Source organism: Talpa europaea, assembly GCF_964194135.1.
Source record: "Talpa europaea genome assembly, chromosome: 3".
NCBI lineage: Eukaryota > Metazoa > Chordata > Mammalia > Eulipotyphla > Talpidae > Talpa > Talpa europaea.
Window position 1 is genome coordinate 102,872,906 of NC_140069.1, and position 72,089 is coordinate 102,944,994.

Here is a 72,089-nt window from a genome sequence, read left to right on the forward strand (position 1 = left end):
CTCCCCTCAGCAGTGTACTTCGGTCCTTCTGCCTGCTCTGCTCCCTGCTCTGGCTCTGGTGAATTCTCTCACCCTCCCACGCTTCTGACTGTACCCAGTGCATGTATAAACAAAAACAAACAAACAAATAAATAAATAAATAACATGCCTCTATAAAAAAAAAAATTAAAAAAAAAAATAAGGGAAATCCTTACATGTTACCTGAATCAGCCTTGAGGCCTTATGCTAAGTGAGATAAGCCAGCCAGTCCCAAAAAGATAAATACTGTGTGATTCACTTATATGAGGTACCCAGAGTAGTCAAACTCTGTATGAAAATAAAGTAGAGGGGTGCTATCAGGAGCCAGGAGAAGGAAAGAGTTGGGAATTATTGTTTAATGGGCAGAGTTTTGGTTTTACATGAAGAAAAGTGTTCTGGTGATGATGGCACAGCATTTTGAATGTGTTCGACACCACTAACATACACTTAAGTGGTTTAGATGGCAAATTATAAATGTATTTTACCACAGTTATAAAAACTGGGGGGAAATGTCTCAAAGTAGGGAAAACACAGAAAGATGACATGCAGAAATTAAAATAACTGTGTTTGCATTGTATTACTAAAAGCATCATTATCAAAATTGTTCTTTAACATGTACAACAAAAATGCATTGGCAGAAAAAGATCAAGGGAAAAATGTTTTTTTGTTTTGTTTTGTTTTTAGAATAATTATTTTTTAATTAATTTATTTATTTTTAAAAATAAATTTTATTTTTATATTCCCCATACAATTGCAACCCCCTTATTTTGACCCCAATCCCTCCCCTCCCCGCCCCCCACCCCTCATAAAGTGTCTCTGGTTCATAGTTTTTCGTTGATTTTGATTTTCACTTTCTTATAGTTATTCATTTTCCTGGTCCCTTATTTAAGTTTTCTAGATTCCTGCTATGAGTGAGACCATCCAGTATTTTTCTTTTTCTTTCTGGCTTATTTTGCTGAGCATGATCCCTTCCAGCGCCATCCATGTTGCTGCAAATTGCATGTGTTTATCTTTTTTGAACGCTGAGTAATATGCCATAGTGTATATGTACCACATCTTCTTGTTCCAGTCATCTATTTTTGGGCATTTGGGTTGTTTCCAAAGCTTAGCTATTGTAAATTGTGCTGCTATAAACATAGGGGTGCAGGTGTTCTTTGGAATTGATGTTTCTGTGTCCTTTGGGTAAATACCTAGGAGTGGAATTGCTGGATCATATGGAAGCTCTATGTTTAGTAGGTCCAGAAATCTCCACACAGCTCTCCACAGTGGTTGGACCAGTTTGCACTCCCACCAGTAGTGCAGGAGAGTTCCTTTTTCTCCACACCCTCGCCAACATTTGTTGTTGCCAGTTTTTTTAATATGTTCCATTCTCACTGGTGTAAGATGGTATCTCATGGTAGTTTTGATTTGCATTTAAGGGAAAAATCTTTGAGGTATTTGTCACTTGCTAAAAAACAAAGTAGTCACGGGGTGGGGGGGAATCAGACTTGTTTAACATCCTTGCACTTGCTTTTAATTTACTATTAATTTTTTTTTATTACAGATCATTGGGGACCCATAATCTTTTCAGTGCTTAGTGCCTCTAAAAGTTTTAAACTGGTGTTGGATTCAGTTAATTCGATTTTAAGGCTGAGAGAATGACACTGGGATGGCACCTGGGCCCCGCAGCTCTGCTGCAAGTCCATCTGTGTGGTAACATGAGCCTCGGCCTCCTCAGGAGCTAATTCCACTTACATTAAAATTTTTCTCTTATGGATTGTGGTAATGGTCATGGTTTTACTTTACAACTTCAGGGTTTGTTTGTTTTTTTTTTTTCTGTAAGTGAGCAATTCATTACTAGAAACAGACATGTACCACACCTGGAGTGACCCAGTGGAGCCACAGGCCAAGTCAGATGCTCTTGTCCAGCCAGAAACTGAAAGGGATGTCTGACGAGGGCTCGGCAAGCTACCTCCAGGTGCTGGTGCAGGCTCCTGCCCTGTTCTGTTAGTGTGCAGTGAAAACATGCACCTCTGCTCAGAGAGTGACGCTTAAGTAGTGGGGATCCTTGGTAGTAATAATGAAAACTACTGTCTAAACTCGTCACTGACAAAGGTTGGATATTGCAGGAAGCTTGATGTTGAATATTTGAGAACTTCCAGCCCCGTATTTGACCTTGTTGGGGTGTTCCCCCAAAGTGAGAGCTTGCAGTGTGAGTGAAAATGAGAAATAATGGCTGTGTAGACTAGAGCACATTGAGCTGGGACCCTGTGTTTGGGATTGTACCAGCTGCCTTCCCTGCAGCAGAATGCTGGACCACGCTATGCTTGGATTGCCTCTTTTTTTTTTTTTTTTAAGATTTATTTATTTATTTATACAAGCACTGGGCACAGTCAGAAGCTCAGGAGGGTGAGAGAACTCACCAAGTCAGAGCTGGATGCAGAACAGGCAGAAGGACCGAAGTACACTGCTGAGGGGAGCAGCGGGCGGCAGGAGAGGTCTGCACGCCATGCGGGACCCTCCTCTGGTGGCCGGGGAGCAGCCGGGGATCGAACCAGTGCTGCAGAGGCTGCAGGCAGCTTCGCAACCCAGCGCTCAACCACGGCGCCACTGGGGAGGCCCTTGGATTGCCTCTTTTTAAGGGGAAAATTGAGATTCCAATATCGTAGGACTGGCCCAGTGCTACACAGTGACTTGACATGACTTTTTTTTTTTTCCTAGGAAGTTCCAAATCAGCGTGAATATGCCATAAATGCAGGTCTGAAGTCCTGTGGAAAGAAATAGTTTCTAGAATTCTTTTTTTTTTTTTCTTCATTAGGAAATGACTGCACTTTTCTGCTCAGAACCTCACCCATGTGTGGTGGAGAAACTTTCCAGCAAGTTAGTAGCCTGAACTTTTATGAGATAAATAGAAGCTCTGTCATTCAGCATCTGTAAGAACAAAGTATTTCCACGTGGAGTTTAAGCCAGGACCAACAGACATTCTAATTCATTTAGAGTCAGCAACTTTATTTTAATTTTGATAGTCTCTAAGGGCAGTAATGCTTGGTAGTTTCTAAGTAAACTTTTATTTCTGAAGTTTAGTGATTTAGCATGAGTTTTGTCACTTGAGAAGTGTGGTTCTTTAACTTGGTAAGCCTGAAGTCAGTTCCAGGCACCTTTGGACTTCAGCTCCATCTCGTTCCTTTGTGTCTTTTAGGCATAATATTTGCTGCCCTGATTTTGTGGTTGGGAGAGTTGTTGCCTCCAGGGGTGGTTGAATAGCCACCACCAAAGTGGCAGAACCACCAAAGCAGTACCTAGGGCAACGGTCCCATATTGCTGCATGACTGGGCTTGCCCCATAATGTACAGGGCCAACTTCCAGAACTGCACCCTTCCTAATGGGCTGCTGTGCAAAGGCAAGCTGAAACTCTAAGAGCTCGAAGGTACTGTTGGAGAACCTTCTCACACTTGGCCCCTAGCAGTTCAGTTCTTGCCACAGTGGAGGACAGGCTCTCCTGGGTTTTCCAGTCGGCAGTGAACAGGCAAAGAAGACAATGCATATCAAATCCAACCTTCCAGGCCTACCTGGAATTTGACCCTTGCCAATGTATCCTGATGTCATTCACTACTGGCTCACAAATCATTTCCTCTGAGGTGCTACCTATTTGGATTTGGAGATCAGATGGAGTGGGCTCCATACTGCGTTGGCTTCATTTGATCAGTAAAAAGGCCTTCAAAGGATCAAACTGTTGTAGTAGCCTCTGCCCTCACTCCATTAGGTTCTCCTCTTACCACCTAATACAGGGCGTGCATCTGAGGGAGTCGGGCCTGGGGCTTGGGGTTCACAGCATGCTTACCAGGCCTAGTGCCTTTTAAAAAATCCCAGATTCAACCATTTAGAATGTTTCAGCATTTTATTAACAAACCAACTGGCAAAAGAACAAGTTATCTGCTTTTATCACCACCCCAAACCCCCATTTAGTGTCCCCCATGTCTATAAGCATCTGACAAGCTATCCAGCTTCTCAGCAGCAACCTGAGTCTTGGCTCTAGCTCAGTCACCTTCTCAACTAGTTGGGCAAGAAGAGGACAAGAAGACAGAGTCTGTTTGGATGCCAGGACCACAAAGGCAAGCTACGCCTTACTCCTTTCAGAGGACAGGCCTTGATTTGTCTCCCAGGGCAGAACACCTTTGCCCGTAGTATTTTTCTTTCAGAGGAGGTCGGCCTAATTATGTGAACGCCTTTCACCATTTGGAAAGCATTGTCCTTTCTCTTAGACCGGCTCAAAGGGCTTCAAGTGAACTTTATCTGCAGGTGTGAAACACAAGAACTAAAAGCCTGTGACTAGCCCTTTTCTTGGCACCAACTCGCTACAAAACCTTGAATAAGTCAAATCTTCACATTGTAAACAACTCGGTATCTACAGTGAAGTGGAAATAATATCAACACATGAGCAGGTACTGAGGAGGAAGAGAATGTTTCAGGTAAGATACTTGTTCGTCGGGCTCCTTTTCTTGAAGAAGCCAGGGCACTAACTTGGCACCATGTCCTCAACTCTTCACTGGAGACCACAGTGTCCAATCCACACCCAGTGGTCCTTAGAGCAGGTGTTGGCATGAGCTCAAGTCTTATCTTTCTAGTTGCTGATAAAATCATGTATTTGATAAAAATCATGAACACATATGAACATATCTTCATAATATATTTACAGTAGTTAAAATGGCTCACAGGACACACTTTCCGGGCATTTTTCCTGAAAAATTGTAATAGCTCCTTGGAGTTTGCCAATCAGAGTGTCCACATGGAGGCTGCTTTGCATCACAAAGGCAGTGCGCTGGGGCAGCCCCGACTCAGCAGACCCGTACAGACGCTCAACACTAGACAGGTGCCTGGAGTTCTGTCTCCTCCACAACGGCCTCCTAGGCTGAGACCCACACACAGGAAAGTGTCTGCTCAGAAAAAGACAATCCTCTTCTCATCTTCAAAGACTTTGATCTCTTCTGGCTTTACCAAGTTCCCATTTAGGCTATTGGAGAAAAACAACACAGGTAAAATATAAGCAACTGCTGCCTGCTTCTTCCCAGTATGTGTTCCCAATGCCCTTGTGCTTCATGTGACCAGGAAATTAAGGTGCGTGCTCTATTCAAGTACCTGTTTGATGTGGATGTTAATCCTTTCCAGCAACCATTAATTACCCTATGAACTGAATCTCACTAAGGTAACCAGTAGCCTCTGTAAACCTGAATTTCATGACAATTTCAGGACTTTTCTTTCTTGACCTTCACAGCATTTAACTGTCCTGACCTTTCCTTTTTCTGAAATATAGTTATTTTTGTTTTAGGTGTACAACACATTGATTTGACATTTGTGTACACTATTCCATGGTCATCACTAAGATTATTTACTATCTTAGCAACTTTCAAATTTGCAATATAATATTATTGATTATAGTCCCCTTATTACTTAATTTGAAACTGGAGTTTTGTATGGCTTGATACTCTTCGCCCATTTCACCTACCTACCCCCATTTTCCTCCCCTCTGGTAACCCATCAATCTGTTGACTCTTATTTGCTTTTTCAGGGTCTGTGTATAAGTGAAATTATCTAGTATTTGTCCTTATGTGATTTATTTCACTTAGCATAATACCCTCAAGATTCATCCATGTTGTCGCAAGTGTCAAAAAAATCCCAAACATTTTTCATGACTGTATAATATTCCATTGTGTGTGTGTATTTTTCAGCTTAGTTATCTGTGACTTCTGTTGGTACTTCTCTTTGTTTGAATTCTCACATTATTCACCTTTTCTTCTCCTGAGTTTGATGAGCATCTTTATGAACAATGACTCTGAGTACTTTATCTGACAGACTGCTTCTCTCTATTGTGTTAAGGTCTTTTTCTGAGGTTTTACCTTATTTCATTTGGAATTTCATTTCTCTATTTTGTAGTTTTGCTTAACTCCGTATTTATTTCTGTGTACTAGGCAAAAGAAGTCATTTTGGTATGGCTTCTCCCAGTCTTGAAAGAATGTCCTTATCTATGTATTGAACATTATCATTCCACTGTGCCCTATTTTTTGGTTGTCTCTTGAACTTTTGTGATTGTCTCAACATCCTAATTTATTCTTCATAGGCCTTTGTTGTTGAAGTTGTACCAAAACCTGTCAGTGTTCCAAGTTGGCGGTTAGGGAAAGGTGGGAGGATTTCTTTTACCTCTGAGTTTCAGATTAAAGGCCAGACCCTCAGGTATCAGCTTTTAAGTTGTTGTTGTTTTTTAAGATTTATTTATTTTTATAAGAACTGGGGTATAGGCCAGAAGTGCAGGAGGGTGAGAGGATTCACCAGAGACTGCGGGGAGCAGAACAGGCAGACAGACAGAAAACACTGTTGAGGGGAGCAGCAGGCGAGACAGGAGAGGTCTGCTGCACCATGTGGGAATCTCCCTGGCCAGCCTGGAATCGAACTCATGCTGTAGAGGCTGCAGACAGCTTCACAGCCCTGCACTCAACCTGCTGTATGACCACCAGGGAGGCCCAGGTGTCAGCTTTTAAAGTATGCCAGCATGTATGGCCCTGTGGGTTCTCAGTCATAAACCCTGCTGGCCTCCAGACCCAGCAACAACATGGAGGTGTCCCCTTGAAGACAGCTGCATGAATTGGGAGTTCTAGATGAGTGGATACTCTCCATTCTGGGTAGTACAGGTGACTTGTAGTGAGGTCAAGGGCAAATGCAAAGAGTATTCCCCGACCTACATTCCCTGGGCAAGTATACAGGCTCTAGCTAGTTAAGAGTATAAGCTCAAAATGTGCCTGTCAGTGCCACTATTATCAGAGAGGTTTCCAAAAGACCCCTGCTCTCCTGAAAGACACTCTAAGATTAATTGATAAGACCCCCTTCATGTATGACATCAGCACTTTTCAAACTGCAGCTTTTTCTCTGGGCCCCAGGGTGAGTGAGCATGTGCATCTGCCCTTTAATGCAAACTCTCCCTTTCCCACTGTGTCTCGGTCCTGGTTCCAAATCCTGTTGGTTTGCAAAGCTAGATGTTTTGGGGGTGGGGGAGTCTGTGCTCCAATGCATGTACCAAGGGCTGTGATGCCTGATATGGGGCAAAACTGCTCACTCCTGGGCCTCCCCTGGTGGCGCAGCGTTTGAGCACTGGGCTACGAGGCTGCCCACAGCCTCTGCAGCGCCAGTTTGTTCCCCGGCCACCAGCGAGGGTCCCACAAAAAAAAAAACAAACAAAAACCAAAAAAAACTGCTCACTCTTCAAGCACAGGAGTTCCATGTTTGTGAGGTTCCTCCATATGTGGGTCACTGCATAAGGTATGTGGTTTCTTGGTGAAACTGTGTCTGCTTCCATCATTTTTGGTGTGGTCCTTTTGTCCCTTATATCTGTGGATATATTCCACATTTAGCTCTATATTTGTTGTGTCCACATGAGGTAAGCATGGGCCTTCTTGACTCTCTTCTTCAAACACTGCCTTACCTTGGCTTGATTTCATTCTCTATGGTTTTCTCCTACTCACTGTTCCTCAGTCTCCTTTCCCACAATCTCCTCCATTTGGTCTCTAAATAATGAATTTCCTCTATGCTTTAGAGTGGATGCTTTTACCCACCAGACCTCATCTATGCCAAGGCCTCGTCCCTATGTCAGTGACCAACAGTTCAGCTCTCTTCTCCCCGCTCCTTCACATATTCATCTGGACTTTCCAGGCACCTCAAAGTAGCTATACTTCCCTGGAATTTCTTAGCTCAGTACCATTTTTCACCCAATTACACAAGTTAGTAGCCTAGAGGTCAACCCTGACACCTTCCCCTCATCTTCATATTCCATTAATCACAAAGTATTCTACTCCTGAACACCTCTAGGCTTCCTCCCTGTAACCTCTCCCTATCTTTACCACTATCATCCTGGTCAGATCACTATCATCTCTTCTCTGGATCACTGGAACAGCCCTTTACAGGGTCTCTGAGCCGCTCAGATACATTTTCCCGGAGAAGCCAGAGTGGTCTTTTCATAAGATAAATCTGATCACATTCCTCTTTGCTCCAAACCCTTCCGTGACTCTCCATTGCTTTCAGGATAAAGAACAAAATATATAATATGCCCCACGAGCTTTCATGGGCTAGCTTCTGCCTATCTCCTTAGCTTCCTTTTGCCCGCCTCTTCCACTTTCTGAACCTAGGACACATCAGCTTCTTGCAGTTTGAGGACACCATGTCCCAGAACCTTTACATACCTTGTTCTCCCTCCCTGGAATACTTCCTCCCACCTCAGGACTGACTCCTATTCATCATGCCTTAGTTTAAATGCTGCTTCCTTAGGGAGACCTTCCCTGCAACTGCATCTTGTATTAGGTTTCCTTCTTAGCTTTTCCCTTTATAACACATATCATAATTGTAATTAAATAACTATTTGGATGGTTTTTTTTTCTTTACTGTCCTATGGTTCTCTCACTAGATGGCCAATCCATGCAGGCAGGGCCATTTTGTCCACCAGTGGATTCTTGGTGGATACACTGCGGTGACCAGGACGTGGGTCCTACTCTCAGTGAGCTCACAGCTTGCAGAAGACAGCCTCACGAAATGTTGTTACAATGGACTGTAATAAATGCTGTTATTTACGACGTCAGGTCACTGAACTGTCCCTGCAGCAGAACTCACTGAGGGTATTCAGACTTCAAGTTTTTTGGGACAAGGATGAGGTTGAAAAAAATGCCACTGCAAATATTACTTTTACCAGGGAGATGGATCCACATGTCCATGGTGGCTCGAGGAGAGCTGCTCCCTCATCTGGCTCCTCTGCCAACCCCCCATGCCCCACTCCCAGCTGCCGGTGTGGTAGCGCCTGGGGCCTTCGCAGAGCCCAGTCCTGGCGCTATAAAGTCACACACGGGGCAAGTCGGGGGCTGAAGTGAGCGCACACAGGAACAGGCCAGCTCCATGTCCTCGCACTTGCCCTCTTTCTGAATCCGCTCCTGGCACAAGTGACTCCTTCAGGCTCTAGACAGCACACCTTGAAGTTAAAATCACCTGACCCTATACAAAGTTCTTTCTGCAGGAAGTGTTCCCTGGGAGGCAGCAATTGCACATTTTCAAGTTTGACAGGACTAATGCAGCTGCATATCCTCACAACTCTCCTACCAACCCCGAGAGAAATGGGGGCCAGCTGTCACCTGCACACTGCTCTACGGCCTGCCTCCTTCCTCCCCCTCCTGCCTGTCGCCCTCAGATAGCAATCAGCAGGAAGTTCTAGGGAAGGAGTCTGAGGGGTGTACATGGCAGGAGATGAAAGTAAACTGAAATTCCATGAGCTGGCAAGTGGCTTCCAGCTGAGGAGTGGCTGGGCTGTGCAGGGCCACATGCTGTAGCTTAGCAGACTTATTAGTGGTGGACTCATCTTAGGGCTATTTCTCAAACTTTTTTTGACCATAACCCTTACATTTTACATTGGGGGTCAGCTGTGCATGCACACTATGCCCGGCTTCCCACCATGCCCTACGTGCTCCAGTACCCGTTCTTCACTCACTTTTTAAATAATGCTGGTTGCAACTCAGCAACAGATTTTATAATCTACTAATAAGTTCCAAAGGAAAGTTTAAAGAATGTATTTCTAGGAGCTGAGGTCAGGAAGCTGTGCCTCAATTTCTTTTTTATTTTTTGACTACGAAATTTCTCTCCCCACTATAAAGAAAGTATTTAATGAGAACCCCCGTGCTGAGCACTGGAGCTGGCAGGAGGCTGCTCTGTGAACCTCAGGGATCACAGCGGGAGTGGGAGTCCTCTGGTCTATCCTCAAGGAAAATCTGCCTCCGCCCCTGCCAGGGTCTCATTGAGTGGCAGCCTCGCACTGCAGGGCTGTCTCAGGCCCGAAGTCAAGAGCAAATCCCAGCCCCTGCATTGAGGGACACAGGGCCCCTGTTCTCAGCTGAGGTTTAGCAGCCAGGGCCCTTATTGTCCTGTCACCTGCATTCGCCAGCACCAAACCTGGTGCTGAAACTGTAGTTATTAACAGACAATCCCCCCCCCGCCCCCACATTCTCCTGGCCCAGAATAATGTGGTTTCCACCTACTAGCAAATGCAGGTCTGCAAAGCAGAAAGAGGAAGTTGAGTAATAGCACAAGTCAGCTCACATCCAGCCTAGAAGTAGCTCCTGAGGCCTAGGAAGCCCAGAAAATGTGAAGAATAAGCCCCAAACTCCAGGCCAACATGTCCACCCCTCAAACTCACGAGTCCCACAGTGATTCATGTTCAGTGGAATCCCTTCCTCAGGCTGTTTGCCTCCCATGAAGTGCGAGGACGACGGACAGAACAGGGGGGCTGGGAGGAGAGCACAGACCGCGGAGTCAGGCAGTCTGGCCCAATTCTCATTTTCTTCTTGAGTGGGGCCTGCCTTGGTCTAGGCTTCAGTTTCTATATCTGTATAATGGAGGTGTTGCCACCTACTTTATAGGATTGTTGGAAAGAGGAGAAATAAATGGAAGTTGTTCTACATTGTCCTGGCACACAGTTGATGGTGCTGAGTAAATAGTAAATAGTAACTGTCATTATTATTATTACTGCAACAAATGGTGGGTGGGGCTTACCAAATCTCCATTATGCCAGTGTTTTTCTGTAGTGCATCTGCCAGGTGGGCGATCCCCTTGGCTGTGATTTGGTTCTGGATCAGCCTGAAGGAAGAAGTGGTCATGTATCAAACACATACTACTGGGTTAACTCTCCCCGCTCCATTAGGGAATTCTAAGGGCATGGTAGGGTAAGAGGGTAGGGTAAGAGACAAGGTTGGGGAAAGAACTGAGTCCACGTGACTTTTAATCTGGCTAAAATTTTCTAGATCAGATCCAACTGACTAAATGCTAACCTTTAAAGTGTTTAACTTCCCTATATATTTTATAGTGGGCACAATACATCTGTGTATTCATAACAGATAGTTTAATATACAAACATACATGTGTCTGCACTTGACAGCTTTTCATTGCGGGGGAGCCCAATCAAAAATGTTGAGGACCACCAGTGAACGACAATCCAGGAAAAATAGTGTGAACCAGGCTCACTGATGCGTCCCTCCAGCTGGCTAGGCAATGGCAAGGCCTTTTTTAAAGTTAAATAGCTATCGCTGGCTGTTCTTGTCGTGGGGGCAAACAAAGTCTTCTAAGCTGGTACCGTTCTCTCTGGGAACAAGCGGGGAGAGACAGTTCTCCTGCTGCCACTCATGTGTCGCAGTGGGAAAACACTGATAATGGGGGCTCTAAGAGTACTCCATTATGCTGGATAAGACAAAGCTTTCAGCGCTCGCTGGGAAGCCTAGGAAATTTCTGAAATGCTCCCCTGGGCAGTGATGTTTCTAACCCAACCAGGAAATAAATGGAGGTCAAGGCTTGCTCTTCATTCCTGGTTATTTATAGCATAAAGCTACTGCTGAAATTGACCTTTAGAAATCCCGGGCACTGACCCAAGAAGGCAGCTCTGTCAGGAAATTGAGAGCCTATGCTGTCGTGACTGATGAGACTGTAGAAATTGTGAAAGGGGTTGCCCCTTAAAGAGGTAGTATGCACAGTGGTTAAAAGTTCTCTTAAAGAAATCAACTATCTGTGCTCCCATTAACTCACCGATAAAATAGGAATAAGTATGGAGCCCCCAGACTGAGTGTGTGAAGTTTCTGTTGGAGGATGTGTACAAAGTGGTACTCATGATATCCCATGGAGCCCCGTGGAAGGGAGCTGTCATCACCATTTCTGCCAAGCACACTGGAGCCCAGTGCACCTGGCCACATCCCTCCAACCTGGCCTCAGTCGCAGAGATGATGACCTTTGGTATGCATGACCACCATTAGTGGCCCTTTCTGCAAAGGGAGCAAAAATAGAACCTGGACGTGGGCACAGAGTTCTCTGTATTCAGTTAAACTCTGCTGTTTTCTAATCATTTCCTTCAGAGTTGCTGCCACTGACACCACCTCTTTTTGCTGGGGGCGGGTGAGAGGAGAGCTACAAAGCCTGGTGGTGCTGATGTGCCCATGTACCCACTGGAGCTTCACCGGGGCATGTGGGCTGCCATGCATAAAGCAACCGACATGCCAGCCCTCTTCTACCTCTGTTCTCCCAGAGGGGCCGGCCTGCCACTGAGGAAGGACATAAAAGAAAGCTGTGGGCCAGAAAGAAAGGGGAAAAAATCCCAAGTGTGTAAAGGTAAAGCAATCACTTAAATGGAGATTGACAAGATGATCTAAATTTCACGTGGAAATACAAGGGGTCCAGAATACCAAAATAATTGAGCAAAAACAACATTGGAGGGCTCAAATTTCCTGATTTCAAAACTTATTAGAGTTATAATAAAGGCAGTGTGTTTCTGGCATAATGGTAGACATATAGGATGTGTGTGTGTGTATGTGTGTGTGTACACAGGCACATAAAGATATATATGTCATTATCTATATAGCTATAGGTACCCTTCTATCTATACAGATGCATGTCTATATCTCACCGTGTCTGTCTAGCATTTCTATTCCTAAGTAGAAACCCAAAACATATTCAAAAGTCAGTGGTATTATTCATAACAAAAAATAGAAATAACCAATTGCCCACCAACTGATGAATATACAAAATGTGGACTAGTTATCACTGCCAAGAGAAGCAGTGAAGAATTGATACATGCTAGAATACACATGAGCCCTGAAAAATCATGCTAAGGAAAGAATACAGGTAAGAGGTCATTTATTGTCCGATGCCATTTATAGGAGATACCCAGAATAGGTGAATCCATAGAGGTAGAAAGCAGAATAGTAGTTGTGAGAAGCTGGAGGAGGGGAATGGGGTGGGATTGCTTAACACACAGGATTTTTCAGGGAGTAGGGGAGGTAAATAAGAATGTTCTAGAATTAAATAATGGTGATGTTTGTTCAACTTTGTGACTACCCTAAAACAACTAGAGCAGCTTTAAAAGGGTGAACTTTGTGGTATATGAATTTTCTCTTTAAAAATATTTTTAAAGAGTAGCATTGTGGGGGCCTCCCCAGTGGCACAACGGGTTGAGCGCTGAGCTGTGGAGCTGTCCGCAGCTTCTGCAGCATGGGTTCGATTCCCAGCCAGCTAGGGCGATTCCCACATGACGTGGCAGACTTTTCCTGTCTCTCCTGCTGCTCCCCTCAGCAGTGCTTTCAGTCCGTCTGCCTGTTCTGCTTCCTGCTCTGTCTGGAGAATCCTGTAACCCTTCCATGCCTCTGGCCTGTATCCCAGTTCTTGTATAAAAATAAATAAATCGTTAAAAAAAAAAGGCGCAGCAGGTTGAGCGCTGCGCGTGAAGCTGTCCGCAGCCTCTGCAGTGCGGGTTCGTTTCCCGGTCAGCCAGTTTGATTCCCACATGGCGCAGCAGCCCTCTGTAGTGTCTTCGGTCCTTCTGCCTGTTCTGCCCCCCACTCTGTCTCTCACCCTCCTGTGCCTCTGGCCTGTACCCCAGCTCTTGTACAAAAATAAATAAATAAAATTAGCATTCTGAAATGACTTACCATAAATGTTTCAATGTCTGGTTAACTTTTAACATTTCTGCCAAGCTCTCTGCTGCTTCGTCATTGAGCTCATTTTTGGTGAGCCTAGGAAAGACAGAAAGTGTTTACTTAGGAGAACTGTCCCTGAATTCACAGGGGTGGGAGCTGAGCCCTGGTCCCTCCATCCACCTCATGCTGCAATCTCTTGCTGAGAGCTCTGCAAAAGCCAGGCTCCAACGTCAGCCTCAGCCCCACAGACAGTAAGTGATGATTCGTTTCTAATGAAATCCTTCACCCAAGCTCCAGTCCTCACTTCTGCTGCTGTAGAGATGCTGTGCTCACTACCTGGCCTTTCTTAGCCCTCAGTCTCACAGAAGACAGGGGCCTGCTGTCTGCTACTCAGGCTTCAGCCCCCAAGGTGCCTTGACCACCGCTGACAGCGTGTTACCAGTTATTTGTGTGAAGACCTAGAAAAGTCTGCTGGCTGGATGTTAAAACTGGATGCTGGATGCAGTCAGCATTTTGCTCTGAGGCCAGTTTTGAAAGACCCAGGTTCAATGACTGAAAGTTCAGGAAGTCTCTCAACAGTTCTTAAAGCCAGAAGGGGTCTGGATAAAGCACAGAGGGCTAGAAGCTCCCAGATACAAATAGGATTGGCCCATTTGTGCCAGTAGATGAAAGAATAAATAGGGGAGAAGAATGGAATAGAATATTTTATTTTTTTTAACTTATTTATGCATATAAGAACGGAGGTGCAGGCCAGAGGTATTGGGGGTGAGAGAATTCACCAGAGACAGAGCGGAGAACAGAACAGGCAGATTGACTGAAATACACTGCTGAAGGGAGCAGCGGGTGAGCCAGGAGAGGTCTGCTTGCGCCATGTGGGTTATCTCCCTGGCCAGGGATCAAACTTGGGCTGCAGTGGCTGCAGACAGCTTCAAGTGCTGTATCTTAACCTCTTGCGCCACCAGGGAGACCCCAGAATAGAATATTTTAAAAACCATTCCTTGAAGGGCAATTTGGAAGTATCTAGCTAAATATTAAATATGTTAGCCTTTGAGTTAATGCTTAATGTCTAGAAATTGACCCAACAGTGCAAAAATGTATATACAAGGATTATTACATGCAGTGTTGATGTAAAATGTGAACAAACTTAAATATCTACCACTGAAGGCAACTGATAAAATAAATTGAGCACACCCATTCCACTGGATATTGTCTGACCCTTAGGGAGTATTAGGTGGTATAAGAGCAAGGCAGAGCACTGTGTGGCCAGATGTGCCAGACCATCTCACTTGCTAATAGGGTGACCCTAGGCAGGTGGTTTAACTCTCCTAGTAAATATGAACAGTAATAGCACAGACCTTGTAGGCTGGCTGTAAGAGTGAATTAACACTTGTGAAAGGCTGAGAACCCTGTGTGGTATACCGTCAGCACTCAAGCAGTGCCAGGTCTGCCATGACTGTCCTGGAGAGGAGTGGTTCTCAACTCCACCTCAGGGAACATTAGCCAGAGCCTGGAGGCATTTTTGTCATTGCTGGCGGCACTACTGGCATCTAGTGGTTAGAGGGCAGGGGGCTGCTCACAGTAAAAAATTTCACAGCAGAAGTTTGGGCCAAAATGTCAACAGTGTTGAATTGCAAAAGCCCGACATAATGGGACACACGCATAAGATATCTACACTATGTGGTTAAGATTTTTCAATGCTTTTCTATCTTTCAATGCTAGTAGGCTGGAGTACCAGTCAAAGGCTAGAAGGAAAAGATTGCATTTGGAAAACATGAGGGAAGAGATATTTTCAACTTCCTACTGTTCAGACTTCAGTGTCTTACATTTTTTTTTCCCCAAAAACCATATATTACTATTTGAAATCTTTTGAAAGATTTTCTTGAGGAGAAAAGGGGCCTGCAGGTCTAGTGACCATTGTTATGATGACATTCTCATTTGCACTAAGTTAGCCAGTATCTCATGAGTGCTGGCAGCAAGCGGATAGAGATGTGTCATACAGCTCCCTCACCTGAAAACATAATACAGGAGTAATAAAATAGAAATAGATAGAAATAGAGTAAATGACAAAAATAGAAGAAGCAACAAAAATCACTATCAGGAGGCAACATATGCGTAATCAGCGCCCCTGCAGTGCAGAGAGGGATTGGGGGACTGTGGTCTCCTGGACAGGTGACAGGTGAACTGGGGCATGAAAGCTGAAGCCTGGTGTGGCTATCAGGGGATGGAGGCTGTGTGGGGAGAAAGGCAGCTGAGAGAACATTTTGAGCCAAATGCTTTAGAAGTTGGCTGCTGCAAGGCTGAGTAGTTCGAGGATATCCTGGACAGAAGGGCCAGGCTTCTAGTTTTCCTGGGGTCTGAGCAAAGAAGGCGAAGGTTTCAATCACTGTTCCTGCAGCCCACTCCCCGCTTCTGTACCTCTGTGTGCTTAAGGGCTTTCTTACCTAGGAAGAAAATAAATTATACTAACTTTAAGGAAAACCCCAGTCTTTTCAATGGAGACGCAGCTTTTCAGTTAAAATTCTGGGCTGTGCATAGCCTCTGGGATAATTTCTGAGACTCAACCCTTTAAAATGACTATGGTTATTACCAGAATATTCTTAGAGTTGTGTTCTGCTGCAGGGCTTGTGCAAGGCTCTTTCCTCCTTCTGCAGAGATGCCGTTGAATGCAAGACTAGGGAGGAAAACACATGGGGTAAATTATTAGAGACATGTCTATATTTGGCTCGGGATTCTGCAACCAAAACAGCCACTAAGACCCCGCCTGGATGTGGCCCCTGCCCAGGCTGACTGGAGGAAGCAGAAGCACTGGGCCGCGCTGGCAGAGGCCCGGGTTGGGTGCTCTGGAGCATGAAGACAGGCGCACAATTGCTCAAGGAGCGCAGGAAACAGAACTTCGGTGGGCCCTGGAGACCTGGCAAGCTCTGCTTTAGAGGGCTGACTTGCAAGGTGCCCGTCAAGGAGACCTGGTGACATTTCCTCTGTTCTCGTGAAGAAGGGCTCTGCTGTTGCCCCCACCATCTTGTGTTCTCTCTCAGTGGCATGAAGAAACAGATAATACTGAGACAAGGAGTTGCTGAGGTTTGGCCAGAGGCTAAGGGGGAGCAGAAGAGGAGCGTGTCTGTTTACAGAGATGAAGCGCCCTCTCATTGTGGCAGTGGCCTGAGAATGAGGGAAGGGTGGGAAACTGCTGCCCAGCGAAAACTTCCTCCAGGCTCCCTGGGGGCCTGGGGAGAGGGCTGGGGGCCTGCAATGTGCTACCCTGATCCATGTGCTGGTTACATTGCACACGCACACGCCAAATGGCAGAACTGAAGACTTCACAGTAATGTTCTTCACTGTCGGCTCTTATGTGTCAATAAAAGCATTTTAAAAAGAAGAAAAATCACACCCATAAGTACCTCCTCCATTAGGAAAGAAAATCTCCCTCTTCCCCAGCCAGCAGAGGCAGAAGGAGCAGGCTGGCCTTAGGGACAGCGGGTCTCAGACGCAGCAGTTACCTCAGGTCAGTCAAGCTGGGGTGGTTCCTCAGAGCCTCTGCAAAGGCCTTGGCTCCTTCATCACCGATTTTGTTGCCCCACATCCTGAGGACAGAGGCAAGACAAAGTTAACTCCCACCCACCCCTTATTTTCTGCCAGTGGCTGCTGCTTGATTGAATATTCAATAGGTAGATGCCTTTGCTCTGTGCCTGGAGGCAATTCCAACAAGCCTCTTGGCTGCTGTAAATTTCAATTCAAAGGGAAATGTAAGAATAATGACTGGTGGCAGGCTTCTGAACATATGTTGATCAGCAAGTCACACAATGAGGGATCAAGCCTCACCCACGCTTTGGGGGAGCTGACTGGGAGCCTGCACTCAAGGCTGTCTCCGCAGACAGTACAGACAGCCCCGAACTACCGGGTTAGACTTAGTCTTTTCTGACTTACGATGGTTCAAAAGCAACGCTCATTCAATAGAAACTGTTCTTAGAATGTTGATCTTTCCCCAGGCCAGTGATAGGCAGTACCGTACTCTCTTGTGAGGCTGGGTTTCCCAGTCAGCCAGGTGATCAGTTCCCTACCGTGTGCTGTGTTGTCAGCAGTTTCCACTTAGGGTACTTTCAACTTACAGTGGGTTTTTCAGGACTATCCCAATGGAAGTCAAGGGAGGTCTGTACCTGAGTGTCCCTCACTATTGTGCAGATGGGCAGCAGCCTAGAAAGGGAGTTCCCAGCACAGCCCCACTCTGCACAGGGCTTAGACACACTCTAGAAGACACAGCCTCCAGAACATACACTCAGAACATCAGCAATGTTACTTCTATCTAAGAAGGGCATTACCAAGCTGCCCTGTGCAGATTGTTGTGGCCTTCGTGGGCAGTTGCAATGACAGAGCTGTGCTCCCCCAACCATCCTCCCAGCAGGTAACCTGAGGGGCTCTGGCTAAAATGAGGTCTACGCTGTCAGATGTTTGGGCTCCGGAGCCAGGCTGCTAGACATATGCCACTTACTACCTGCAATCCTGGGCAAATTACAATTCACATGCAGTTTAGTCTGCTCAACCATAAAATGGGGATAATAACATCCCTTGGTAGAGTTGTGAGGATTGGATGAGCTGACCATACAGAGCATTTCCATCAGTGCTTGGCCTGGAATAAGTGTCAGTTGTAGTGCTCAGGGGCACTGTCTACACAAAACAAAGCAAATCCACCTGCCTACTCTCCACAGAACTGGGGCCACTTCAGCAACATGCTCTCACCAAGCAAGCAACCTGCCTGTGTCCCTCCCAGCACGGCTGTAAAACCCCTGGAATAAGAGTCTCCAGTGTTGTGCTTAAAAAGTGTGTGAACTTTACAGTTAAATGGTGTCAAATTTTAACAAATTAGAAAACTACTCTTGCCAGGAGATTAAGTGAAAAGGGTAGACAAAAATGGTGTACATATAGTCTTGACCCCTATTATGTTAACATCTCTGTATGTACAGAGAGAGCAAAAGAACTGGATTTTGCCTGACTAAAATAGAAGTCCATGCCACTAATGTTGCAGTTAATCCTGGCCTTGCCACACATTCCCATCAGAAGCCAGGTGGTCTGCTAGAAAGCTCTGCGGCCTCTCCCCGCACTGCTAATCCCCCAGATCCTTTTGGGATCTTTCTGTTCGAAAAGATCAGTAATGGGCCATGTTACACACTCACGTGCATTCACCTCCACTCACCCGATATCAAAGATTGATTTACTGTTCTTCACAGCCAGGGCGAGACACTTCCCACCTTCGCTTGTTATTTTGTTTGCTCCTAGTCTGCAGAGAGAGTTGTCACAAGTCAGCCTTGGGTTGTGAGGGGATTCCAACATCTGTCGCCCTTGTCCCAGTGTGGAGACCCTCTGGCCTCTCTTGGGAGGACAGGCTTCCTCCCAGGACTCTGAAGTCATGTCCTGGGCTGCCTCCTGGGAGAAGCTTATAATCTCTGTGGATATTTAGTGGACTCTTGTGGGGTAGGGGTAGGGGAGGTACCTTCAGTGCTCTCTGGACCATCACTCACTCCCATCGCAGCTCCACTTGAACTGCACATGGTCAAAGTGTGTGTTCCAAGCACCTGAGGCTCCAAGCCTGGGGCTCTGTCAACAGTGACAGGACATTTCTATGACAGGGTAGAGGATCAAACCCTTGCTTGCAATTAGATGGGGTGGTATGGTCTGATGTTCGTGCCACCTTCCAAATTTATATGTTGAAATCCTAGCCCCAGTGTGATGGTCTTAGGAGGAGGGGGGCTGTGGAAGGTGCTAAGGGGGCTGTGGAAGGTGCAGGTGGAGCCCTCAGGGATGGGATTAGCTAAGTAGAAAGAGGTCTCAGGGAGGTCCCTTCCCCCTTTTCCACCATGTGAGGAGAGTGAGAAGGGCCCTGTATGACTCAAAACGCTGAAGCTGCCGGCACCTTTATCTTGGGCTTCCTACCTTCAGAATTGTGAGAAATAAATTTGGGTATTTATAAGTCATCTAGACTATGACATTTTGTCACAGTAGCCTAGTGGACTAAGAGCAACTGCCTCAGGAGGGAAAAAGACCTTGGAAAGAGTGACCTGGTCTTCCTTCAGGTCATTAGTCAATCAAAACCCCAAACTTTTCCCCACTAGTGGCAGGTGGCCCTTGCAAAATCTCCCTCACCCACAACTCACACACTGATCTCCTAACTTGACTCATATGGCCCAGGGACAAACAGAAGCCTTTTCAGGGTAAAAGTTTTTTATGGTGAATTTATTTTTTGAACAAGGAAGGTGTAATAAGAACAGCAAAGAGAAGTGAACTATTAAGGAAATGCCGCCCCCCCGCCCCCCCCACACACACTTACTTGAGGTGCGTGAGACTTTTGCATTCATCTAGGATTCTGGCCACATATCTAGCACCAACATCAGTGATCTGGTTGTTGTATAAGCTTTGAGAGAAAGTGCAACTGTGAGAGTTACGTCACTCCCAATGTTCTCTTAATGACAGCCCCCTCCCCAATCTCCTCCCCTCCACATGTAACACACACACACCTTTTTTAAATTGAGTGTGTGATGTCTGCCAATGAACAAAGCTTGGGTTGAAAAGAGAAAGGCAGAGCATACGGGAGTCAGAGTTTGGAACTCTAGGGCCTCACAGGTTGGGTTCAAAGACTGCTCCCCCACTTTTCCCAGCTTCATGATCTGGGACAAGATCATATGCCTTCTGTGCCTTAGTCTCTCCATCTGTAATACAAGGGCTGTAATATTTAACAACCCCTCACAGAGTTGCTATGATGATTGTGAAATCACCAAAGCCCCCACATACACAAGAGCTTGCTCTATGGCAGGAGATGGGATTTTTAGATTAAGATTACAGTCAGCATGCTGAGTGGGAAAACTTTCCCTCCGGAAACTTCCTCAAAGTCTATTTTTAGTTTCTATGTTTAATCATTTTACCACTTGATACCAATTTAACAGCAAGGCGTAAAGAATGTGAACGTGGCAATTAGACTGGGGTCCACGTGTCCCACAGAGGCAAAGAACTCCTGAGTTGAGCTGGGAGCATGTGCCTCTATGTCCTCATTTACAGCTGGGGGAACTGAGGTCCAGCAGAGCTGACTGAAGGCAGACTGACTGGCTTTGAACCCAGCCTGTGAGGCCCTAGAGTTCCAAACTCTGACCCCCGTATGCTCTGCCTTTCTCCTTTCAACCCAAGCTTTCAACCAAGGGCAAACGTGGCCATTGGGCTGGCTGAAGAGGCCCTCAATCCCTTATCTTGAACTCCTAAATCCAGAAGACTGAAAACTCAGTGTTTTCTAAAATTATTTTAGCAACTGAAGTGCAGCTATTCATCTTTATCCCATGTGGTTTGAATATTCATGTATTTTTGCTACAAAATATTCAAGTATTTGAAAAGGTGTATTGGCCTCGACCCAGCGGTCCTGTCGCTACTATAGAGCTTGTGTTCTGAGTGCTGATCTGTATCTTGCCCCAAATGCTCTGGCTATGAGGCCACAGGCCCATGGTAGGGAAGTCTAAGACATACAGAATGTACCCCCGGTGTTTTCCCGATCATCTCCTCCAATATCCACTTGTAAAACCATCTTCCCATACTAGGACTCCAGTTACACAAGTGTAGAGGCTGAGGCTGGGATTTCCTGACTTGCTCAAATAATTGGCCCTGGCCCGGCCATGAGCAGAACCCAGGGCTTCTGGTACCTGTCCCTGCTGCCCTGGCCTCAGCCCCACTGTGTGTTGGCCTGCATCAATAGCGATTTCCTGCTTCCCAGTATTATTACTTCAGAGTTGGCCCAGTGTTTTTGAAAAATACCTACCCTAGGAATGTTAGAATTTTGTATTTGGTCAGTTCTTCATAAAGCACCTTTACCCCACTATCGGTGATCTGGTTTACGCTAAGTCTGAAACAAAACAGAAAAGAAAATGACAAATCAGAGCAGCTATTCATTATAATACATTCCACAAGGATCCACAATCCTAAAAGGCCTAGAGTTTTCCCAGGAATCAGCCACTAGCCCACAAAAAGCCTCGTCACGGTGGGGCCCACACCCCCAACCAGAGCCAGCCCATCAGCAGGACTCCAACACAGCCTTGATCAACACGAGGGGTCAGCTTCGTTCCTTTGGAAAGGAACAGAACAAATGTTTTCATCTCTGCTGATCACTTGGTCTCTGCTGCAACCTCTCAGAAATGTGCTGTGAAGCAGCCAATACATGAACAAATGGTATAGCTGTGTCCCAGTAAAACTTAGCTTACAAATATAGCCCCTGGGCCAAAATGAGCCCATAATTTGACCTCTGTGATAAGTAAAAGGGCCAAGTAGAAAAAGGTAATTTTAAGCCACAGCAAAGTGGCTCCCTTCTTCCTGGTGGCTAGAAGTTGACTGGATGGCTGGAGCTTGGGCAGTCATCTTGGACCAAGTGGTGGAGTCAAGTAAAAAAGGCCAAGATTAAGGTAGAAGAGAGCCCAATTCCTGCTGGTCTCAGGAGGACAAGAGCCTGGTCCTTCATACTTGCATGAAAGAAAGAAATAAACTTGAAACTTATCTGAGCTACTAATATTTTGAGATTTTCTAACTTTTAGCCAAAACTAATCCTAACTGATGCTCTCAAGGGCCTCAAAATATTGGATAGCCCATTTCTTCATGCTTTTCCCTTGTTGGTATGGAAGGAAGTGTCACTTTGGGCAGCTATCTGGGGCCAGATCACTGTACTAATGGAGTGTCCATCTTATACAATGGCCACAGGGAGATCCTGGGTGTGAGACAGGCTGAGGTTGTGGACAGTCACTGCCTGAGAGCCCAGAGAAGATTCCAGGTCTTCCAATTCCCAGGCCTTGGGCTCCCCACATCCTCTCCAGCCCACACGATGGGCACTATCGTTATAACAGGTATCCAGAATCAACTCCAAATCCACTCTGGTAAGAAATTCATGAACCAAGTAATAGAGAATTGAAACCACGTAGAGATTTATAGGGTATATTTTATATTAGCTGCTAACAGAAGAAAGAAAGGTCTTTGTCTTTTCTAAACCATCAAACAGGAAACTAATCAAGGGTCTGTGTTATTTACTTAGATCACTGGCAACTAGAGATGCTGGCTTTGATCATGGAAAGGGATTAATGCCAACTAGCACAAAGTCTGCTTTTTTTTTTTTTTTACAATCATGAAAGTTTCCATGTGCCAGAAATGTTTCATGGGCTATCTCTGAGCCTCATATCAACTTCAAAAGGTAGATTCTTAATGATTCCATTTTTGCCATGGCCCAGTTGTGTGACCTTGAGCAACGTATTAACTTTCCTGTGCCTCTACTTCCTCATTTGCCAAAATGGAGATAACAGCCGTACCTACCTTTTAGAGTTAAAAGGATTGAATGGGGTAATATTTGCAATGCATTTCAGTCATTCTCAATAAATGCTAGTTGTTATTACTGTAATTGCTAGGATATGAAAATCTCCTTTATAGGTGAGGATAATGAGATTCAGAGAGGTTGTTCAAGGACACCTGGCCTAGCATACCTCAGGTCCACCTGACTGTAAAGCTTTGCTCCATGCCCTCTACCACCCTGTGGCAGAGACGGTTCAGATGTTCCAAGACTAGAGGTTACGGGTCCTAGGGTAATTCAGGAGCACCCACTCCACAATACTAGTCCTGGTGTCCCGCAAGTCTGGCACACCCCACTGGCAGCTCCCTGTGCTTGGCAGCCTCACCTGATGACAGTGAGGCGGCTGAAGCAGGGCTGCAGTTCCCGCACCCCATAGTCATTGAGGTTGTTGTTGTCCAGGTCGAGGGCGAGCTGCTTGCGGAAGTGGTGGAGAATGAAGGAGAGGGCGCTGCAGTCAGCCGAGTAGGCGTTGCAGTAGGTCAGTTTGAGGTAGTTGGCGCAGATGCCCCTGGCCGCCAGCTGCCCCACTTTCTCACTCTGTGTCTCATAGATGCAGCGCGCCATCCAGATGAAGGTGGGCATGGCCTGTACTTGGTTGAAGCCCCCAGACCGGACTCGGGGCAGGCTCCTCAGGTAGGACCGCAGGCTGACCAACAGGTATGCCCACAAGGCCTTGCGTTTCCTCCTCAGGATTGCAGCAGGCACCAGGTGCTGCAGGAGTTTCCTTTTGGCTTTGGACAAGAGCCCACACAGGAAGAGGTTGGTGAACTGAAAGTGATCCTTTTTCTTGAAGAGATCTTCCCTTGCCAGACCACTGCTCCCCAGGCACTGGAGCGGGGGATAGCAGGATACCACTGCTGACTCCCCATGGGGCACCCACTCCTGGAAGAACTTGAGCAGATCCTGGGTGCCCACCTTGTTGTCCACCACAAGGAAAAAGGCGGCCAAGAAGGCCTGGAGGGTGATGTGGAAAAACTCATAGGATGGCTGGTCCTGTTTGAGGCCCAGCTCTGGCACAGCCCGCAGGAAACCCAGCTGCAGGTCTTTCTCCTGGATCTCAGAGGCCTGCACCTCCTCCTGGCTGAAGACAAAGAGGTTCTTCTCCATGCCCCAGTGGGCTGCACGCCCCAGTGAGTGCAGGGTGGCCCGGCCAGCGCAGAAGGTCTCCGTCTGGCTCCGGGTGTTCCGCTGCACCAGGCTGGTGGGCTGTGTCCTGTTCAGGTGGACCTCAGTGACCAGCAGGAAGATGTCGGTGAGTGTCATGGTGCAGTTGGGCAGCTGCAGGGAGCTGTCGAACGTACTGTGGAAGTGTTGAAAGCATCGCAAGATGATCCAGCAAAAGAGGGGCACGGCACACAGGCTGAAGAGGTTGGGGTTGGCTTCCAACTGGTCCAACAGGCGGTTCTGCAGGGCCCGATCAGGGAACATCTTCCTGGTGTAGGCCCTCAGGTGGCTGGGGGAGAAGCCCCGCAGGTGCACCTTCTTCCGAAGGAGCTGGCGTGGGATCTCAATGCCGGTGCGGGCTGTGAGCACCTTGCTGGCCCCCTTAAGCAGCTTCCCGCTAAGTAAGTTAGCCAGCAGGACCAGCGGGTGCACGGGATCCCAGGGGGAGCAGGTGTCAGGCACGCTGCTCAGGTCAAAGTCCGAGTGGAGCTCGTCCAGGCCATCAAACGTGAAGAGGGCTGTGTGGGGAAAGCGCAGCAGGAAGGCAAACACCTCCTCAGGGTCCTGCTCCGGGTAGCAATTGTGCTTGAAGAGCAAGTCCTGCAGACACAGCACATCGCTCTCCTTGAAGCAGCTGAACATGCGGCAACGGAAGTGGAAGAAGAACTTGAGCCCTGTGTCCAACTGGCTTGTCGCCCACAGGCTCTGCAGCCGCTGGAGCAGCATGGACTTGCCCACACCCGCGTCACCAAAGACGAAGATGGTCTCACCCTGCTCATTGAGAATGCCCGCGCTGTGGTCCAAGAGGCAGGCCAGGCTGTCCAGGCTGCCCAGGCTCTCATTGCTGAAGCTGACCAGCTCCACAATGGTGTCCATGTACATCTCCTCCAGCAGCAGCTCCTCCTTCTGTGCATAGCAGAGGATGAACTTGGAGTCCCGGCCCAGTTGGTGTCGCAGCTTCTGGGTGTACCTGCTCACTGGAGGGAGAGTGAGTATTGGGAGTCTCAGGAGGGAGGTGGAAGTAGGAATGGGGAAAGAAGGGGTGGGAGCAGAAACGGGAGGTCTCAGGATCTGAAGTCAACACATACCCATAACCTAAACCATGAGCCAAGTTCAACTCCTCACGGCAAAAGGACTGGTATTCCAGAATCTGAGATCCTTGGGCCCCACTTCTGCTGACTTTAAATTTAGCCAGTCAGAGGGTGACAGACTCAAACTGGGCTCAGTGTGTGAGACAGACCTCCCTATTCCTCTGCACAAAATATCACTGAACTCTAGCTATAAACAGAAGTCCCTCAAACTTGAGGGCCAGCATCCACCCAGTGCTAGGGTCCTGTTCAAATAGCAAGAGTCAGCCCCTATCGAAGCTTTAATTGTTGAGGAAGAAAATGCCCTAACCTTTCTTTTGCTTATTACACTGCTCTTGCAGCAATGGTTAAGTCTCACAGAAGAGAAAGCTGAAACTTTTGGTGATGACACATTTGACATTAATCTGCAACACCAATGAGCCGTGCCTCGTCTAAATCGACACAATTCAGTAAACTAGGATGAAAACTGGTCTCCAGTACAAAGAACAAACCAGTCCTGCTTCCCAAGATGAGGCCTAGGGATCACTGAGGTTCAGCATGAGCCTGGGCCTGCGCACAGAGCATACTATAACTTTAGCAAACCTGAGCACAAAACGAAGCTAGCACCAGAGCGATGTGGTCCTTCTGCAAATGACCAAGCGCTCCACTTGTTTCTTCAAAATAATTTCTAGGCTTAAATTATAATTAAAGAAAAATATCAGACACCTATGCACATATCCAGGTTCATTTATACCTCCCCCCCCCACCCATAACATAACCCAACTGGATTGTCTATTTAATCCTTGTGAAATGAATTATTTTTTTACAGTTTTATTAAGGCATAATTTAAGTATAAAAAAAAGAAAAGGCACCTATTTTTACCAGAGGTGTTATGTACTAATCAATAGTTTTTAGTAAATTTATGAAGTTATGCTAATATCACCAAAACCCAATTCTAGAACATCATCATCAGTCCATTTGCAGCCAGCCCCTGTCCCCGCCCTGGTCCTAGGCAACTACTGATTTGCTTTCTGTCCCTATAAATTTTCCTTATCTAGACATTTCATGTAAATGGAAACATATGACATGGTCTTTCACATCTGGCTTCTTGTAAATTATACTTTAAAAGCTACTCTAGTAGCTGACTAAAGGAAGCAATGGATAATTCTTTTAGAGAACTATTCAGTATGGAAGTATTTCTTGGGGAAAGGAAACAAAACAAGGTGGGAAGGAGCAGAAAAAGTAAGAAGTGAGCAGAAGCCAGCATGTATCTGCTGGGGCACAGGGCAACAGCCTTGACCCACACACTGCTGGTTGGCCTGGTTACCCCTAAACACACACCAATTGTCTGGGATATTGTCCTTTGTTTCTGTTTACAAGGCCAAACTATATACTTTAAAAAAAAAAAAAAAAACAACCAGAGTCTGGAGACAACTTAGGAGACCTATGAGACAGCATCAAGAGGAACAACATTCACATCATAGGGATTCCAGAGGGAGGGGAGGAAAGGGGGCAGAAATCCTATTTGAAGAAAGAAGTAAATAAACTTTAGAATATAATTATAAAAAAAAATAGCTGAGAAAGGACATTAAGTGGGGAAGGAAACAGACATCCAGCTCCAAAAGATTCAAAGAGCTTTCCTTACAAAATAAAACCAAACAGATGAATACCAAGACATATTTTAGTCAAAATGGCAAAAATTAAAGACAATGAGAATCTGAAAAACAATTATAGAAAAGCAAAAGGTCACAGATGCTCTAAAAGAAAAAAAAATCTCTAAGAATTCAATTAATACCTGTATGTCAATAATCTCCCTAAATTTCCATGACCTGAACTCATCAATTAAAAGACAGAGTGGCTGGTTGGATCAGAAGCCACAATCCAACCTTCTGTTGTCTCCAACAAACACCTTTAAGGTCCAAAGATAAATATAGGCTCAAAGTAAAAGGCTGGAAAATAATTCTATAAGCAAACAGTAGCATTAAAAAAAAAAAGGCACGGGGCCTCCCTGGTGGCACAAGGGATTAAGCACCGCACTATGAAGCAATCTGCAGCCTCTGCAGCACGAGTTCAATTCCCGGCTGGCCAGGGAGCAACCCACATGGCGCAACAGACCTCTCCTGTCTTGCCCGGTGCTCTCCTCAGCAGTGTATTTCAGTAGATCTGCCTGTTCTGCTCCCCACTCTGTCTCTGGTAAATCCTCTCACCTTCCCATTCTTCTGACCTGTACCCCTGCTATTGCATGCATAAATAAATAAATCTTAAAAAAAAAAAAAGGCATGAACTGCCATATCTATATCAGATAAAATAGACTTCCATCTAAAAAATGTAACACAAGACAGGGATGGACGTAATATAATGATAAGGCATCAGTGAATCAGGAAACCATAACTCTCATTAACATATATGTACCAAACAAAGGAACACCAAAATATGTAAGGCAACTGCTAAGAGACCTAAAAAGAGACATCGACAGCATCACAGTAATAGGGGACTTTAACATGCCACTTACGTAAATCTGTCTAGATCAACTACACAGAAAATCAACAAGGAAACAACATCCCTAAATGAAAAATTAGACCAGATGGATTTAATATACATGTATTTGGCACTCCACTCCAAAGAAGCTGAGTACACATTCTTCTCAGCAGTACATGGAATTCTTGAGAAGAGACCACATGTAGAGCCACAAAACCAGTGTCAACAAATTCATGAAAACTGAAATCACTTTAAGTATCTTCTCTGACCACAGTGGCATGAAACTAGAAATTAACCACAGGAAGAAAATGGGGAAAATCTCGAATATGTGGAGACTGAGCCACATGCTATTGAGTAACTATTGGGTCAATGAGAAAATTGATCCAAGGAGAAAGTAAAAAAATACCCGGAAACAAAGCTATCAGAAACAATAGGATGCAGCAAAGGCAGTAATAAGAGGGAAATTTATAGGCATGTGGGCCCACATCAATAAACAAGAAAAAGTTAAATAAGCAAGAGCAAATGAAATCAAAGTCTCCAGAGGGAAGGAAATAATAAGTAATAATAAAATGGCCCATGTCAAAAAGACCAGCAGCAGCAAATGCTGCCAAGAATGTGGAAAAAAAGGAATCCTCATAAACTATTGGTGGGAATGTAGACTGGTCCAGTGCCTACGAAAAATAATGTGAGGGCTTTGCAAAATTAACAAAGTAGATATACCATACAATCCAACAATTAAACTCCTAGGTGTCTACCTGGAAAAAGCAACACTATGGAAGGGATATGTGCAATCCTACCCAATTTACAATAGACAAGTCGTGGAAGCAATCTAAGTGTCCAAGGACAGAGGAGTGGATAGATGTGGTATATTTCTACAATATAATACTATGCAGCTATTAAAAAGATGAAATATTGCCCGTTTCCAACAATTTAAATGGAACTTGAGGGGATTATGCTAAGTGAAATACGTCTTAAGGAGAAAGACAAATATTGGATTGTGAAATTCATTCATGTGTGAAATACACAGAAACAAAATAAAGGAACAGGAAAAACTACACCAAAACAAACACTAGAAATCTTGGTAGAGGAAGGGAAACAAAGTGGGGAGGGGTGTAATGGACTACGGTGGACGATTATGGATGTTGCAGTGGTGGGTATGATGTGGCAACATACATCTGAAGAGTTGTGAAACTATACTCCAAATTATATACAGAATTGTACACCATTTTTGCCTCAATAAAAAAATACAGCTAAAAATAATCAGTTTGGGGCAATGGTGCTGCAGTAATGCCAACAACAGTCTCAAAGTAGAGACAGCATAAGTTTGGAGAGCCTCTCCCTGAACCCCAGACCAATATCAGCACCCTGAACTGCTGTCATCTACAATACCATTTGCTACTATACATGTGTAAGTATTTATTGTCAATCTCCTGCATTAGCCGAGGAGCTCCCCAAGGTCGTCTCTGTACTGCACCCCTTCACTCAATGCTATGCCCTGGGACATCATCAATGCCTGTTAAACAAATCAATTAATAGGGTACCATGGACTTTGTAAATAAAGACTGGCACCCAATACTGTGTGTTCTATCACAAAACATTGTGATAGAACAATAAGTTGCCTAGAGTCAAATCTGGAAATATTTTTAAAAGGGAAAAAAATGCAATCTTGAATTTGTGCATCCATTAAGATGTCTACATATATCTGAGAAGGAAGCAAGAAATAAGCAGGAGGTCAGAGTGAAGGCCATTCCTATGTTCCCACAGTCCCTATATAAACCACACCAGCCACATGGGGTCAGGTGAACCACAGTCACCTGAGCTGCACTTGGATGACAGAGCTCAGCTCTCTGTTGCTAAAAGGACACAGTGTCCCAGGCTGGCTGCCTGAGGCGGACGGCAAGGCTGGCCAAGGGGACCATGCTGCCATACTACCGTGTTGCCACCCTCCAGGTCCTTGCTTGCAGTCCCCCAGAGCTGACTTGTACCTGGGTCAGTGTTGACAATAGTTTTACTCTGAATGAGCCGGGAAGGAGAGAAGCCCATCTCCAACAGCCAAGGCTTGAGGTCCACGTAAGCATCTTCGAGTTGCTGTAGGACGTAGATGAAGAACTCAGAAACTTCCTCGCCCTTGCTCTGTACCAGGTCCAGAATTTTGCGAACCTGGTAAAGGTACAAACATGAGAGCACTGAGCTGGGCCTGGGGGTGGCTCCCACCAGCAAGGGCCCCCTGGCTAGGCACTAAGTGCCCATTACAGCCTTGAACTTGGCCTTCACCTAGCATTTATGAGATGCTACACATTGAAGACTCAAAATCTGTGAAATGCATCCCCTGAGCAAGAACTAAAACCACATAGCTCTAAGAAACCCAGAGGCTCCCACAAGTCAAAATAAAAAGGTCAGCCTCACTATTAGCTTTGTGCCCACCTGGAATTCTCTGTGTCTCCTTTTCTTGCTTAACCTAAGGCCATTCTGTCCTCTCAGGGAATGAGTGCCAAGGAGAGGAAGTCTCTCCTTAAACATATGAGGTGGGGACCCCCCATACTGTGAGGGGTAACAGACCCGCATGGAAGTCTTAGCTTGCATAACTTTGCACTATTAATAATGCAGGGAAAAATCATAAGCGTATATCACTGTGCTCCCCCAGAAAGCTTTCTGGGCTCCTCCAAACCCAACATGATCATATTACAAAGAGGTTCTGTCATTTTCTAATCAGGAACAAACTCTGGGTCTCGCCAATTTTATTTTTCAGAAGATGACAGAAAGGCAAAGTGAAACTAAGGGCTGTTAAGACTTCCCACAGTGGAATGTGGAAAATTCTTTAGGACACAATCATTCTGGAACCTTGGGCACTGGCCATTCTCAGTGTCTTACCAGCAGGGAGCAGCTCTCCAGGGCATATAGACACTGAATGGAGCCTGCTAGTGTATTAGGCTCATTTTCTTTTTCTCTCCTACTAACTAAAAGTGCATTGAAAAAAGAAGTGTATGGGAATGACCCACATAGCAAGGAGAGATGAGACATAAGAGGAAGGCTCTCCTGGCGTGAACATGGAAGTGAATATGTTATTGTGTAATAAGCAAGTGCCCAAGCGTGTATGTTCTATAAAGCACTGCATGTGAAGGTACACCAGGCACCAAAGCTCAACTCTCAGCTAAGTGGGCAGAAGTCCCTGCAGCCTACTAAAGCCCACACAGTGCCAATGCCACCCCGTCACAGGTACCTTGTCGGGCTGCGTGGTGCAGGCGCACACAATCTCCGCGTCCTCAGCCGAGAAGTAGTCATTCTTCAGCAAGTTGTCCAATAGGCAATGAGTATTGCGGATGTGAGTGACCAGAAGTTCACGGTAGATTTTCAACCACTTAATATGAGAGCGAGAATGTGCGGGGACTGCGTCCATCTCACCTCGGTGCCACGTTTCCATGGCTAAAGTAGCAAGCGGCTACTTTACCCAAATTCATGTTTGGCTGCATGTGGCTTCCTGGCAGGAGGGCAATCGGGATCCAGAGGCAGCCCTCCAGGGTGCCTGGCTCTCAGTGCAGCCCTGAAGAGAGAGAAGTCACCAACAAAGCAACAGCTGTGGGAAAGAGCTCTCTCTCCATCTCTTTGATCTTGGAATTTCTCTACTTAGAACAGGAGGCCTGTGCTTAATGACACTGGTCTGAGATGTATTGAAGAAAAATAATTTCATTGCTTCTTGTGGGTTTCATTGTGGGGCTAAGTGACCAGAGGTGGGCAACGTTTTTGTTTAGCAAAACTTCATAATTTTATTATATATTAAAATATATAGTACTACATATTAAAATATATAGTAAAATATTTTAAATATAGTAAAATATATATAGTAAAATATAAAATATAGTACTATATATTACTATACATATTTTTTTTAAAAAGACAAATGTGTACTTCAATCCTAGAGCAGGTTAGAGTTGGGAAGGTGTATTGTTTTCCATAATCAGGTTGAGTGGAAACCTCATGCTCCTCCTGAACTTCCCATCTAGGTAGGAGCAGGGACAGGCTGTTTCATCTGGGTATTAAAATAACTTGGGTTACTTGCTTTCTTGTAGCATAAAATCCTTCAGTCACTTCATCACTCAACCTTGTGTAATTCAATGGATCCTAATCTTAGAAGTAGAAAGGCCTCAAAGTGGCCATTTAGACCTTACATAGGTGTGCTCTCTTCAGCAGTATATATACTAGACCTGATATAGGAATAGTCTAGAGAGATTGTTTAAATTTTTTTGGTTGAGCTAAAAAATTCTTAAACCTCAAAACACTTGTCAGAATCATTAATGTATGTTTCACAAACCCACATCTGTTAATATTCAAGTGCACCAATGTTCAAATTGCTTCCACCAAATCACACACGGGTCTCCTACTCTCCAACACACTTTCTTATTAAATATTTCCCTATCAAGTTGTTAAACACTGTCAAAACCCCAGATTCTCAGCTGAACCCCATACAGTAACTTTCTTTTGTAACCTGAGTGACTGAGCAGGAGACACTATAATTTAACATTTTAAGTAACAGAAGGGCAAGAGAACCTTTCCAAAATGAATTTCAAAGGATGAAAGTAAGTGGTTAGTGACTGTTTCACCCAAAGTATGCTAATCCAGCCTTCTGTGGTCAATTCTGTGACCCATTTTGGGATCTCTAGCTCTAGAATACTGGCTCCCTTAAGGGATAACAGTTGATAATATTAAATTTCAATTAGTGGTTAATAATACCTTTTTAGGGCCTCCCCGGTGGCGCAGTGGTTGAGCGCTGGGTTGCGAAGCTGCCCGCAGACTCTGCAGCGCCGGTTCGATCCCCGGCTGCTCCCCGGCCACCGGAGGAGGGTCCCACATGGCGCGCAGACCTCTCCTGCTGCCCGCTGCTCCCCTCAGCAGTGTACTTCGGTCCTTCTGCCTGCTCTGCTCCCCGCTCTGGCTCTGGTGAATTCTCTCACCCTCCCACGCTTCTGACTGTACCCAGTGCTTGTATAAATAAATAAATCTTAAAAAAAAAATTTAAAAAAATTATTAAAAAAAAATAATAATACCTTTTTAAGTTTCTCGCATCATTCTTTGAATTCGAGCGGAGTATTTTTAAAACATTGTCCTTTTAAATCTTTAATTTCCAAATTTGTTCTGGAATCTGAAAAATGCGAAGAAAGAAAGGTTTCTTTGAAAATACTATTATACTGAGTGGTGAAAAGTAAATGAAATGGTGACAGGATAATTTTTAAATCCAGACTTTGAGGATCTCCAAGTGCTCCTGGTGTTTTCTGAATGTCAGTCATTTGGGCACATAGTCCCCATGGTTGAGTACCACTTATACATTATTTGCTTAAGATTTTGCCTAAATAGACATTATTTTAAAAGTTTAATAGGTTAATTGTTACCCTTTTAAGAATAAATTATTAATAATTTATATTTATTGAGTTAACATTGGTTTCAACAGTTTATGATTCAGGGGTGCAGATGCACACCTTTTCATATGTAGGTTAACCACACCACACCCAATATCTAGGCACCCATATTCCTCCCCCTTAGCTCTCCACCTTCTCTCTACCCCTTTGGAGTCTCAATTTTACAGTCAGATTTCTAGATTTTATTCTTGGTTTGGTTTTGTTTGATCCTTTGTTTTGTTTATCGATGTTCACATTGCATCAAACTATCCAATATTTTTTCATACTCAAACTTTGAATTCTTCTGTGCATATTTTGCTTACATTACATATCAATTTGAACCAACCACATTTCAAAAGTTCAATAGCCACATGTGGCCAGTGGCTACTGTATTGGACATTGTGGTGCAGCTCTAATGGAATCACTGGGTGGTTGATAGCTGACACAGGGCTCTCAGTAAACTACAGGAATGTACATTGCTGGAGCCCTCCAGAAAACCATTTCACAGTGTGTTTCTAGAATCTGTGAAAAGTTTTGATTTAGTAATTTTCCATTCTAAAAATCTGCTCTTGGAAAAGATTCAGAGATTCTGACAGCTTTGTAGTATATATTTTCAAAAGAGCCAACTACAGGTGAATGGTTCCACAGATTAGGGTACATTCATACAGTAGGGCACTATTCAACAATAAATATGAATAAAATACTAACATAACATGAATGAGCATCATGGATAGTATGCCAAGTGATAAAAACCATACTCAAAGTATATAGCATATAATCCCATTGATGATTCTAGAAGTCCATCTAGAAATCAGAATAGTGGTTTCTTAGAGCAAGGAGATGGGAGGGGGAAGAATTGACTGTATACAGAGAACTTTCTGGAGATATAGAAAGGTACTTGTATCTTGATTGGAGAATATATCACATATGTGAATGTATATGTATCAATACATAAGTATAAACATGCATATGTAGATATCTACATGTGTGCATGTGTACTTATACACATATGTAATACATATATATGATTTGTTAAAAGTCACTAGTTTATACACTTAAAATATGTGAATGTTTCTGTATGTAAGTATACTTTGATGAAGTAGATTTTAAGGCAAAATACATTTCTAGGTAAATAAAAACTGACTATGTTGCCAGCACAGCTCATTAATATAAATACTAAATGGAGTTTTTTAAGTAAAAGAAAATGATCACCAAATACAAAATGAGGGCAGAACAGAAAGTGTTACTATGTGCATAATTATCAATGCGTAGAAGGAAATCAGTGGAGCTAAAGTGTTCTAAGGTCAAAGCATTTTCTAAAAACTGGCAAAAGTATTTCTTTATATTAATAACAATGCAAGGATTCAGGTTTTAATCACTAAGATTACTGCTAAAAGCTAGTAAAAAAAATACAAGATATTAGAAAGAGGAAATGCAACAATAAATATTCTTAATTCCAAAAGAAAGCAGAGAAAAGGAACACAAAAACGCATGAGACAAATAAAAACCAGGCCACAGACATAAATCCAACTATATTAGTAATTCAATCAAATGAAAATGGACTAAATACAGCAATCAAAATACTGAGTGGCAGACTTGATAGGAAAAAAACATACCTTAAATAAAAAGGCAGTTTCATTCATTCGTTCATTTGTCCATTCCCCCAAATGGGAAGAGACATACTAGGTACATACTAACTCAAAAAGAGCTGACCTGGTTCTATTAAAATTAAAGTAGATCGTAAGGGAAGAAATGTTATTAGAGATAGAAGAACATTTCATAAGATATAATGGTCAGTTCTAAAGGATGTTAAAATTTTTAATTTGTATACACCTGGTAACATTTTTAAAATATATCAACAAAAATTGACAAATGAGGGGGAACTTTAACATATTTCTCAGAATAGCTGAAAGAACAAATTGACTAAACAAAATATGGAGAATCTGAACCAAACTAGCAACAAGTCTGTCTAATAGACATCTACAGAACACTGTACCCAACAGCAAGAGAAGGCCCAGCATGCAGAGTGCACATGGAGTATTTGTCAAAACTAACCATATTCTGGGCCATAAAGCAAGTTCTTGATAAATTTATAGAGACTGAAATCTTTCAGATTATGTTCTCTCACTAGGGTGGAATTAAGCTGGAAATCAAAAACAAAAAGATACCTAAGCTCCAAGTACCATAGATCAAAAAAGAAATTTCAAATGAAAATTAGAAAATCATGTTAACTATATGATAATGAAAATATACCATATCAAAATCTGTGGATTAAAAGTAAGATAGTCATAGAAATGGGTCACCTTATATGCATAATTAGAAAAAAAAAACCAAGTAATTTTATATCATGTTAATTTACTATGTCACAGATATTTATTTATTCTTGTTCATAAATATTCTTTGAAGACGTTTTTAAAGGCAATATGAAATTTCATCACATGGATGGTATTCTAATTTCTTCAAGGATTCCCTATACTCAGATTGCATATATGCATTATATGTATCCATATAAATATACATACACACACACCCCCAAAAAAAGATCAGAAGGAAATTCACTAAAACATTAATTGTGATTATTTCTGGGTGACAGGATTATATATGATTTATATTACTTAGATGGGGGGAGCGTATATCAAATTATGATACCTCCTTTGATAGGAGGTATCTCATTTTTTAAATGAGAAAACACTATTTTAGCCCACCTCAAATCATAATTTTGGTGCTTGGGTTTAATTGTCAGGAACACTGCTACAGACTTTTGACTGGTTTTTGAGCTTGAGAGTGGAGGATGTGGGATCCATTCATCTGTTTATTTTCCTTCATCATGTATTACAGAGCATACAGACATAGAGTCAGCTCCACCCTGACTTCAAGGGCCTTGCAGACAGGATGAAGGGTAACCAACAGAAGCTTGCGAGACCACCTAATGCAAAGAAACAAAAACAGCAGAAAAGAAGAAGCAGATAATGAGGAAACTAGCAAAGACTTCTGAATGAGGTAAACCTGGAATGGTAGAAAGAAAGGAGTTCTGTGTTAGTCAAAGACTGGGGGAGGCACAGGGCTTCCCGGGATGTGGTGGCTGACCTGCTGCCAGGATACACCTGAGGAAGTCACCTAGACGCGTAGGAGAAATGACTCACTTAGAAAGGAGTCCCACCTCTGCAGAGAAACCAGGCTCTGGGGCAGAGACTGACTTCTATGCCCCTTTCTGTCCTGAATTATGGGGAGCCCTGGAGAACAAACACACACACACACACACACACACACACACAGAGAGAGAGAGACACACACACACCAGGGGACTCTGAAAGGAAATGTACATTCTTTGTAACTGAGATACTAAGGAAAAAAATGTATGTATTTTTTGTCTCATTAATGTTTCTTTCTATGTTTTGATAACTTTCTCCAGTATAAAATACTTGATCACTGTGGAAAATTGGAGAAACGGGAAAGCAAAGTTTAGAGAACAAAACAAGTCACCTATCATCCACTATTAACATTGCTTTTCTCTATGTGAGCTGCACCTGTCCTGTTTATATGTTTAGCAACACAATGTGCATCTTGAGTCTTTCCACTTACCTCTTGTTTCTTTGTAACCACCAACACCCACTTCTGAGCTGCAGAAGTTTGTGTCTTTGGATGCTTTGCTTTTCCTAGTCTAGTTTATGAAGAAGAGTAAGAACCTATCACTCTTTATGGTATTACAGCCTTGTACTTAGGAATTCCACATGCCAATCAGAGAACCAAAGATGATGCCAGAGGTAGGACCTTCCGTGGCCATGGCCTGCATACATCGCCAGGAAATGTCTGGATGCCTTGCCCTGAAGCCTCCAGCAGCTGCCAGTCACATAACAACATCTATCATCAGTGGGACACAGGAAGGGAAGCCAGGGTGCAGGCAGGTGCTGGAAAGGCTCCAGAATGCTGTGACCTCGCGCATCCTTCTACAGATACCCAGGAGCAGGCTTGATGCCCCCACACTGTGGCACCCTGGCAGGGCACAGGATGATCACAGCTGACACACAACAAGCACTTTACCAGGGGGCCAGCATTGATCTAATGCTTGCCACTCACTAAGGCACAGCAATGCTCAGTAATTATCACCTTATTTACTCTTCTCTATCATCTCACTCAATCCTTAGGACAGCCCTGCGTGGCAGAGGTTATCAGGACTGGTCATTAGCACCGATTCACAAATGAGGAAACTGAGGCACACAGAAGTTCAATAGCTCCCCCACTTAATGGGGTTTACTATTCAGCAGGCAAGCACAGAACAAAGGATTACAAGTGTATGAGAAACTAACAGAGAGAGTCATAGTAGGCTGTAGCTCTCCCCAAGCTTCTTGGTCCCCTGTATTCCTCTGTAGTGGAGGTTGTAACCTCCACTGGTTATAACCTCTAGAGAGTAGTTAGAACAGTGGAGGTTACAACCTCTAGAGAGTAGTTAGACCCCCTCTCTCTTAGGAAGTTTGAATTTGAGGCACCAAAAGAGGCCAAGTCCCAATAACCCACAGCACATAAATGGTGTGTTGGGATTGCCCACCACAGAGGGACTGTCTCCACAGCCATCCAGGCATGCCACCCTCAACCTGTATATCCTTAGACTAAACTCCCATAAGCAAGGATAACTGCAGTGGGCTCCGTCCCCTGAAAAACACTAGCAAACATGGCTATTCAGCAGCAGCTGCATTCTGGGTAAAGTCATCCAGCAGAGCCCACATATACAGGTCACCTCACCAGCAGTATAAACACGAATTTCTGCTCCCCGAATGAGTAGACAGAATACTGATTGATGGGAGACTAGATTTAGAACGGAAACCTCCAAAAAAAATCATTTCCCGCCAACCACAATGGTGTTAAGAACTCATGCAATTTATTGGGAATTGTCATCCACACTTGTATAATATACACATTTCAAAAAAATGACAGAGATTTCTACAGCATTCCAAAAATTGGTGTTGTAATACCAGATGATTTCTAAAACCAGATCTGAGTTTTGGTCTTTAAAACTTTGCTTAAACAATATAGCAGATGCTGCGGCAGAACTCGGAGTTTTTTAAACAGTAAGCTTTTTGCGGGCAGTCCGTCTTCCTGTATAGAGACCAGAAACAAATTCACACATAAAACCAACAGTGGCTCTGCTGGTGTCGAGGTGTCATGGAATCTGGCCCATGGCCATCAGCCTCTGCCTGACCTCTCCAAGTTTTGTTCATTTCTCAAAATTTAAGTTCCCAGATAGGTGGCTGATCTTTGGAAACGTGGAGGTCACAGGGGTTAGGGGCATTGCCCCTCACATAGTTGCCTCCCCCAAGTTAACTTCAGTCCTTGGGGAACTGTTTTCAGGACCCTAGTGGATACCAAAATCCAGAGATGCACAAGTCTCTTACAGTCAGCCCTCAGTATCTGCAGGTTCTACAAATTCAACCAAGAGATTTACATTGTTGGTTGAATCTGTGAATGTAAACCCATAGATAAGAAGGATCAACTGTCTTTTCTGGAAAAAATCAACATCTAAGTGGACATATGCAGTCCCAATCCATGTTGTCAAAGAGTTTACTATATACAGAAAAGACTAGCTTATGGGATATGACTTGTTTTTAAGGCTTTCCTACCCCTTTTCTTGAAGTATGTGGCTCATTAAATAGATCTGATTCTCCTTTTACGTGTCATGTATGTGTATACTTTCCATCTCCCTTAAAGTCATTTGCTTTGACTCATGAAATGTAAGAAGTAGAATGAGTTATTCTCTGACAGGGAGTGTTCAGCCTCAGTGACTAACTTACAGGTAGCCACTCTCTCTCTCTTTTGGTACTGAGCAGCCACATTCAAGATGTCCATCCTCTAGGCCCACAAATAATTACAATGAGGAGAGCCTCCTGCTATCTTGAAAGAGATACAACACATGAGTGCAAACAAACCTTTATTGTTGGAGCCACTGAGAGTTTGAAATTATCTGTTACTGCAGCACAACCTAGTCCATCCTGACAGACGTCAGAACTGTGCACACAAGGAAACCGCGCACATTAGGACAAAGCACTGAGCACATTAGGAAAGTGCAGCCCAGAAGAGTAAAGTGGATTGTTAAAGGGCACATAGATGGCAGGAAGATGAGCTGGAACTGTGAAGAGTCTGGCCCAGAATGCTTCCCATGACCCTCTCCCTGCCTTTACAAGCCAACAATTTCTACAGGACAGAAATCCATGACAATGAAGAACCACACATAGTAAAGACAAGCCACTACCTTTTTTTTTTTTTTTTTCGGATTCTGTAAAATTGACTTAATTCATTGAATTAAGAGTTAAGATAAAATAAAGCGTCATTCCCTGCTCAACCCAACTTAGAAGTAACCTACGTAAGAAGAAGCTAATTTATGAAAAACAAAAAATAAAGCTCAGAGGAAAGTCACATATAATCTTGATTCATACCCAGCTGGCCCCCTCTGCTTGTTGTGGCCCATATCCTGTCCTCCCACTCCACCCACCCACGTACTCCCACACCAGCCAGAGCCAACTTAGGCCAGTCCACTGCCATCACTTCTTTCAGAATCACTGGTTAGGAACAATGATCAGTGATGAAAAAGAATGCAGTGGAGTTACATTTACTGACATAGATCTTCAAGACACATTGTCACTTGCAAATGCAAGTTGCAGAAAGAGTATAGAGAATAACATTACTATGCTCTCATCGCCTGCCCTATAAACACATAAAACATTATATTTTCAATGTCATGCCCCATATGAACAGAAAGTCAAAGAAAAATATCTGAAAGAAGGTACTCTATGAGAATAGAGATTACTTCTGGGACAAGGAAGGAAGGGCTCTGATATAGGTATAGTACTCTTATTGAAATGTTTTCCTGTTTTGTAAGAAGATATGCTAGCATAATTTTAAGTTACTTTAGAGCCCTTATAATCATCAAGGCATCACATAACATCTTGGGGCAGGTCAATGCCACATTCTTACAATCACCTCATTCTAAGAAACTCTGACTTTCAACTCAGAGTCCATCTCCCCCCGAAAAACACACTCAATTCCCATTAAAGTGAATGACAGTTCATTAAAACCAAACTCAGAGGGGATGCTAAGAGTCCTTGCACCTGTACATAAATGAACATTAAGTCTGGTTTGAAATAAGAATCTAAAGTGAAAAATCAATCCCTACAAAATAGTACAGAGCAAAACAGTCAACAAAACTGACTTTCGAGTAGAATTTTAAAATTGTAGGACCTCAAGGAATACCACACTGAAGAAATGCCCCAGCTCACCAAGAGTTAGCTCATCTCCTTTGTCTCATAGTCCCCTTCATCCATGTAACACAAACCTCTAGATACTTCAAAATAGCATCAGCTCAACTGCCTTCTGTATAACATTCTGATCCTGAGTGATGTTTTAATTTTGATATAGGATGCAAAGGGACCACACAACTTTCCACCTGACATCTGCTCCCTACCCAAAGGGCTACCATCACCAAGGAAACCATTTTAGATTTTTTTCCTTTCTGTTGAAAGCACATCCTATCACTTAAGACTAATAGGCAAATATCATCTCTGACAAAGGTACCACCTGTCATACACAACATGGGCTTCTAAAACATTGTGCCTACCAGAATCCTTGAGAGAAGGAATTGATAGTTGATATTTATTTCTTGAATTCAAACTTAAGATGAGTTAAAAGAAAGAAACCATTCCCTGCCCACCTCAAGTAGGTATCTGCCTACATCAAATGTGATGTTAACCAGGTCACAAAATGTCAACTCCAAAGGGCTCTGCCAACCTGATGGTAAGTCCCAGCATAACCCAAATAACACATCTGGGAACATCAAGTATTATATCTGGATTCTTCCCAAAGAAACAACTTCTCTCCTGAATAAGATTTATACTGGCAAATAGCATGTATCCTTAGCCTCCTCAGAGCAGTTTTACAGTGTGAAGATATCACAGTGTTTCTGACAGGAACAACCTGGGTAAACTGATGATGTGAAGGGCAGGGCCTGCACTGAGGGTGTGGTCGTCCCATCCCACTAGCAACTGAGCAGGAATATAATACCAAGCCCATTTTATTTTTTTTAATATTTTATTTTATATAATTCTTATATCATTTTTCATCTTTGCACAATGTACGCATTTTCATTTTGGTTATATTCCCCATACAAGTGCACCCCCCCCTTATTTTGACGCTAGTCCTTCCTCATCCCACCTCTCCCTCCACCCCCGCCCCATAGCGTATCTCTGCTTTATAGTTGCTTGTTGATTTTGATTTTTACTTTGTATTGATTAGTCTTTTTCCTGGTCTCTCATTTAGGTTTTCTAAATTCCTGCTATGAGTGAGACCATCTGGTATTTTTCTTTTTCTTTCTGGCTTATTTCGCTGAGCATGATCCCTTCCAGCACCATCCATGTTGCTGCAAACTGCATGTGTTTATTTTTTTTTGAATGCTGAGTAATATTCCATGGTGTATATGTACCACATCTTCTTGGTCCAGTCATCTATTTTGGGGCATTTGGGTTGTTTCCATAGCTTAGCTATTGTAAACAGTGCTGCTATAAACATAGGCGTGCAGGTGCCCTTTGGAATTAACGTTTCTGTGTCATTTGGGTAAATACCTAGGAGTGGAATTGCTGGATCATATGGAAGCTCTATGTTTAGTAGGTCAAGAAATCTCCACACAGCTCTCCATAGTGGTGGGACCAGTTTGCACTCCCACCAGCATGCAGGAGAGATCCTTTTTCTCCACAACCTCGCCAACATTTGTTGATGCTAGTTTTTTTAATATGTGCCATTTTCACTGGTATAAATGGTATCTTACTGTAGTTTTGATTTGCATTTCCCTCATTACAAGTGATATTGAACATTTTTTCATATGCCTGTTGGCCATTTCCAAGCCCATTTTAGACGATACTGATAGAGCTGCACAGAACACACACTGGCTCAACTCAAACTGGAACCTACTTTCCCTGCTGCATAAGCCACAAAAACTTTAGCTCAGATATGCTTCCAGGCTTCAGATTGACAGTCAAACTGTTGATCTTTAATGGGTCTTCAAATAACCCACTCTCACAGCTTGGGGTGGTTGGGTTGTTTCTTATTTTGCTTTGGAGTGTGTGTGGGAGGGGTACCCTTCATTTTTCTTGCTGCTTTTCCAATTTCTCTGCCTAGAAAACAAGCTATAGCCCACCTCCGCCACATCAGAAAACTACTAACAAACCCCTCTGGAGAAAATCTAGCAGATGGATAAGGCTGCAAATATTATTCGAAGCTTTTAAGCTCCATTAACACTATGTGAGACTATGAGAAACTATGAGAGCACAGAATCTCTTAGAATTGCAAAACATAGGAAAGTTGGTATTCTTCTCTCCCCAACTCCCCCACCACCTTACCCCACTCACCCTCCCACCATCTCCCCATTTCCTTTCTATCTCTCTCTATTGCAAAAGCACCACATAGTCTCAACTCTACATACAGAGGAAGGAATGCAGACGCAGTAGACTTAAGTACTTGGGGGTGGACAGTGATGAAAAGCAGATGTCTCTTCTGGCCGCCTAGGCCTTCTGGGAAGTGAAATGTCTTATGCCACATTCCTCAATGCCAAGAGACCCTGTTCCCAGTGCAGGGAGGTAGCCCCTCCCTTCTCTGCTGGAACCATGGAGCCAAAAGGAATGTTGACCAACACCCCCATTTTAAAGATGAGGAAACAGAAGCTCTAGGAAGACTTATAAGGCACTAGCTCTGTGAACAAAAGCCCAGCTCTCCCAGCACTGAGGCAAATGCTTCTTCTGTTTACCTCTGGTAAAAGAACCCTCTTACCCTTTCCTCCAGAAGGGATGGACCACCTGTAAGAATGAGGAAAGGAAATGGACCCCACCTCACCCCGTCTCTCAGCCCCCTTGTCCCCCTGGAAATGCCCAAGGGGCCTTACCCCACCTTTCTCAGAAGACAGGTTTACTTTTTCTTTTCCTAAATTCTCCCTGCACATGATTGGCGGTGACAGTGAAGAGCAAAGACTCTAGAACCAGGCTACCTTCTCCCCACCACTAGCTGTGTGATTTGGCCAAGTAACACTACCCTTCCATGCTTCTGTGTCCTTACCAGCCAAATGCAGATAATGATAGCAGTAGCTCATAGGATCACTGCAAGGATCAACAACTTAATACACATTAGGTGTTTAGAACACACTGGTCACATTGTAAGCACGATGAGCAAGAGGAGGGTGGTATAGGCTGGGCCTTCTGTCGGGCTTACGTTTGACACCCAGCATTTGACTGAGCACGGCAATATCTATCTGATCACTTACTCACATCTGGAATACAGTTAGTCTCTATCTCCCCAGGATAGAGAAGAAGCTGGAGAAAAACTTGCAGCATGAGTGAATCCATCAAAGTGTGCTTCAGCACTCACTGGTGTTGCATCAATGCTCATTGAACAAATATGTGCGTTTCCAGAGGACACAGATTCACTCGGGGAATGTCACTTGCTAAGTTTACTCGTGAATAAATTCATATTTACAGACACCAATATTTTATATTAGTTGCCGCAAGAAAAAAGTTTAGCCATGATGCACACCTGACGCTTATATAATGTTCTAAGGCAATGTTCAAGAAAAGTTCAAGAAAAAAAATTTAAAAAAATAGCTAGATCAGGCCTCCCTGGTGGCGCAGCGGTTGAGCACTGGGTTGCGAAGCAGCCCGCAGCCTCTGTGGTGCCAGTTCGATCCCTGGCTGCTCCCTGGCCACGGAGGAGGGTCCCACATGGCGCGCAGACCTCTCCTGCCGCCCACTGCTCCCCTCAGCAGTGTACTTCGGTCCTTCTGCCTGCTCTGCTCCCCGCTCTGGCTCTGGTGAATTCTCTCACCCTCCCGTGCTTCTGACTGTACCCAGTGCTAGTATAAACAAAAACAAAACAAACAAACAAATAAATAAATAAAAACATGCCTCTATAAAAAAAAATTAGCTAGATCACAACTCTCAATTTCTAGAGCATTGCTCATTCATTCTCATGGTAAACAATCACCTCTTGCTTTGTGACAAACCCCATCATCCCCCACCTGAGTGCCACATGGGACTTTGTGATTGCCATTTTCCTGGTGTTACCCAGACTATGAAAAACAAACTTCCTAAAACACCCTGCTTGGTATTCATCTCTGAGGGGCCGCTGAATGCAAACATCTTAATAACGAAAGCCAGCAGAAGACAGGGAACCTTGGATCAGAACCCAGAGTTAAGTGCTCACGGAAGACAGTGCTACAGAAGTGCAGATGGGGAAGTGGGAGGATATCGCAGCTCAGAAAGAGGCCGGGCCTTCTCAAATGAAAGGCACTCCACAAGAACAACATGCACTTGTCACCTCAGAGACTGTTAGTTGAAACTTGACCGTTGAGTAATTAAGTTCTCTGCTGACTGCTGGCCAAAACGCTTGGCTCGAGACTTCTGCTCACCCACTTGAATGTGTATCTACTGTCAACCATGATCTGGGAGGCAAAATAGCCCAGAGTTCAGCTGGAGGGTCCCTGGGACATATGTGAGGTGACCACGAAGGGTGGTAAGAGATAGAGAAGATGCCAAGCTCTCCCAAGAAGCAGCACACAGAGGCCTGGATGGCTCCAGAGAGAACCAAGAAGAGCCAGGAATTACAAACAACTTCCTAATAGCCTTTAACACCTGGCTGGGGAGGCAGCAAAGCACTTCACAGCCATGGAAGCCAGAAATATAACTGTCACCTCACTACCAGTGATGTGAAGCATCCACAAACCACCCAGTGGAGAATTTGCTTTCATGAGGCCCTCTGTTCCATTGGCCCAAGCCCTTTGGAAGATCACCGGAGCTCTTAGAAAAGGCAAAAGCTGCTGGGGTAATAAGAGGGAAGACAGATAAGCAATTTTTTTAAAGGCAGAGTTACTGGAACAGGCCACTGAACCTCCAGTGAGGTGTAGTTCAAATAATGACATCCCCACTTGAACCGCATCCTGGGAAATTCCAGGCTGGGCTTCTGCTTCCCAAATAACCTGCACACCTGTCTGGGTAAAGGTATGTTTTATTACACCCAAGTTAACAATTTCAGTGCCCGAGGTGATATTTATCTCAAAATAAACATTGCAATTCACATTAATAACATTAATCAATATCAGCAATGGGATTGCCCCCAACCAGTGGATATTAGATCAACAAATGTTAAAAATCTGGGGGAGGGAGAGTTCTCACTTTCATTTCATAAGCAGGCAGTTCCTTAGATGCTGGTGTCCTGTGTCCAGAAATACAGTTCTACAAAGATATAAGTATATCTGCTAGTCATTTACAGAACATAGAGATGGGGATGGGGGTGGGTGTAAGCAGAGAGGGAGGGGCTGTCACTGAGGCTGGTTTTGTAGTCACCAAGCAGGACCCTGCTTCAGTTCTAGGAGCTGTATTCACCATCTGTTCATTTTAGTTATTCTCATGGACCTTCAGTTCTCTCATGGGGCGTGGGCAGTTGGGGGAATGAGAACTACTGCCTAGGGTTTCTGGAAGATTAAATGGGCTGAAACCAAAACAAACTTAATGACTTAAGCTCAGTGTGGCATATAGTAAGTGTGGCTGCTATTATTATTTAGAGACTTCCAGATCAGATGCACCATTTCATTTAATCTAACTTCAAACCAATGGTCTAGTCATGCCCATTTTACAGATACAAAAACTGAGGCTCAGATAGACCTCATCCAAAGTCAATAGCTAGGAAGTGGCAAGATTATCACTTTCAAAGGCAGGAAATAACTATAATCACTATCATAATGTAGTACCCCCCCACCCATGGTTTCAAGTTTCATAGTTACATTACCAACAGTCAATTACAGTCTGAAAATAATATGTAAAATAAGATATTTAGAGGGAGAGGTATACCACATTCACATACCTTTATTACAGTATATTATTATAATTATTCTATTTTTAATTTTTATTTATATTGTTAACATTTATATTGTTAATCTCTTACTCTGCCTAATTAATAAATTAAATGTTACCATAGGTATGTATGTATAGGAAAAAACAGTGTATATATAGGTTTCAGGAAGCCACTGGGGATCTTGGAACGCATCCCCCATGGATTAGGGGGACTCCTGTAATTACCATTTAAAATGAAAGCCTGGCTGGTGTGCTAAGTACTTTACATGAATTATCTCATCAAATACTCAGAAACATTCTATAAGGAAAAAATTATTATAATGATGTTATATATCTTGGCCAAGGTTACAGTGCGAATGAAGGAACAAAGTAGGGTTTTGATCCCAGTTCAGACAACAAAACCTGTGGTCTCTTTCACTTAGTCTTGCCAATTTACTTGTGATAAATCTCGTATTTCCATGCGAAATCACCAATATGCCTGAATTGATATTAAATGTAAAACACTGGCCTTGTTAAATGGAGCCCAGTAATGACCTTTTTTTTTTCCCCCATGAAGGAGCCCATTGTCTTGAATTTTAACAGGCTAGGAAATTCCCAAAGAAAAACCTAGTTTTCCAGCCCATTCCTTTTATTTATTTATTTTTTGAAGATTTATTTATTTATTTATACAAGCGCTGGGTACAGTCAGAAGCGCGGGAGGGTGAGAGAATTCACCAGAGCCAGAGCGGGGAGCAGAGCAGGCAGAAGGACCGAAGTACACTGCTGAGGGGAGCAGCGGGCGGCAGGAGAGGTCTGCGCACCATGCGGGACCCTCCTCCGGTGGCCGGGGAGCAGCCGGGGAGCAGCGGGGAGCAGCCGGGGAGCAGCGGGGAGCAGCCGGGGAGCAGCCGGGGATCGAACCAGTGCTGCAGAAGCTGCGGGCAGCTTCCCAACCCAGCGCTCAACTACTGCGCCACCGGGGAGGCCCCAGCCCATTCCTTTTAGAAGGGTTGGTTTGGGATAAAGACAGAGATTGGGGAGTATGTTAAAACAAAGCACAGTTAGTTTTCAGTCATTTGACTTTTATCTTTTGGGTATTAGAACAGCAGAAATATTTCCTCAAATAAATTATCATGTGCTCCCAATTCTTCTCCCCCAGAGGGATTATCCTTAGCATTATACAACTGCCCTGCCCAGTGACAGGTGGTCCTGAAAATATCTACCAACTTACTCTATCCTCTCAGCTCTGTCCTGCTCCCAACCTGGATGGTGGGAATAATACTGAGAAGGGCAAATGTCAACACACCAAAACAAAGATACCGTAGCAGTCACTTTCATGTTTTATGAAAATATTAACCTACCAAACCTGGTACTAATGTGGTTGGTGCTCACTTGGCAATTACCTGGCCCTTATGTCAACCTATTTATTAATCCTCTAGATTATAGTTTTCTTAAATTTAGAGGAAATGTCTACTCAGCAAAATGGGAGTACCTTATTGATTTTAATTAAGAGTAACACAAGTTTAGAAAAAAATTAATTCCTTCAATGAGTATTTAATGCACCGAAGATTTTTTCTAGAAGCAATTTCAAACTGCGGAGGGATGGAAGGAAGTCCTTCCTGTGAGCTACAACTGACTGCCCAGAAGAGAAGAGAAAACTGGACTTTTAGAAACTTATAAAATACCCACAGCTTTTGCACAACAAAAATTCTACACAAGCACACATTTTAGCTTTTCTAATTTCCTCTCATCTCAAATGTACCTCCTAAAGAAGAATTGGAGAAGACATTGATAACTTCAATCTCAAATCCTAGGTTTATATCTGAGATTCTGAAGAAATGTTGAACTCTTTTTTTTTTGTTTAAGAGACAAAGATTTGATATTCTTGTTTAAGCAAGTATCAGCAATTGCACATACAGTGTAAAGACACTTGATCTTTACACCTACCCTGCCTCACTGTTTATATTGCTAATGTCTAATCTAAGCAGTGCTGCTGTTACTATCACAGTGATCGTCAGTGAAACTCAGAGTAGGGACCAGGATGAAGCGTTCATCTGCCACTAGGAGTCCTGACAATTGTAGGATATGGGTCCTCCCTTCCCCAGATTCCTGACTTTTCTTGGTCATCTAAGGAGGATTCATTGTCTTAAGGTCAAAAGTCAGTTCAAAAACAGGAATAGTCTGGGAATGGCTTGAGGATGCTGCCACCAGCAAGAGCCGTGTGTGTGTTTCTGTGTGTGTGTGTGTGTGTGTGTCCACATTCATTTTGAGACCCCAAGAGAGTCTGCTTTCTTGGGAGCCCATTTTTGAAATATGTGGCAGTAGGATGGAGGAAGTTTCAAGATTAAGGACTGCTTTCTTTTGTCAAGAAATTCATTCCTATCACATGGAGTACCACTGTATTCTAAAGCCAGTAATAAGCCATCTGCGGGGAGAAGCTGGTGGCCTCAGATTCCAGACCTCAAAACAGCCTGGAGAGAGCTACTATCACTATTTTTATCTGCATTTTACAGGAAAAAAGAACAGGGGTTCAGAGAGGTCAAATAACTTGTCCACAGACATATCACAGAAGTGATCGACATCATTTGGGGTCTAAAGCTTGATTTTTTTCTTTCCTCCATTTCACAAAAACAAAACCTACTCTTCTTAGACCCTTTGCAAGTCCTCTCTTATGAACTACCTCCTGGCTATTCTACATCTGTCTTCTCTATCTGTCCTTCCTATGCAGAAGTCTGTCTCTCCTTCAGCTGCTTTCTGGAATTATATCTACCTGTCCTTAGCATCCACCTCAGGGTGAGAGGGGATCCCTCCTGTGAAATCCAGCCAGCCCTCTGTAAGATCCAGGGGAGAGGCACTGTTCTGACAAAGTAAAGGGCTTTTGGAAGAAGACACAAACCCCGTCCTGGGGCAGGCACACGTGGTTTGCTCCTTAAAGCAGAAACCCCAGAACTTGTCAAAGCCATGGATTTACTGGACTTCCCCAACTTCATTTCTAATGCCAATAATGGAGGCATTTCCTGGAGCACAGAAGCAAAGGGAATCGGGAATCCAGCATTCCTGTGTTTCCCAGCAAGTGCCAGAAGCCCGTGTGACTAGCCCAGGCTCTTCTGAACGCCCAGTGAGGGCCACTCTGCCAACACTGGCTCCTTCCCTGTCTGCCACCCAATTCCCAGTCCTCGCGGACTCTGGGAACAGACGGCCTGCAAGCTGGACTCCATCGAGGCTCCCGCCTACCTTTCAGCTTCTTTCGGCAGCCACCCTTGGATGTCTGGTTCCCGTCCCGGCTGCGCACCGGAATCACGGGGAGTTGAAGCAAGACAGAGGCCTGGATCCAGCCCAGGCATTCCCGTAGAACTGGTCTGAGGTGCGGCCTGGTCCTCTGGATTTTGCAGGTGCCCCCAGACGATTCCAATGAGCCGGCGGGATTGAGAGGCCCTGCCTTCGACCCCTGTCTGCCGCAGAACCGACTCCGATTCCGCTGGCGCTTAAGATCATCCCTCTGAACTTTCGCTTCACTTCTCGAAACTCCTGGATTTCTCCGCCCTGTTCCATCGATCTCTTCTAGAGCAGTTTTGCATGTCGCTTGGCACGCAGGATCGCGCCTCCCGGCACCTCCTGGCTTGCGGCACCCGCGACCCCCAAAATGTCTGCGCCCCGCGCCCTTCTCCCTGCCTCCCCCCGCGTCGCCGCTACTTACTTGGCGATCCGGTGCGCGGACCTCGCAGCGGCGGGAAGCGCAGTCAGAGCCAGGCGTGTCCCGAGCGCGCGAGCCGGGTACAGGGGCCGGGGGGCGCCGAGGTCCCCGAGCGCGCGGCGCCCGCAGGGGGCGATCGGTTGAGCAAGGCGGCCGCCACGCCAGCCCGGAACGGGAACTGGTCGGGTGGGCCCCGGCGGCCGCGCCCCAGAGCTAGGCTGGCTGCTCTGGGAGGCCCGGGCCGTGCGGGGGCGCACCGCCACCCTTGGGGGCGCGCTCGGGAGCAGACGTGGGAAGCCGGAGCCGAGAGTCAGAGAGTGGCCTCGGGCAACCCCAAGGGGCAGTCCCCGCGGGAGCCTAGAGGCCAACCCTTGGCGCAGGCACAAGGGGGCAGGCCCGAGAGTTCTCCCAGGGGTGACACACTTGGGAACTCGTCGCGCCAGCTCCGCCACGGCCGCCAGCCCAGACCCGTCCCCCTAAAAGTGCCAGCCCAGCACCTTTGCAACCAGAGGCACCGCCTGGGCTCCACTGAGAAACTTGTTAAAATGTGACACGTGTTCCCAGAGGAAAACTGGATGAAAGTGATTCAACTTTTTACAACAGAGCACACACATACTTTGATTTATACTTTTTAAAATCTAAGCTGTTCTTCCTGTCCTTAAATCTGTTCTGGCACAGTCCATTTTTATATTCTAGACGTTATGCTGTAATAACTTGTAAAGGACTTTTTTCATAAACTAATAAATTACTCCAATAAAATGTTTTTTAAACGTTTTAAATGGGAATGGCCTACATAAGGCAGAACGATGTAAAAAGTTGAGTTGTTTATATTAAAGTAAATTCAATCGTGTGATCACATGCTCATGAATAATTAAATTCCTAGCAAAGGCTGCCTTCTGAGAAAAGAGAAGTATTTTCACAATTCAAAAGTGAAACTTCGCAAACATAGCATTGATAAGATACAATGTGCAAACAAAATGAAGAGCTACAGATGCTAATCCTTCCAGTTTACCTTACATGAAACCTCTGGTAGAAAAATCAGAAAATTCTTTCTTTTTTCTTTTCTTCTAGGATTCTGAATTTTATTGTCCATGTCTTAAACTCTTATATATTCCATATCTTGATTTTCTGACTGCTACTGAGTAGCATTTTCCGGTCCATGTTTCCATTTCTGAGTTATTTTGTAGCTACTGATATTTGAATCTGTTTAACACATCTGTGTAGAGAGAATAGTGCCTTCACCCATCCATGAGGCCCATGACCCATGCTTGATTCCAGTGGATGTGGCAAAAGTTGAGTTAAGGTTGCAGGTGAAATTAAGGGTGCTAGTCAGCAGCAAGTTGAGTTAAGGTTGCAGGTGAAATTAAGGGTGCTAGTCAGCAGGGTGCTAGTCAGCAGTCAAAGTTTATCCCGGATTTTGGGATGAGCCCAAACTAATCATAAGGGTCCTTACAGGTGGAAGAGGGAAGCAGAAGGTGAAACAAAGAGATGGCTGCCTGAGAAAAACTGGCTTGATATTGCTGACATTGAAATAGAGAAATGGCACTAGGAGCCAGGAAATCCTGGTGGCTTCTGGAAGTTGGGAAAGGCAAGGAAATGGATTCTCTCATAGAGCCTCCAGAAGAAATGCAGTCCTACTGATACCTGGAGACTCATTTCAGACTTCCGACCTTCAGAATGGTAAGATAATAAAATTGTGTTGTTTTAAGCCATTAGTTTTATGATAACTTGTTTCAGTGGTAAGAGGAAGCCGATAAGCCATCTATTTCAGTCCTGTACTATATATTGAAAGTCTTTCTTCCTTTAAATTATTTTAGCACATTTGTGTGGGTCTATTTCTAGGTTCTCTGTTCTGTCCCATTAGTATCTGTGTTTACTCCAATGCAAATGCCACAGTTTTGAAATTGGGTAGATTGATTCTGCCTATTTCTTCTTATACAAATAGCTTTATCTACTTTAGTTTTTTGAGTTTCCGTATAAATTTTAGAAAAATATTTTTTGTAAAACCACTTGCAAGATATTCTGCCATCTTTGTTTTTCCAATTTTGTCACTTGTTTGCAACTGCAACATAGGAATCGATGAGTGATTTTTATTTTTTTTTAAATATTTATTTATACATACAAGAACTGGGGTACAGGACAGATGTGCAGGGGGTGAGAGAATTCGCCAGAGGCAGTGGGGAACAGAACAGGCAGATTGACTGAAATACACTGCTGAGGGGAGCAGCTGGCGAGTCAAGAGAGGTCTGCTATGCCATGTAGTAGCTCCCTGGCCAGAGGATCGAATTCCTGCTGCAGTGGCTGCGGACAGCATCATAGGTTGCATCTTAACTCCTTGTGCCACCAGGGAGGCCCGATGAGTGATTATTTTTTAAATACTTTTGATTAGATAATGAAACATTGACTCTTTATGAATTGTTCTCATTATTCCAATCTGAATAATTCCACTATAGAGCTTTGATTTTGTCCTATTAAATGCTGAACTGCAAGGATGGAAACTTGCAATAACTTAAAAGGAAGCATTCTTGAATTGATAGGAATTATGTCAAAGCTCTAGAAGAGAGAGTAGGCATCCTTACTATGTCTAGCCTTCCAACCCTTAAACGTGGTATGCTTCTCTATTTATTTAGATCTTTGACTTCTTTCATCAGTGATGAAAATTTGTCATTTTAGCAAACAAGTCTTACATGTTTTGTGAGATTTACACTTATGTCCTTTAAAAAAAAAGTTGCATTCACTGCTGGTGGGGATGGAAAATGGTTCAACCAAAGTGGGTGGAGGTGGGAGCAGCAGTCAACAATTTGGCTAAGTTTTCTATCTCGCTAGTTTGTCAATTTTCTAGTCCTTTGGCTAGTGAGTAGGCTTTTGTTTTGCATTTTGTGTTCATTGGTTGTTGGCTTCTTTAGCTTCTTTAGCTTTAGGTCTGAGATGTATGAGGCAAAAGGAAACCCAAAAATTCAGCACCATGTCATGCCTTACCAGGGCGGCCCCCAATAATCTGTTCCAAAGGTGTAGTTCACTGTATTCCATATGGAGTTTTTGATAACCAGTACTGTTTTATTCATGACACTTCATATCTGAATTTATTCAGTAAATAAATTTAAGGTGATCATTTATTGGTAAACCAAGAATCAAATTATAGGGGCCTCCCCGGTGGTGCAGCGGGTTGAACGCAGCACTGTGAAGCTATCCTCAACCTTTGCAGCGTGGGTATGATTCCCGGCCAGCCAGGGAAATACCCATGTGGTGCGGCAGACCTCTCCTCTGCTGCTCTCCTCAGCAGTGTATTTTAGTCTGTCTGCCTGTTCTGTTCCTTGTTCTATCTCTGGTGAATCCTTTCACCCTCCTGTGCCTCTGGCCTGTACCCCAGCTCTTGTATAAATAAATAAATCTTTAAAAAAAAGAATTAAATTATAGCTTTCAGAGTAAATTTGTCCCTCTGAAATTTAACTCTTCTACTCTAAAAGCCTATCCCAAGGATGATCCTGTACAACTTGATGTTCAATAAGAATAATGATTATTAATACTTCCATGTCTGCTCTGTTCTAAGTTTATTACATATATTTACTACTCAAAATAGTCCGAAAATATTGTTATACTGTCCTCATTAGAGGGAAGGAAGCAGGCCCAGGTGCTATAATTCAGCACATGAAGAAAATGGTGGAACTGATAATTGATCCTAGACTGTCAATTTGAGTCTATACAATAATGTTCAAGTATAGGCTGCATAAATCCAAGAAAATACCTAGTGTGTGTGGAGATCTGAATTACTCTATCAAAATGAAATGTAATACATTAATAGGATACACAGGTTAAGCCATAAATATATTTATTCTTCTAAGAATAGTATACCACATTTTTAATTAAAAAAAAAAAAGTCATCAACATTATCTGCAGTTTGCTTGTTGCAACTCACCAGCACCATCATTAAGCTGTGATCTACCCTTTGTCACAAAGCAAGAACACACCAGATCAACTCAAGAAAATAACTCGTGTTTACAGAAGGAATTCCCACATCCATCATCATGCATTTCAGCCCCTCGTGGCCCCCTTTCCAGTTGTCTAACTCCTAACCTAGTCTGAAAACAAGTAATGACTCAAGGGAGATAGTCCTTTAGTGTATTACTGAAAATATATTAAACACAGAGATATCTCAGATCTCTGTTCTAAACTTCAAAATATTTTAGATTAGCATATAGAGAAAATATCTTGAGATAGATTCTATTAAGTCCTAATAAGCTTTTGTTTCCCCCTTTTTGATAATGTCTTCTATTTCTTCTGAGACCTGTCCTTTGTAGTCATTTGTTTCTATTGCATTTAACTTCTTTTGATATTCTAGCGGCAAACCATTCTCTTTTGCTCCCATGCAGATGACCTAGAGGTGATAAAACAAATAAGCAAAAACAGCCTTTTAGTTGGGAACATAACTTAGTATATGACAGCCTGATTTTTAGCATCAAAGCATGAAATATTAGCTTTCAGATAACTCTATAACAAGCAAGTATAGTACAAAATAGAGATACAGCATTCCTCTCACATGGAGTAGGTACAGGGGGTTTCAAAACTACATGTTGCATCCTCATGGTATATCAGTTTTACTTGCTCTGACTTAAACTATTTTATATTAAGACAAAAATACATTGTATAGCATTTGCGTGACTGGTTAAAAGAAAACTTCATTCTTTAAAAAAAATACAAGATTTACAGGGAGCAGTTTCAGTTTAATCCTGAGTCTACACCTCCCCTGAATTAGGGGATAATGGCAACTGTTTTCAGCAGTACTTCCCAATCCATACCAGGCTAATTCCAATAGGCTCCACGCTAGAATATTCCAGATTAAGTCTAGAAACTGCATCACCTAGTCATATGTCTTGATTGGACGATGTCTTGCCTGGGTCTGCCAGCAAGTATCTTAGTTTGAATTCGACAAAGGGATGTTGGGATGTCTTTCTCAATTCCTTCCCCAAGCTTATGGAAGTAGTTTCCCTGATTCTTAGAGGTGGTGTGACTTTTCTCTCTCCGTCTGGGATGGAAAACATTTCAGTAGTAAGAAATATATTTTTCTCCCATAAAAATAAATTTTGGTGTTTGTGAAATATTTTGAGAAGAAAATTAGATTACAAAAGCACATATAAATCTAAAAAGCATATAAAAATCTAAAAGCACATATAAACTACAAAAGCACATTAATCTATTAAAACTATACTCACACGTTTTCTATTTTGTCTATGGATATATGACTCATACATTTCTAAAAGCTTATTTTTAATAAATAGTTTTAGAGATATATTTTTATCATGACATACCAAGCTAAACATTTTTGAATTAACATATTAGGTAAGTCATTATCAGTTTTGTATTAAAAACTGATAAATTTAAAAATTTTAAAACCATAAAGACCTTTAAAATCAAGATATTCTTTATTTCAATGAAAATATTACAAAATCTTTGTAAGTAGCAGACCTTTTTATACTGTGGTGATGGGGGAGCACTCTCATAATTCTTCATTTGATAACTTCTGCAAGTTATTTCCTTTCCTTCTTGAGTATAAACAATAACTTCTATTGGGACATATGTACCACTTTTCACTCCTTCTTGTCTGAAACCAGAACAACCAAATTTTAATCAGAACTGGGTGTAGCCACATTAGTCAACTGGGTAAATTAGGGTTACAAATTTAACTACTTAGGGAAATTCTTGCTCTCTCTGTGTTTTGGGGTTTACTAGAATATATTATAAATACTACCACATCAAAAATAAATTTATCATTTCAATAAGTCTGAGCATGGATATATTTCTAATAGATCTTTACATTTATCCTATCTAAGAAGAACATGCTTCAATATAGTGATTCTGGTCTTTATTTATTTTTAAAGATTTATTAATTTATGCATGTTAAGAGCTGGGGTACAGGCCAGAGATGTGGTGGGTGAGAGGATTCACCTCAGAGACAGAGTGGGGAGCAAAACAGGCAGAAGTACTGAAATACACTGCTGAGGGGAGCAGTGGGGAGACAGAAGAGGTCTGCTGTGCCATGTGGGTCACCTCCCTGGCCGGGGATCAAATCTGTGCTACGTTGGCTGCAGATAGCTTCATAGTGCTGTGTCTTAACCCCTTGCGCCACCAGGGATGCCCCTGATTTTGGTCTTTATGCCACTGAAACTTTGTTCTGTGGACTTTACTCTTTGGAATGTGTGTCTGACAGCAAGAGAATATTCACCCAAAGAAAAGTAGACAGGATGGTTGATTCTCATTCACAAGTAAGTGTTTGGCATGTCAGATAATCTACTCTTTTCAAGTTTGACTCTTTCCTGCCAACTTTCTTTGTATTAAGTGTTCTGCTATACCACTCTCAAAAGTTTCCATTATAGAAAGTATCAAAGCATTTCTAATATGTTTTAAAAATTATTATTTTTCCACTAATTCAATTGAGACCTACAGATTTATTTTTTTAAACTCTGGGTATATAAAAGCTGAATTGCTTTTGAACTCAGCAAAAACTTTAGAATATGAACCTACAAAGAGATTTTTTGTTTTGATACCTCTCCCCCAGCCCCTACAAAGAGATTTTTATAACAGACAAATATATACAATAAAAATAAGGACTTTCATCTTTTATAGAAGGGATTACAAATAGCACCCCAAATTTCATTGAGGAACTTCTAGGCTTTTCTTTTTAGAAATGCACATTATTATATTTCCATGTTAACCCCAAAGTGTAAAGCTTCTATCTATAGTAAATAGTTTTGAAAAACAACACAAATATACATCCTCGCACATGATCCACTTTCTCAATTAGTAATCATTTAACTTATAATTAGAAGTCACCTACTTATCCAGAGAACTTAAATGGCTTTTGTTCATTTTCCATACTATTCCCCATACTTCATCGCCAGGACTTTGAAAAATGGTGGCTACACCTCCATGCCAAGTTTCACTTGTTTTGCCTTGGAAATTGCCAAAGTGAAGTTTAAAATCCTACAAAGGAAGCCAAAGTGATATGGTCAGTATCTACTTGAAAAAAAGTTTCCTCCTTAAAATACAAACGGACTTACCTTGAATTCCATTCAATTAACACATACACTTTAAATTCTTCCTAAGTGTAAGCTAGAAAATACAAAGGTAAACAAACAAGGACTCACATCTCAAGGACTGTATTTTTTTATTAAAAATGAAATGTATGCTGAATATGTACATGTCTTACCATAAGCAAAAGGTCTGAGGAAATGAACCCTATAATTCCAAAGCCTCAACACAAATTTTTCATATTTGAAAATTATCCCTAGTCTACTTACACACACTTAGGTTTCTTATGTAGAGGTCATTGTGGTTTACATAATTGTTGAAGATGGATGAATGGCTACATGGGGCTTACAGCATTAGCACTACTTCTATGTAGAGTATCCTACTAGCATATAACATTACATTTGCCCAAAAAGGGAGCTGTTATATGATGATGATTTGTACACTTATGAACAATAATCTAATATTTGTGAACTATATTAATATGTCTATAATAATCATAAGAACAGTGTACACTAGAAAATTCCATACACTGTGCTATGAGCTTTGTATGAACTCTCATTTTATTCTTCCAACAACTTATTCACAGCAAGGAAAACTGGCTTCACAAAGATTAAACAACTTGCCTAAGGTCTCACAACTAATAAGTAATGGGGCCAAGTATCAAGTTCAGCTTCTTCCCTCACAGAGACGGGCAATCAGGGGACAGAGTCCTGGGCAAGGTTAAAAATCCTTACTAAAGGAATTAAAATTGGGGAAAAAAGTAGTAAAACTGTCATTATTTGCAGATGACATAATAATATATAGAAAATCCTAATGCTGCACTAAAAAACTATTAACAGAACAAATTTGGGGCCTCCCCGGTGGTGCTGCGGTTGAGCGCTGGGTGGCGAAGCTGCCCACAGCCTCTGCAACACCGGTTCAATTCCCTGGCTGCTCCCTGGCTGCTCCCCGGCCGCTCCCCAGCCGCTCCCCGGCCACCAGAGGAGGGTCCCACATGCACAGACCTCTCCTCTCCCGCTGCTCCCCTCAGCAGTGTACTTCGGTCCTTCTGCCTGCTCTGTTCCCCGCTCTGGCTCTGGTGAATTCTCTCACCCTCCCGCGCTTCTAACTGTACCCAGTGCTTGTATAAATAAATAAAAATAAATCTCCTTAAAAAAAAGAATAAATTTGAACCATTTAAAAAATCAGTTTACAAAATTCAATTATATTCCTATATGAAAACAACACACTAGAAGACAAAGCTATCAAGAAAACAAAAGCATTACAGTTGCATAAAAAAGAATGAAATACCTAGGAATAAACTTAACAAAGGAGGGTAAAAACCTGTATAATACAAACTGTAAGACATCCTTAAAAGAAACAGTGGACATAAAGAAATGTAAAGATATTCCATGCTGATGGATAAGAAGAACTAACACCACTAAACAGACATCTTCCACAAAGCAACATGCATATTCAATGAAATCCCTACCAAAGTTTCAATGGCATTCTTCAAAGAAATAGAACAAACATTACTGAAATTTATATGGAACCACAGAAGATCCCAAATAGCCTGAAGAATCCTAACCAAAAAAAAAAAAAAAATAGATGCTCACAAGCTTCAAATTATACTTCCAAGTTCTAGTAATCAAAATAGTATTCTACTGGAATACAAACAGACACACAGATCAATGGAACTGAGAACCCAGAAATAAATTTACATTTATATGGACAGCTAATTTACAACAAAGGAGCCAAGGTTATACAGCAGAGAAAGGAAAGTCTCTTCAACAAATGGGGTTGGGAAAACTGTACAAGCACATAAAAATGAATGAAACTAGATCACTATCTTATACCATACACACAAATTAACTCAAAATGGATTAAAGAAAAAGAAAACAGACAAAAATAGTCCCCAACACTGGCTTCAGAGATATCTTGGGGGACTTGACTACAATAGCAAGGGGAAAAAATACAAAAATAAGCAAATGGGACTACACCAAACCAAAAACTTTTATATAGCAAGAGAAACTAATATTAAAATGAAAAAACACTCTACCAAATAGGAGAAAATATTTACACATCATATATCTTATAAGGGCCTGATATCCAAAACACAAAAGACTCATACAACTCAACAACAAGAAAAACAAATAACCCAATCAAAATATGGGTAGAAGTATTAAATAGACACCTCTCCAAGGAAGACATACAGATGGCCAACAAGCACATGAAAAAAAATTCATCATCATCTATCATCAGGGAAATGCAAATCAAAACCACAATGAGATACCACCTCACACTTGTGATAATCACCTATATCAAAAAGGCCAGGTAGAGCAAGTATTGGTGAGGGTGTGGAGAAAAAGGAACCCTCTTACACTGCTGATGGGAATGCAGACTGGCCTGACCTTTATGGAAAACAGTATGGAGTTTCTCAAAATATTTAAAATAGATCTGCCATGCAATCCAGCAGTTTCAGTCTCAGGTATGTACCCAAAAAAAGAAAAACACTAATTCAAAGGGATCCTATAGTCACTGCAACACTATTTAAAATAGGCAAGTTATGGGAACAACCTTGTGCCCAATGATAGATGAGTGGATTAGGAAGTGCATTACGAGGAGAGGATTAGGAAGATACCCTCCCCAGGGGAGCAAAGTAGGGAGGGGACTCAATGGATTATGGTGGAAGATTATGCTTCAGTAGCATGTGTGGTATGGCAACATAATTCTGAAGAAGTGTGAGCTGATACCCCTAAAACATATATAAAGTGTTATAAGCCATGTTACCTCAATAAAAAATAATACAATTAAAAAAAAATCCTTACTAGGCTGGCTGGTGTAGAAAGACAGCTTTCCATCTTTCCAGAGCTTAGTTTCCTTAATAATAAAATTTAAAAGATTGTACCAGATAATAAACCTAAGATTTTTATTTTAATCCTGCCATCTTTATTTTCTTAAAAACCTCATCAGACATTTTTGGAAAGATTTGATTTGAGTGATCAGTATGTTCAATTGGCAAATTGGAGCTCTTTTAGGACCAATTACCCCTGGAAGGGCATCAGTATGTCTGATAAAAGTTAAAACTACACTAGAGATTGGTTGTCTATTGCTAAATTGAATAGATAATTTTCATTTTTTGTACTACTTCGCAGCTGCTTCTGACATAGTTAGACATCCTATCTTGATCTGCCTTCTTTCTGACTTGATCTCAATTCCATTTGCCAAGTTCTCCTCCTCCATCACCTTGTCTTAAAATATTGGAGTTTCTCATGGCTCAGTTTAGGTCATTTTCTTGTGTTCATTCAGCAAATTTGCTCAAGACACTCTTATTCCTTCCAGCAACTTCAAACACCATCCCATATTCCAGTCATTTCTTAATCAGATCTCTCTTCTGCGCATCGAACGTACTTTAGAAAAGAGCCAAGCACAGAGTACTTAGTCAATATTTACTAATGTTTTCCTGTTCACCTGGGTGCATAACAAGTATCTGAAACTTGATATGTTCAAAGTGAACTTACTTTTTTCCCCTCCCAAACTCAATTCTCCTTACAAACACACACATTCGAAAAATATAGATTCTCTTTACAAATATCACCATCATCCACCCTGTTGCACCCAACACCTAAGGGGCTCCAGATATCTCTAACTCCCTTCATAACCAATCACCAGGGGCTAAGAAATAGCCCTCCAAAATAGCTCTCCGAAATAGCTCTCAAACTCATCTATCCTCCACTGCTCCACAGTAGTTCAAGGTGCCATTAACTTAGCACCCATTGTTACAAAAACTTTCTAACTGACTCTCCACATCCAATGTCGCCCCCTCTGAGTCTATTTTCCATAGCAACCAGAATGAGTTCTCAGGGATATATATGTGATCTTTCCTTTGCTCAAATTCTGCAATGGGTCTTCTTGTTGCTCTCAAGATAAAGTCTGAATTCCCTGGCCTCTGTGGTCCTAGATGTGGCCCTGCCCTTCCTCTCTAGTCCTCATGCTACACCCACCTCACGCCATAACAGCAGGCACGCTAGGGGGAAGATTCAGCTACTTCCTCGGGTCTTTTTCATAAGCTGTTCTTTCTGGTTTGTTTGCTTCCCCTCCCCCCAGTCATGTAGGTCTCAGTTTAAAAGTCACATTTCAAGGAAGGGCTTTACTGAGCATCCCAGTTATGTCAGTCTCCAATCCACACACTGTCCCTTCTATGTCTCCTTTGTTGGAAAAAAAAAAAAAGACTTCATTTTTTAAGAGCAATTTTAGATTCTAGCAAAATTCTCCTTTTTGAGACTGACAAGCGCCTGTAATTGAATCTAGCCATGACCTGCAATAGAATAATCATTTGCTTGATATTTCTTCTTGTTCTAACTAGAAGCATCTGAACATCTTGTCTGTATCACACTGGGGAACTCCCTATCTTATGAGTCCAGAGCGGGAGGGCAGAGTGCCAGAACCTGACTCCCATGTTGAAGCTTTGAATGCCATGTTGGTTCTCCCAGCTTCGCGTACAGTCAGGGCATGGCTTGTGGCCAAGCCTTAGTCAATCAGGACATCCACCTAGGACTCTGAATTAGAGGCTAGTGTCTGCAGGAGGCAGAAACTCCTTTCGGTGGTGATGGGCACATCTGGGTTCTAGGAACTACAAGTGTGTGGAGACAGTGACAAGGCAGGGTCCACAGGAAGTGGTATTGGCCATGCATGATGCAGCCAAATTCAGCAGTGGTTTTCTGGGCTAGTTCTATCCGTCCAGCTAGCTGTTGTAACAGCTGTTCAACCCCTCTTTATGCCTGCCTGTTTTGTCAGCTTTGTGGTTTACCCTTCATCCTGTGAGCTCTCCAACAGCCTTTCAACACATTCTTTTTCTGCTTAAAACAGTCGCTTTCTGTTGCCTGCAACTAAGAACCCCGAGGACTATAGCAGAGGCCATATTTATCTACAAGGTCATAGTTATTAATGCCAAGAGGTTGACATTTTGACAATATCAAATATAATATCAAAAAGTTATTGGGCCTCCCCGGTGGCGCAGCGGTTGAGCGCTGGGTTGCGAAGCTGCCCGCGGCCTCTGTGGCGCCAGTTTGATCCCCGGCTGCTCCCCGGCCACCGGAGGAGGGTCCCACATGGTGCGCAGACCTCTCCTGCCGCCCGCTGCTCCCCTCAGCAGTGTACTTCGGTCCTTCTGCCTGTTCTGCTCCCCGCTCTGACTCTGGTGAATTCTCTCACCCTCCCGCGCTTCTGACTGTACTCAGTGCTTGTATAAACAAAACAAACAAACAAACAAATAAATAAATAAATAAAACATGCCTCTATTTAAAAAAAAAAAAAAAGTTATGTATATAACTTGCTTACATGTCTCATAATCTGGGAAGTCCTCAAAGCAGTCAACTTCGAATCTCCAGTAGTGCTCTAAGAACTTGTACTAAATGAATGAATGGACTGAAGAGCAATGATTTACCAAGATGGGTTATGGTTCATGCATCACTTGACTTAATTTAGCACAGATGTTACTACCAGTAAGCCACGGTTCCAGTTTTAGGGATCTCTTACTCAGCTCAAGAGCAAAAGACAGGTAAAAGAATTTTTGCAATACCAAGTGACAATCCCTGTAGCAAATATATGTACAGAACAAAAAGCAAATGGTTCCACTGCTGCAGGGGGCCTTGTTGCCCCAGCCAGATAGGATACTGACAAGCAGCTAAGAGAAAGGGCCTCACACTGTGGGGCTGAAGATCTGGCATCCCTTTGCTTTTTTGTTCTTGGTCATAGAGAGAGAAAAATTTATTAGAGAGTATATTGGGCAGTGAATTGTACGTGTCAGCAGACTGTGTGTGGATGGCATAGAAAATTATCTGTTTGGAAATTAGTTATTAAACAATTTGGCCCACTTGACAATGGGGGACAATTTATTGAACATGCCTGACAAGCATTACAACAATAATTACAGTAAGTCCTTCTTTTGCCTTCTCTTGAAGTTTCTTGGGAAAGTTTTTAAATGAAGCTATTTGAGTTAAGGAGTTTCTAGATAGAAAAAGTTCCGATAGCTGAGTAGCAGCCGGTCCCCGGCTGAAGGCCATGAGAATAAGAAAAGTCTTTTCTTGCTTAGGCTTTACCTGATAGGGATGTACTGGCGGCTATCAACTTTCTTAGGTTATTGTTTAGCTGAAACAATGAGTTTTAGTATAAGGCTTAGTTTTTTTTTTAATTAACCTTGAAGGTTGCCTTCTTACTGAGAGCACGTAGTGGCCAAAAGCCTATGGAAAAAGAGATGCACTGATTGTTTCTGTTTTGTTTCTATGCACATGATAATGAAATCTCACTGCTTGCAAAAAAAAAAAATGTATAAATAAAGAACCTGCTGAGCCTCTCGGGAGAAGATACTAACACCTCACCAAGTGTTGGTGTCTCCTCATTCCACCTCATCCCCTTCCCCTCAGCCCTTGAGTTTCAGCCCCTTACAGGTCGCCGAGGCCATCTCATCCTTTCATGAACCCCTGACACGACATTTTTCCAGAGGCTGGTCCCCGGCATTCCAGAGTTGGGTCAGAGAAGATTTCTCAGGGTACCAATTGGAATGGATTCTGTAACAACGTCCCTAGGTGAGTGGACAAGACCGAAGCAGTCAGATCTGGGTGGAAACGTTAAGAAAAAGAACTCAGCTCAGGTGCTGAGAGGTCACGGTTCAGCAGGGGTACAGGGCAGTGAAGGGGAGCAGAGGAAGTGGTTTTGCCTAGGAAGGCAGCAGTCAGAAGGTGCAGAGAACCCCGAAGTACTCTTTTTAGGAAATAATGCATTCCAGGCGCAGTTCTGCAGATGCGTGGCCCTGGGAAAGCAACTTCTCAAAACCCCGCCCCCGCGCCGGTGGACTGGGCAGGAGGCGGGCGGGGAGCACTGACCTGCAGCCGGGCCACGCAGCAGAATTCCGCCGAGGGGTTTCGCAGGTGGATCCGCGCGGCCAGCAGGTTGCTGCCGTAGGCGAAGTATAGAAAACTATCTTCCTCCTGGCCCGCGAGGAAATCGAAGCCCGCGTTCGCCATGTCCCTCGAGACCCCTGCACCGCCTCGAGTTCGGGAGGACTGGAGTAAGGCGCGGGCAGCGAGTGCAACGCGGGCGCCGATGGCCGGAGCCCAGTGGTCACCGCGCAGCAGCCGCTGCAATGAAGGCACCCGCGGGAAGCGTGGGCGGGTGCGTCTGTGCGAGCGCTCTTTTGATTGGCTAACTCTTGAATCGCCACCTCTGATTGGCCAAGCCCGCCGCCACCTCTCCGCTAGGACTCTGGAATGCTCTGTCCTGAGGCGACACGGGACTGAGTCTTCATTGGACACGCCCTCTTTTGTCCCACCCTCTTAGCTCAAGGCTTCCTCTGATTGACCGGTGGGCGGGCTCTATGCTGTTGGGCTCCCAGAGTAAGGGGGAGTCTTGTCTCTCCTGGGAGCCACAGCTGGTTTTCTCACCTGGGGGGGGGGGGGCTGTGTTTCTCTGGCGGGGTGTGCGCTTTTGGGGGCTCCTGTCCGATCTGAGACAAAACAGCAGCCCTAGCTATGACCCCAACGGTTCCCACACCCGCAGCCCCAGTTCTGCTCTTTCGGCTTGGAGGAGTCTGTCAGGATGGGATTGGTCACCCCAACTTCGGGTTTCTGCACCCGCATCCCTGATCGTCTCCCTGACACCTTTTCTAAAGATACTTCACTTCCCGGAGAAGCCCCTCTGATGTCTGGGGTCCCCTTCCCTGGTGGAAATAGCACACCCGGATTCACATCCCCAAATGTCTTTTAATGGCCAAGTAAACTTGGACACCTTTCCTCTATGTTACTTCTTTTAAAAATGTTTTGATTAAAATGTATATAGTAAGTTATGACACTATCTCACAGGGTATTAGTATTATATCTATTATATCTCACAGGGTGTAAGTATTAAAGAGTAATTCTGTTAATGTATTAGGTGTAAAAAGTCTAGTGTAAAATAAGACACAGAAGTGTAAAAGCAATGAAGTAAAAACTCTGCATTGTTACCTTTGAAATGAAAATATTAATCTAAACTAAGGAACAACAATGATTATCCTGACTCAGGTTTTGATTTCTAAATACCACTTCCCATTAAGAGGTACTAGAGTCCCTGGCAGAAGTGTCTGATGCCAGCTCAAGAGCTGGGAATGAACAGGTCATCTTGGGACATCTTAGGACAGAAAGTCAATAAGTATCCAAAAAATGAGGTCCTTCCTACTGGCCAATGTTAGAACAATTTGAGCATCAAAAACAGCAGTGGTTAAACTGATTGAAAAAAATCAAAGCCATTCCCCCAAAAGAAAAAAATCAAATCTAAAAAAAAAAAAAAAAAAAAAAAAAAGCAATAAAAGCCTCTCATTTGTTATGGTATTGGTGGTCTCTGTTAACATCAACTCTTTACTAAATAGCCCCAGTTGGTGAAGTGACAGTTGTCTTAAAAAAAAAAAAAAAAAAAAAGACAGCTAGATAATGTAGAATGAATGAAAGAATTAGAAAAATCACCATTTTGGGCCTCCCCGGTGGCGCAGCGGTTGAGCGCTGGGTTGCCAAGCTGTCCGCGGCCTCTGCGGTGCCGGTTCCATCCCCGGCTGCTCCCCGGCCACCTGAGGAGGGTCCCACATGGCACGCAGACCTCTCCTGCCGCCCGCTGCTCCCCTCAGCAGTGTACTTCGGTCCTTCTGCCTGCTCTGCTCCCTGCTCTGGCTCTGGTGAATTCTCTCACCCTCCCGCGCTTCTGACTGTACCCAGTGCATGTATAAACAAACAAATAAAATAAATAAATAAATAAAACATGCCTCTATTAAAAAAAAAGACTTAAAAAAAAAAGAAAAATCACCATTTTGCAGTCTTTAATGAAATAATTTATTCATGCCAGGATCATCAATAATGTCTAATGGTGAAAGGAAGACAGAAAACAAGATATTCACAAAGTATCAAATTAGCCCCTCCATCCCAGGAATTACTTGCCATAATCAGGGGGAAAACTTAAATGATAAAGGAGAAATCTGGTCCTTCCCACCTTAACCTAGATCAATCTTATCATTACTAAAAGTGAGCCAACCTGACATGATGTATGTCCTGTTGTGACACTATATGAAGTACCAACATTCTCTATGAAGTATTGTTTCCCAAAATATTTAACCTCAATATAATCAAGCAAGAATTACAAAGATAGAAGAATAAAATAATACCAAGAGGAAACAACTAGAAAAATCCAGAACAAATAGTGGAACATAGTACAGAGCAAATGGCTGTCTTACATTGCCATGTCATTAAAAAACAAAACCATGTAAAACAGGACTGATCTATATGTTCTATATTAGCACTAATATTGATATAGATATATGAAATATGTATATTCTAGATTAAAAGAACCCTAAGAAACATATATAAATGATGATGATTATCTAACTTTAGTTTCCAATGTAAACCAAACTCTTATTATTACATAGGTTTATTTATTAAATATAATAAAAGTGATGATAAAGTATAAGGAAGCAAAAATTTCTAACATTTTATTTTTTAATTAAAATACTGAGTTTATTTCACATGTGTATTTTTGTCTCCCCACCATTTCCATTTGTCTGACCACCACTACTACTATGTCCTATCATAACATTTCATACATACTTAAAACCAAGTAAAGGTTGGAGTTCCAGCTTTAAAAACTAAACAGGCATTTTGCACAACACATTCTTGGCAATGAAACCTGGACAACATTTATCAGATACTGTAGGGAAAGTTCTCACTCTGCATTATAAAAAGGATAGCCAGATATCAAATGTTACAGAAACGAAATAAGACAGAAAATTTTAAGAGGTACTAGAGGTACTATTTTCTTAAAGAGATTTCCTCCACTGCCAGAGATCTTGAATAGCCCCCAGAAGATCTTGAATAGCCTTGATCAGTCATCTGGAAGCAATTCTTCACATAATTGATGAAGTTGGCTTCCACTTTGGGAAGATAGGCACCATTTTCTATACTTGCTTGCATTTTTGCTTTAATGTCTTCTACAGAACTAGGTTCTTTTGGTATTTTAGGAGTTTTTTCCTTTTTGGTTTTTTTTTTTTTTTTTTTTTTTTTTAAGGATTCTTGACCTTTTGATCATGGTGTTGATGGTTTTCAGTCTTTTCCATTCTGGTTTGACTTTCGTGTGTTTTTGGCTGGAGAATCTTGTATACATTTCTTCACTTGTGATTTTTCTTCAGCTTCTTCATCATCAAAATCATCATCATTGCTGTGGTTGATGTCATCATCATCATCATCATCATCTTCAGCAGCAGCAAGTTTTACTTTTTTCTGTGGAAACTTGCTACCACTTCCAGGTGTAGAACACTTCCCAGACATACTCAGGAGTTTACATCCTTCTCCTCCTCTTCATCTTCTGATTCTGTAACTTCCTCCACAGCTACTATGTGCTGTCCATTAATATGCGTAGGCCGTGAACCACACTTCAACCCTAAGATCACAGGTGGTGTGATTACAAAGCCACCAAGGGAAACCGTTGGCTGTGCAGACACTATCACAGTTGCAAGTGTTACTTTAATAGGACTGCCTTCATAATTCTTTTTTTTTTTTAATAGAGGCATGCTTTATTTATTTGTCTGCTGGTTTGTTTGTTTGTTTGTTTTGTTTATACATGCACTGGGTACAGTCAGAAGTGCGGGAGGATGAGAGAATTCACCAGAGCCAGAGCAGGGAGCAGAGCAGGCAGAAGGACCGAAGTACACTGCTGAGGGGAGCAGCGGGCGGCAGGAGAGGTCTGCGCGCCATGTGGGACCCTCCTCCGGTGGCCGGGGAGCAGCCGGGGATCGAACCGGCGCCGCAGAGGCCGTGCGCAGTTTCGCAACCCAGCGCTCAACCGCTGCGCCACCGGGGAGGCCCCCTTCATAATTCTTTGCTTCTACTTTAACAATGTGTAGTTCATACTTTGCACCAGCCCCTACACTGACCATTCTTAAAGATAACTGGTATTCATTTTCATCATTATCCCCTTTGAAGTGATAATCTTTGCTGACCTTTACAACTGAAAAGATAGTTCTGGGGCCTCAGAGGGCTCATGTCCATGTCCACCCATGGGGTGGTGGCATGCACTTAGGTGGGAAAGTGGACAGAGGTAAATGACTACTGTTCCATAGAATAGCCGCACAGGATGGAATCCCACCAGGGCATTTTCTAACATTTTAGATTAAAAATCAATAAATACAATTTTAATTGTTTTAATATCACAGCAAATCAAATTGATCATACATTTTGAATGATTGTTGTAATAAATTTTAGCATTATCATTTTTAAAAGACTACTTCAAGGCAAAACATTTGCACATTATGGTAAGTTTGAAGGATCATAGGGTAAGAAGGCTGTGTTTCTGCTGCGGAAGGCCAATGGCTGTTTAGGCAAGACTATTTGAGGCAGCAGTACTTTAGTAAGATAGGGACTGGGTCTCAAGAGTCTGTCTCTCAGTTCTAAGGGCTGAGAAATTCAGTCTTGGCTCTGGGAGCAGATTCACACTAACCAGATTCATACAAGATAGATGTGCATATTCAGAATGCCAATTTGCTGATGTATAATGAGAACTAGAATAAATCAGATAATTTGTGTTCATTGCTCAATGAGTTTTCTGCCACTGGGAAGATAAATTCATATAAAAGGGCTTCATGTATGACTTCAGCATGTTTGAAGAATAATAAGGAGGTCAGGTAATTAGAGTGAAAGGAATAAGAGGAGTGGTAAGAGATAATATCTAGAGATAGGTAAGGGCCAGCTTTTATAGTACTTTAAGGCCCGGCTAAGACATCTGGATTTTATTTTGAGATCAAAACCTTCTGGCGTGATGTATTCTGAGTTTCTTTTCAACAGGATAGTTCTGGATATTGAGTGGAGAATCAATTCCAGGAGGGGGAAAAAAGGATAGTTATGAGACAAATAAAGGAGCTATCGCAGAAAGTTTTTTTTAAAGATTTATTTATTTATGCATACAAGAACTGGGGAACAGGCCAGAGGATTCACCAGAGACAGAGTGGGGAGCAGAACAGGCAGATCTACTGAGATACATTGCTGAGGGGAGCAGTGGGCGAGGCAGTGGGCGAGAGGTCTGCTGCACCATGTGGGTATCTTCCTGGCCAGGGATGGAACTCGTGCTGCAGTGGCTGTGGATAGCTTCATAGGTTGCATCTTAACCCCTTGCACCACCAGGGAGGCCCTATCGCAGAAGTTTGACAAGAGTGGATGGTGGCTTGGGTAGGGGAAGTGAAGCTAGAGGGAAAGGACTGATCGGGGTGCGTTTTCAAGACACAGAAGATCAGACTTGCTGAGGGACTGGAGGTAGGAGTCCATACTTGCCAAACAACTTTCTGACTGTAACTGTCATCTTAGGAGAGTTTTCTTCTGGAGAAAGAAGTATTGCCAATTTTTGTTTTCTTACTGAGAATTTGAACTTGAGTCTGAGAGAGTTGGGTTAGCTCCCTGGGCCCTAGACTGTATTGTGTAGCATTCTGAGCTGGTCTCAGCCCCATTTACGCAGATGGAGTGAGAGGATGGAATGAAAGAAGAAAGCAGGTCACAGCCAAAGAAAAGAAGGGGGAAAGAGAGAGAAATCTGAGTCCTGAGCTCCTTCCGTGTCTTACTCCAGTGAATTTATCACTTTAGGTTTCTTAAGATAGTGTGATAAGCCTTATATGCCAACCCAAATTGGTAATAAAATAAAAGTCTTAATAAATACATATAGTTTATGTGGAAAGTAGTATATTTAATCCTGCAACAATATTTCAGAGTGTGCCTTAAAGACTCTATCTCCCAAAATAAAGTATTTTGCGATGCCTGTATTATTTTAAATAAATATATACTGTTGACTGAAAGAATAGTGATATCTTCATATGTGACCCTAGGTTACACAGGCAGTATGAAATAAATATAAATCTCCAACATCATGGATGTGGAGTAAGCAGGTAATAAGAAAAAATTCTATTCACTGCCTAACACCTAAAAGGAGTTATCTATGACATCATCTCTCTTTTTCAAACTCTACACTCAATTAGTTGATAAGATATGCTGCTATTCCCTTCGTATCAGCTCTCTGCATTCCTACATTACCCCTTCGTATCAGCTCTCTGCATTCCCACCCTCCTACTCTCTCCCTGGTGTCACCATGTCACACCTGGATTACAGCAACAGCTTCCCGACTGGTTTTCCTGACTGTTTTTCTGTGGAGATGGGAAAAAGATGTGAATCACTTAGGACAGCACAGAGGTGGGTTTGGGGGAAAACAAATAGCTCAGTTTCCATAGAGGGATGGGTTCACATCAAGAAATTGGAGATAATTCTGGAAGGAGACTAGCATAGGTTATGGAAGGGTCTTGAAATTTACACCAAAAATACAGATTATTTGTCTTCAAAGGGGAGACACTTTTCACTTTTGAACATAGAGGGACTCTTTTGCTTCTTTGGAAACTGGTCCTTGTGGCAATTGAGGATGGTCTGGGAGGTAGTAGGCTGATTTCTGGATACATTTTCATTGCAACAAGCAAGGTCAAAAGAGTCTGAGCTAGGGCAGTAATTTTGGAGTGGAAATGAAGAATGGAAGAGAATGAAGACGTTCTTTTCATTTGCTTTTATTATATCACTTCTTTGTACAGAAACCTTTAGAGGGTACCTGTTGTTTATTAATTTATCAAATTCAAACTCTTGTGTAAACCTTTTATTATTGATTCCATCTGTCTGGTCAGTTGATTTCTCCATTATGGTAAACCTTTGGAGGCACCCCTTATATTTCTGTATATGTACAATTCTCACCACAGCATAAATGAGATTTTTTTCTCTGAGATTTTTTTCCACCTTTCCTGATTTACTAAGAGGCACTTGTCCTTTAGCTCTGATTGAAAATTTAAAAATGTATACTAATGCTTTAGAACATGGGATTCTGTGTACATTGCATTGCTATAGTGGTATTTATATTTCTGTCTCCTCCCAGCTTATGGTCTGGCACTTGACAGGAAAGTATGCCAGAGTATATTAAATCAGATGTGCTCTGGAAGAAAAACGAATAGATTAAAATCCAGTAGACATTTATAGCTTAGGACGCTTGACAGAGTATCTGTATTCTTGTTTAGAGATTAAACTTGAAAAGTCGTTCCTGAGTAGTTTAGTGTCTAGTAAATGGCCTCCTTTGATAGCTCTATATCTGTATTTATTACTATAGCTATACATATGCCAAACTGTTAACGTTACTTATTTCTAGGAAGGGGAGAGGAATTGGAAGGATGGGGAATAGGGGAGCAAATTGAACAAAAGCTGTGACCTTTCTACTATATTCCTTTGTATGTTTGCACTTCTGAGCAAGAGTTCCTGTATTATTTGTATTACTTGAAAATACATTCATCATAAAATTTGGAACAAAAATTCATGTCTTATGCAGTTTTAGATCAATACCTAGAGATTCATTGTTAGGAGGATAAAAAGAAGGTAATGACTATGTAAATTGCCTAAAGAGACAATAGATACAGCAAACACATGCTCAGGTAGGTTCTGCCTCTCAACACACTGTAGGGGCCAGAAGAGCCACTGAGCAGGATATCTATGATCCAAGCAGAGCAGACCAGACCGGGTAAAGGAGGAGTTCTGGAGCCCTCTGTGGCTTTCTCAGGTTTTTATTGAGATTTACATGCATTGCAGCAACCAGGTACATGGCAGGCAGGGGTGCGGGTGGGGTCGGGGTTGGGGGTGGGGGCAAGTGGCCATCAGGCCTCCAAGCCCCCTACAAGTCTTCACTCTGGGCTTCTCTCTCTCCCTTCCTGCTTTCTTTCTCCCCTTCTCTTTCTTGCCTCTCTCCTGCTTCTGCTTCTCTCGGTGACTATCTCCATACTCCTCCCATGGCCCACAGAAGTAAATAATACAACTTATAACAATGTAACAACTGCAGGAGCCCCATCAGGCAGGGCAATCCTAATGGTGGGAGGGCAGAAAAACCTGAAAACCATTTACCCTGCCCACACCTACCAAACACTTAGGCCAGATCCAGTCAGTTTTAATGTGTGGAAGTCTAGTCTCATCCTGAGGCCTGCAGCTGCAGAATCTCACAAGCCTAGATGGACACATCCTCTCTGCCGTTGGAGATGTCAGTGCACACTGGAACTGGTATATTTTCCTAGTCTGATTTGGAAGAAGGTGACATGTATGTTGCAAGGACAATGAAATGCACTACCCTCAGAAAGCTTAGAGAATGATTTACTGAAGCAAGTTTCTTCTGTACACACAAATCGACTTATTTCTTTCATGGATAACTTCATTGTCAGTGAGCCATTTGACAATGGATCTCACTGCCAACCTAAGTCACTCCCAGAAGTCTCTGGAAATGCAGAAATTCAGCTATCTCCATGTCATTTACAATAGCTACATTAAAGTGAGATATACCAATCACAAGATTTACTATTGTCAATGTTAAAGTCTGACAAATTGCATCATAATTGATATACTCATTTCCTCAGCTTATGTGCCCCTGTTATTTCTAACACTTTAAATTAGAATGTAAAAGAATATGTTGCTGCATAGCACTTTAGAATGTAGATTTACTTAAATGAAATTCCCAATGTTTCTTTTGGTGACAAACCTCATTCTTTTCT

General features: G+C 43.0%; 2 protein-coding genes and 1 pseudogene across 3 annotated transcripts; all 3 read right to left on the minus strand.

The window, feature by feature from the left end:
- Positions 1 to 4,935: 4,935 nt before the first annotated feature.
- On the minus strand, positions 4,936 to 30,957 carry NOD1 (nucleotide binding oligomerization domain containing 1; the record flags this gene model as incomplete). The annotated part of the gene is made up of 11 exons (XM_084230600.1): positions 4,936 to 5,008; positions 10,570 to 10,653; positions 13,485 to 13,568; positions 16,060 to 16,143; positions 16,970 to 17,053; positions 18,661 to 18,744; positions 19,792 to 19,875; positions 21,262 to 21,345; positions 23,153 to 24,968; positions 29,522 to 29,696; positions 30,757 to 30,957. 11 exons carry the CDS (start codon positions 30,955 to 30,957, stop codon positions 4,936 to 4,938), a joined length of 2,853 nt encoding a protein of 950 aa, XP_084086726.1.
- A 22,748-nt stretch (positions 30,958 to 53,705) lies between these two features.
- GGCT (gamma-glutamylcyclotransferase) lies at positions 53,706 to 63,504 on the minus strand (the record flags this gene model as incomplete). Its single annotated transcript, XM_084230601.1, has 4 exons — positions 53,706 to 53,849; positions 54,938 to 55,073; positions 56,307 to 56,452; positions 63,364 to 63,504. The coding sequence occupies 4 exons, from the start codon at positions 63,502 to 63,504 to the stop codon at positions 53,706 to 53,708; spliced, it is 567 nt and encodes a 188-aa protein (XP_084086727.1).
- A 2,807-nt stretch (positions 63,505 to 66,311) lies between these two features.
- Positions 66,312 to 67,539, minus strand: LOC311168505 (nucleophosmin-like; annotated as a pseudogene). The gene is made up of 2 exons: positions 67,346 to 67,539; positions 66,312 to 67,027 (listed from the first exon to the last, which is right to left on the minus strand). The product of its transcript is annotated as a nucleophosmin-like (transcript).
- Between the last annotated feature and the right edge of the window lie 4,550 nt (positions 67,540 to 72,089).